This window comes from Hyaena hyaena, unplaced genomic scaffold, assembly GCF_003009895.1.
Source record: "Hyaena hyaena isolate Hyena2069 unplaced genomic scaffold, ASM300989v1 scaffold_137, whole genome shotgun sequence".
NCBI lineage: Eukaryota > Metazoa > Chordata > Mammalia > Carnivora > Hyaenidae > Hyaena > Hyaena hyaena.
In genome coordinates this window covers 3,298,640-3,368,157 of record NW_024080769.1, presented here as the reverse complement: position 1 = coordinate 3,368,157, position 69,518 = coordinate 3,298,640, and the positions used below count along the sequence as shown (strand labels likewise).

At 54.3% G+C, this 69,518-nt stretch overlaps 2 protein-coding genes across 2 annotated transcripts in view; both read left to right on the top strand.

Annotated features, from left to right (window-relative positions):
* TBC1D21 (TBC1 domain family member 21) overlaps nt 1–2,606 on the top strand; it is a 13,165-nt gene extending 10,559 nt beyond the window's left edge. The window contains exons 8-11 of the mRNA XM_039238212.1: nt 169–269; nt 1,252–1,368; nt 2,012–2,095; nt 2,462–2,606. Of these exons, the coding sequence (XP_039094143.1) occupies nt 169–269; nt 1,252–1,368; nt 2,012–2,095; nt 2,462–2,494 (335 nt within the window). The 3' untranslated portion in view covers nt 2,495–2,606. The remainder of the gene's footprint in view (nt 1–168; nt 270–1,251; nt 1,369–2,011; nt 2,096–2,461) is intronic.
* A 33,411-nt stretch (nt 2,607–36,017) lies between these two features.
* Nucleotides 36,018–59,679, top strand: LOXL1 (lysyl oxidase like 1). Its single transcript, XM_039238119.1, has 7 exons — nt 36,018–37,253; nt 50,870–50,978; nt 53,807–53,944; nt 54,323–54,479; nt 55,495–55,590; nt 57,161–57,276; nt 59,337–59,679. Exons 1-7 carry the CDS (start codon nt 36,116–36,118, stop codon nt 59,341–59,343), a joined length of 1,761 nt encoding a protein of 586 aa, XP_039094050.1. The 5' UTR covers nt 36,018–36,115; the 3' UTR covers nt 59,344–59,679.
* Nucleotides 59,680–69,518: the final 9,839 nt, after the last annotated feature.

Below are 69,518 nucleotides of genomic sequence, written 5' to 3'. Positions count from 1 at the left end.
CAGTCTCCAAAGGCAGTTGGAAGAGTGAGGGCCAAGCATCTCCTATTTCCCCAGTGTGTTGGCGCATTGGCGCTCTGCCCTCCGGGTCCCTTTGCTCTATTATGCACGCTGTCCTTCTGTTCCCTGACCATGGCCTCCCGGCTGACGCCCCGCTTCTCTCCTGCACAGGAGGGAAGGGTGCCGGGACCGTGCAGTCCCTCTTCCCCTGGTTCTGTCTCTGCTTCCAACGGGCCTTCAAGTCCTTCGAAGATGTCTGGAGGCTGTGGGAGGTGAGGTCTCCTTGGACGGAAGTGCTAGGCCCCACCCCTCCAGCATATGCAGCGGGAAACCGGTTTCCTTGCCTGCCCTTTATTACTGGCTCAGGTGCACTTACTGCGCCAGCGACCCTGCTCCCACCTTGTTGGAGGAGCTAAGGCATCGGCTTGTCCATCTGCTCATTCAGTCCCACCAGCACCTTCGGCAGGGCAGTCAGGGCGGGGCCTCTGGCCCATGCAGGGGGGAAGCCTAGCCTGCCCAGGCAGGCCTCCCTCTGCTCCACTTCCCCAGCTGCCCCTTCCTCCACCTTCCCCTCCATCCGAGTGCTATCTCCCTGCTGGCCCCTCACTCCTGGAGAAGGAGGGGCCCCCGAAAGGTCCAGTCAAAGGTGCAGTTCTTTGATCCCAGGTCCTTGGGCCATCGGCAGATGAACCTCCCTGGGACCAGACCCACCACCCACTTCTGCTCTGCCCAGCCCAGTCTTCAGCCTGGCATTTGATGCCGCACACGTCAGCTCCCACCTGCCTTTTCCCTCCCTCATGGCCTGTTAGTCTCCATGCCCATGTCCATGGCCACCCCTGGGCCTCTGGTGACACCCCTGGATCATTGATTTCTCATCAACCGTTGCTTTGCCAAAGCTCCCCTCAAATGCTACAGATAGTCACCTGGTCATTCTCTCACCCCCCCCGCCCCCGTCTCCTCCCCCCATCCCCACTCTGCGCCTCCCTCTCTCCCTTCCTCTGTCCCTCCTTCCTTCTCGTTCTCTCCTCCTCTTCCTTCCCTCCAGCCAATGAATTCCCTGAAGGCTTTTCCTCTGAGCCCCGCAGCAGCCTGCACCAGGCCCAGGACCCTAGAGAGAATGAGAATGAGCAAGTCAGCAGCGAGGCCCAGGAATGGCTGTCCCCGGGGCGGGTTGCCCAGTCAGGGGCGGGCCACCATCCAGGGTAGGCAGCAGTGCCAGGCCTCGAGGCCCAGGCTGCCCCTCCCCGGCTGCAGGTCCTGCTGACGGGGAAGCCGTGCAGGAACTTCCAGGTGCTGGTGGCCTACAGCATGCTGCAGATGGTGCGCGAGCAGGTGCTGCAGGAGAGCATGCTCAGCAATGACATCATCCTGGTGAGCCCTCCCACCCGCGGGCCGCGTGCCACTGGCACCCTGCGCCGTCCCAGCCTTTGCCCCCCCCCCCCCTCCGTAGAAATTGTGCTGTCCCGAGCACTCTGTTGGCACTTATTCAGAGCAGCCCATTGAAGCCACACAACAAGTCTTATGCAGAGGGACATAACCATCACTGGTACCCCGATTTCACACAGGAAGTAACTGAGGCCTTGAACAGCTCTTAAAGTCTAGGCTCACTGCCTCACAGTTAACCCTTTAGCCCTCGGGTCCTCCTGCGGCAAAAGAACCAAGAGTGTTCTGGCATTTCAAAAAAGCAGCTGAAGTCTGCTGTTTGATGTTTTTGAACCTCAAAAAACTCTAGGGTGGCAGCCCAGTTATAAAACAGGCCCTCCTTAGACATCCCTGAGTCACTCAGTGGGACCCTGGGACTCCCTTGAGCCCAGCAGGAAACCTGCATTTACCATCTCCCCCAAAGACCAAGTTCCGGTGGTGACACTTCGGGCACTGTGCCAGGCTGGTTGGGGAGAGATCAGGTGGCCCCGGTGACTGCCACAGGCAGCGGCCTTGTCCCTTGAAGTGGTAGGCAGCCACCTGTGCCCAAAGAGACCTGTTCTGTCCGTCCCAGCTTCCTCTCCCCGCACAGGCCTGCAACAACCTCATTGACCTTGACGCCGATATGCTGATCTCTGCTGCCTGCTTGGTTTATGCTGATCTCATCCAGAGAGATGTAAGTTACCCTGATTATCTGTCTTCTTCCTCCTCCTCCTCCTCTTCCTCCTCCTCTTCCTCCAAGGAACCTTCTCTGACTTCCCAAGCCCAGCCCAGGCACATGGCGGGCATATTCGGCTCAGAGACAGTCTGTGCCTTGTTCTCTGAGGTTTTCCATCTGCATCTCCTGCCTCCCCAAGAAGACTGTGTTGCCCGAGGACACAGCCCTCACCCCCTCGTTCCCTGTGTCCCTCCCAGTGGGTCAGGCACAGGACTGAGCTCCCGGAGGTTCAGTAGACTGTCACTAGCTGGACAAATGTGAAGAGTGAGAGCGACAGACCAATGTCTGTCTGCCTCAACCTGCCAGAACCCTCCTCTTCCCCAGGCTCCTCCGCCCTTAAAGGATTTCTTTCTCTGAAGACACTCACAAGGGACAGATGCCCTCAATGGACAGAAGGAAGGAGTACATCAGCCATGAAGTCCAACGGGGCAGCAGGGTGAGGGTGTAGGTAATACAACTACAGCAGAAACAGGCTCTGGAGTCACAGTTTGTGCTGGGCAGTGAGTCTCCTGGGGACACGGGAGGGCACAGAGGATTGTCTGTGCCTGATAAGAAGAGAGGCCCGGGGGCGGCGAAAAGGGCCACCACGAGGCTAGAGAGAGGGCAGGCCCCCCAGGGAGGCCTTGCGGGTCACAGCTGAGGGCCTTCCAAGGCTACGCTGGTTCCACATGCGGATGCAAACGTCATTACGTCATAAGGACGTAAACGACTTTGAGAACCTCCTTGCCTCCTGTGGAGGACAAATTGAACGTGTCCAGTAGGCCTGCTCAACCCCCACGACCAGGGCCAGAGAGGAGGGCCTGACCACACGGCTCTGCCCACACGCCCCGCCTGTTCCCCCTTCCTCCCAACGCGGTGGTCGCACACGAAGTTGTTTTTCCAGGGCCTCCCTGGCTGACTGAGGAAGGACACAGCCCAAGTCTCTGGCGAGCAGGTCATTCCCCCTCCCTGGTTTCACAGCCTCCCAGCCACACCTGCCCTTCTCAGCCTGGAATGCATCCTCAGACCAAACTCTTTTCGTCACCCCCACTCAGTTTCTCCAGAGAACTGACCCCTGGCCCAGGCGGATCAGGTGCTCCCTGGGGTGGAAGCTCACGCTGGGTGTCCTCCCCCAGAGTGTGCCACAGCCCTGAGCCCACAGCCCTGTCTGCTCTGCCCCGAGGGCAGATGCTGGAGGCTGGCTCCAGCTGGTCCAGGGTTTCCTGAAGGATGGACGGTGTCGGTGAGGGAGGGATGAGAGAGCCACTAGAATCTTTCTGGTCACCAAGTAGGCATCTCTGCTCTGACTGGGGCTCAATTTTATTTTATAATAAAGTGTTTAGGGGACGGCACAGAAGTGGCATTTGCCTTAGACAATGATTTCTGATGACAAATATCTTTGATATGTAAGAATTTCCCCGAACATAGATTTGTAGAAGACTCCTGCATAACCTTTATCAATAGTGATTGAGGTAGGTGATTTAGATGCTTACCTATGGGGAAGGAAGGTATCTTTAGCATACAAGACAATGCTTTTAGCATAAAAAAGGGTGAAGTTAGTTCTTTGTGAGCAGGGGTCAATAGCTTATCTGCTTAAGGGGAAGTGTTAAGAAAAACAGGTCTGTCAGGAAACACAATGTGTGCTCCCATAAATCACAAAAGAAGAAGTTCCTCAATAGGTTCCTTCACAGGGTGCAATCAGCATATTCAAGGCCAGAGTAAGTCACTCAGAATACTGATCAACAAAGATGTCTTGGGGGTCAGTGCTCCAAGCAGAAACAACTGGGTGGGGGTGGATATCGGTCGCCATCTGACGGTAAGAGTCCCTGCAACTCACCTTAATCTCAAAGGGAGTTCTTCCTCAATCTATGAGCTCAGAAAGGGCTCCCAACAGGCAGACATGAGGGTTGGCCAGAAGGAGCTAAGCCTGCAGAGGGTCTGGGGCTGGCCTGGTGCCCCCATACCTGCTCGGCAAGCGTGTTCACCTGCGTGCCTGTGCGCACATGCATGTGCACAGGCACCCCTGTCCGGGGGCCACGCCTTTTCAGAGGGGTTGATGGATGGGCAGGAAGCATCCACTGGTTTTGCGGTGCCCCTGGCCCTTGGGAGGAGGCAAAACTATCTTCCTCACTCTTCTCCAGCTGCCCCCTTCTGCTCTCATCCTGTCACTGTCAGTGACTGTCACTCAAAAGGCACTACGTCCCCAATTAATGTCTGGTCTCCTTCCCCTCAAGTGACAATCCCCATCCATGGCTGGTGCTGAGTCTCTTGGCTGCTGTATGTCTTCTGGAGGTGGCGGGACGGGGGTGGGGGTGGGGTTGCTGAAGAGCACAGCCCTGTTCCTCCCACGAGGGTCTTTTCTGCATGGCTGAAGGGCCAGCACTTGCCGGGCAGGAAGGCACATGGGTAAGTTCACATACTTCTTGGGTTCATGTTCCCAAGACAGTGTATGTAAGTAAGGGTTCCTGCATGGAATACCGGTCCCCAAGAACAAAACTGTGTTTTCATTTCACCAAAGAACCAGAGAAAAGGCATTTAGGCACACCAACAGGGACCTTGGGGAGAGTCCATAGACACAGGAGATTGTTTTCCTGATGCATCCTTTGGCCGGGCAGCATTAGTTGGCCTATGACTGTTGGTTGAGACATCTACACGGTGCCAGACATCTACTCCAAAACTAAAATTCTCGAGAACTCACTCTCTAGGCTGATGGGTTTTGAACCTGTCTTTAAAATCGTGTGGTTTTAAAAAAATTTTTTTTAATGTTTTATTTATTTCTAGGAGAGAGAGAGACAGCGTGAGCAGGGGAGGGTCAGAGAGAGACAGAGTGACAAACTCTGAAACAGGCTCCAGGCTCTGAGCTGGCAGTCAGCACAGAGCCCCATGCGGGGCTTGAACCCACGAACCGCGAGATCATGACCTAAGCAAAAGTCGGACGCTTAACCGACTAAGCCACCCAGGTGCCCCTAAAATCGTGTGTTTTTAAGACTACCATTACACAATGTTTCTCAAGGGCCCAGTGTTTGAAGTTTGGGTGGGGAGTCCACGGCCCTCCTCCCTGTGATCCCCCTCATGCCCCTCCTCGAACCTCACATCATTCCCTGCAGAACCTCTGGCTACTGGGAGCATGTTTGAAACCTCTGTTGGTCTTAAATATGAACTGGATTAAGTCCCGACACTGAACCGATCCAGGTTCAGATAAATCCAGGCTACGTAGTGATGGAGCAAAGGTCTTAGAAGACTTTTCTCAGCTCATCTGCAGCACCCCTGGCCAGATTAGGATCTTCCCGCTATGCTGCTATGGTATCACAGAGCCAGCCCAGGCTTCCCTTCACTTCCTTTATCACTTTCTTACCCAGTGTTATGTTTTTCCTAGTAAGGTCCACACCGGAGATAGAACTATGAGAAGCTTTGAAATCCTAGAGCCTGGGGCATCTGGCTGGCTCAGTCAGTTGAACATCCGACTCTTGATTTTGGCTCAGGTCATAGTCCCAGGGTTGTGGCATTGAGCCCTCATTGGGCTCCATGCTGAGTATGGAGCCTGTTTGAGATTCTCTCTGTCTCTCTCTGTCTCTGTCTCTCTGTCTGTCTCTCTCTCTCCCTGTCCCTCTCCCCCAGTTGTCTGGGGGAGACCCTGTCTCCTCTCTTTCTCTAAAATAAAATTTAAAGAAATAATAAAGGATTAAATAACAAATAAAGGATTGAAATCCTAAAGCCTAAGTTTCCTTTAGTGTAGAGACTGTGCTTGTATAAATAACTGGTTAATCCAACACACATTTATTGACTCCTTACTGTGATCTGCCTACTGTCCAGACACTGAGAATTCAAGAGTGGGGAAAAGAGACACACTCCCTGTCTCCAGGTCACTGAGAGTTGAGTGGGGACAAGATAATCACCTCAAAGAAGGTATAATTGCAAATCTGCTTCTGTGCTCTGAAGGAAAGGAACAAGGCTCTATGGGAGAAGATAACAATTAGTGGTGGTGGTGGTGACGTCAGGTGATGATGGTGGTACTAACAGTGATATTAGCAATGGTGCAGCGTTGGTGGCTGAGGTGGCCTCATGTAAGTTTTGGTGATGATGACGGGGACATCTGTGAGCTTGGTGGTTGTCAGTGATGTTCTTGGTGTCGGTGGTGTGGTAGAGATGGTGGCAGAAGTGTGATGTCATTGATGGTGGTAGATGTGGTGGCCGTGGTGATGTCAGTGGTAGCACTGGTGGCAGAGGTATAATATCAATTCTGGCAGTGATGGAGATGTGGCTGCTGTTGCTGCTGCTGCTGCTGGTGGTGACTTTCATGCTGTCAATAAAAACTTGCCAAGCATCTACAATGGCCACCTCTGTGTTGATACTGATGATGGTGAGGGTGATGATGGCACTCGATCATGATGGAGATGAACACAGTGATAAATGTGTATTCTGGAAAACCTAGTGCCAAGCATGCTCCCAATGAGCAAGACCTAAATATAGTATCTTTAGGGGTGCCTGGGTGGCTCAGTCAGTTGGGCAGCCGACTTTGGCTCAGGTCATGACCTCACAGTTCGTGGGTTGGAGCCCTGCATCAGGCTCTTTGCTGACAGCCAGCTCAGAGCCTGGAGCCTGTTTCAGATTCTGTGTCTCCCTCTCTCTCTGACCCTCCCCTGCTCACACTGTCTCTCTCTCTCTCTCTCTCTCTCAGAAAATAAATAAATAAATAAATAAATAAATAAATAAATAAATAAATAAATATAGTATCTTTAAAAGGGTCATAGTGGCCATGAGCATAGAGATAGAGAGCAAGGAGTGTCTAGGCCTTGTCCAAGCTTTCCAAAACCTGGTCCTGAGCCTGATGTGTAAGCTTGGATTGGCAGCGTTTCTTCAATGACCTCACCACCCCCTCTCCTCCCGTCATTCTTGTGGTTCATTCTCTCCTCTCTGGCCACCTTGAGTGACCCCAAGCCTACTCTGTTCCTGGAGCCAGCTCAGTGGCTCTCTACCCACTAAGAGTTTGCAGAGACAGGACGTATATAGAGCCAAGTTCTCGGGGCCCCAGAGCCTGTGTTTCAGACTCAGAGGGGGAAAAGAGGTGGAGGAGGCCAGCAGAGCCTTGGCCTGGGCTGAAGCTACAGACCCTTGTCCAGCGAGGGGGAAAGGCTCCCCCTAGCTGCAGGGGGAAGCGCGTCCCTAGTGGGACTGGGGTGGGGGGGGCGGGGAGGCGGGGCGGGGCGGGCTCCGGTGCCCAGGACCCAGCCTCATTGACCAGACTGGCCTGCGAAGAGGACAAGAGGGGAAGGAAGACAGCAAGAAAGAAGGGAACGAAGGAAAAAGAGAAGTTTTAGCAAACTGAGGGAGGGAGTGAAATAGGAGGGAATAGGAAGCCTCTTCCTCAGCTAACTAATGCCTGTCACTCACATCAAGGGCCACCCACAGAGCCAGCAGTGTTGGTTGGTTGAACGTGGCAAAGTGACAAATGGCACCTGTGTAAGGATCCTCCAGGCCACTGCTACTGGCTGGTGTGTTTCCCAGACCGCTCCCCCATCCCACCCCTGTCCCCCCCCAGACACAACCATATACTCACACTGCAGCCTCCAGCTACCCCTGGATATTTTGTCGTTTAACCGGTTTTGGCTGCGACTATGTTTGGTTTGGAAACGTCTTCTTTTTGTCTGCCTTTCAGATAAAGGCTGTTCGGATCCATTTAGACGGAAGGAGCTATCCCCCTCCCTGCCTGCACTCACCAGCCCCCAACGCACACACTTCAATTCCTCACCCGGGTCCTGCCAGGTCTCCCCCGGGTGCTGGAACTGCTGGGGCAGGGCAGGTGGCTTGACCTGCCCTCTGACCCTCTCACCTCTGGGCGGACACAAGCCAGGGTCTGCGTGTCCAGAGCTCATCAGCGCTGAGGCCTGAGCCGCTGCCTCCATGCCTTGCCTGGAACCCCACTGCGAAGCCTCTGAGAAGCCTGGCTCCCCGGATCTGGAGCTGCAGCCCCCACCTCAAAGCACAAAGCAGCAAATCTTCCCCAATCCCACCTTCCCACTGACCCCCGAGGAGCCTGAAGCCCCAGAGGGACGGACCATGACAAATGAGGAGTGGGCTGGAGCCCCAGGAAGTCAGGAACAGGAAGGACGCTGTGGCCCCAACCCTCACCGGCTTCGCAGCTGCACTTCCAGAGTGATTGCTATGTCCCAAGCCTTGCGCTGAGTGTGTCCTAAGCCTTCTCTGCCATCGCCTCATTCAGAGAACAGATGCCATCACTGCCCCCTTTTTCCTGGTGAGGAACCAGAGGTGCTGGGGTGCATGGCCAGTGAGCGCAGAGTCAGAATTTGAAGGCCGGCAGGCAAATCCCCCGAGCTCACACTGTTAACACCACAGCACTGGCTCCCAGGCAGAGCCCTGTGTTCACCTCCTTGCCTGCTCACAGCCCCACTCAGGTGTGCCATCCACCCCCCATGGCCCACACCCATCTCCCGTCTGGTCCTCTGCCAGACCCCCACCTCCCAGGCCACCCCTGCCCTTGGCGACTGAGGACCCACAAGGTACAGGGGCTGGTGGATGGGGGGAGGCAGGGGGACAAGATGTTTAGGGCTGGACATCTAGGGAACATGCAGGAGGCTCTGTCCCACTTCCCTTAGCCTGCCCCATGCCTGTTTTGACCCCCAGAAGTTTGGAAAAGGCTAAACCGAGGCCATGTTTCCCACATCTTGTTTTGAAACCAAGTTCAGGTTGTTTCTGTCATTCCTTCTACAGGGCAAGGGCTGAGCTGGGGCTCCATGGTTATAAAGATGTCAGTGTGTAGGGGTGAGTGTACGGATCCGAGAGGGGCCTCTGAGCCTCTTTGCCGGGCACAAAACAGTGGCAGCAAAGCCTGTGAGGCCATAATGAGCCAGACGTGTGAGTGTGGGAGAGGAGGGGTGCCAGAGAGCCACACAGGAGTAGCCCACCCCACCCCAGCCCCTGCCGCCTCTCTCTGGACCAGCCCCAGGCAGGGAGGTGGAATGGAACAAGGCCAAAGTAGAGAGTGGGGGAGTTCTAGTCATTGCCAAGTGCAATGCCACATTACCCAGCCTCCTTACCCAGGAGGGGAAAGGAGTTATTTCTGAGACCTCGAACAAAAGCACTAATAGCCACACTGGCTTGCCAGACCCTGGGGCTAGTGAGCCTATCGTGGGGAAAAGATTAGCAGCAACTGGAAATGAGGGAGGTGGGTCAAGGGAGACACCAGGAGGCTGGGGGCAGGGTGGGAAGGTAAAGTCCCAAGCAGTAGCTTTTAATCTTGGCTGCACATTAGAATCACCAGAGAGCTTTTAAAAATAACCCATGCCCAAGGCCTGCTGGTGAAATCAGAAGCTCTGGGGGTGGGGCCAGGAGGCTGGTGGTTTTTAGAAGTTCCCCCCAGGTGGTTCCAAGGTGCAGTCAGGAATGAGAACCCTGGTGCTCCAAGTAGGTGTTGGATGGAGGGAGCTTAGTGGTTCAACGCCCTCCTTCCGGCTCAGGATGGGAAGGGACTTGCCCAAGGTCACATAGCTAATGAATTGTGCCTGGAGAGGACAGGCTACACAGGGCACTATCCTTAACTGATACCAATACCGGGGGCCAAACCCACAAGGTCTGTCTTTGCAGCCAAGCCCCCCAACCCTGGACTGCACTAAAGCCTCCGGCTGCCCCTGCCCCACCAGCTCTTTACCGACTGCCTCCCCACCCACCACCCACCCCCACCCCCGACCTTAGAGCCCTGCAGCTGAATGACTCTAGAATTAAGCATCCCACCTTCTTTTCTGCATCAGTACATAAAAGAATCTCTTTAGGGAATTAATAAGTGCCTGAGTCTCAAAGGCCTGACCCTCACCTGCAGTGATATGCAAATGGCACCTGAACACCCACAGTGCATCACTCAGAAGCTGGGAGCAAATGGGATGCAAATGTATGCAATCATCATGCAAACAAGGGCAGCCCCGGATTAATGGCCTCCATCCTTCACCCAGACAGCAGCTGTCTCTTTAGGTACAGGCATGGCTGACAGGGAGGGCTGAGTTGTCTCCTGTCAGAAGCATCCTGAGGAAGGGTCAAGAGGGGCCATTTCTGACCCCTGGCCTCCTGATGGTCTTCTCTGAGGAATCCAGGGCGGGGCGGGGGCAGGGGCGGTCTGCCAGGCAGGGAGATGTTCTTCTCTGACTGGACTCCTTGCCCAAGTCCCAGGTTCAAAGCCAGGCACGAGCTGTGGAGGAGAGAGGTGGTGACACGGATGGTGGAGGTGGAGGAGGCCAAAGGAGAGGTGATAGTGGAAATAATTGAGGAGATGGCAGAGGTGAGGGTGGTGTTTCTGATGACGTCGGTGATGATGGGGCGGTGAAAATGGACTGGGAGGGGACAATAGTGGCAGTGCGGTGGCAGTAATGGCATTGGTAATACCGCATGCGACACTGGGGGTAAGGTGGCGATGACAGAGGTAATGTTAACAGTAGTCGTGAGGGAAAGGAATGCAGTGAGGAAGGAAGGCCGGTAGAAGTCCTGGGGAGGGGGAGGACAGTGATGCAGGGGTGCAGGGAGAGAGAGAAAGGCAGTGGTGGGTGACGGTGGCTGCGGTGCAAGTAGCAAAGGCCGCAGGGGTGGAGTGGTGGGTGGGGACGGTCGTTGTGTGACCAATATGAGCTGAGGGTGGAGAAGCGACAGAAGAGGTGAAGATGAGGAAAGGGAGTTGGTGAAAATGGGCTCTCAAAACCCTCAACCTCAGTAGGGGAGGGGGTTGGAGAACCTGTCAGACAAAGGCAGGGGGACCAGGAGGGAACATGAAGAGGAGAGACAAGGTCTGCCTGCAGTGACGGCGACAGGGGCCGAGGCCCCTACGACAGACCCAGAGGAAGCTCAGAGATGACTCCTGACTTCTGTTTCCTTGGCAAAGACTAGGCTGCACCCCCCAGTTCTGCTCAGGGCAGGCGGCAGGCCTGAGGTGCGCCAGCGACCCCGTGGGTGGAGATATCACAGCCCCCACCGAGCTCTATGAAATGGGAGGAAGTGTGACAACCAAGTGTACAGGTGAGTTTGTTCTCTCCTTCCGTTCCCAGCAGAGGTGGCTGATGGCAGGGTCACGGGCAGTGGAATGAAGCTGCCTTGAGGAGCGGGGAAAGAGGGGTGAGTGTCCGGAAATAGCACGTGGTAACTGGGGCTTGGGAGATTGACAAATGTCTCTTCAGTAGAACTTGGAAACCCCCAGTGTCACTCCTACCTCATGGCCCAGATCCTCTCCTCTTCTCCATCACCCTCCCCTCATCTCGGTCCCTTCAATGAAGGTTTCCAGAGCTGTCTGTCTGACACTGTCCTCACAGCTCTATTTCCCTGCTAAAAGGTCACACCCTATAGTCCATAGGCTCCAGAGTCAGATTCCAGGGTATTGTTGGGTGAGCCTGGACAATAAACCTCTTTGCGCCTCTGTTTTCTCACTTATGAATTGGGATTGAAAATTCCTACCTTATAGATTTAGTATGGATGTCTATAAGTGTGTTTGGTCCAGCAAACGTCACTTCAGAGAACCCATAGCTGCTGTGAATACGCTGAAGGAGTAAGGTGCACCAGTACACTTATTCTGTAACCTCAGGAGAAGTAGCCACAGGAGAGGGGATTTCCACGACACATGGCTTCCCATAGCCCCAAGGTATGACCTCCACAGTAAGCCACCTCCTCCTCCTCTTGGGACCTGCATTTGCGCGTTCGTCCTGCAGAGGGCGCGCCTCCTCCACGAACCAGGACTCCAGCCGGAAGGCAAGGCTGCTCCAGGGAGGAGGCAATCTGCCCAGAGTCACACTGAAATTGCCCTGCTCTGGCTGGGTGCAGGGAAGGAAGCCTAGTCCCCAAGGCCAGAGCTGGTTTGGGGGACTGGGAGGGGGGCAGAGGGAAAGAATCTGTTGTTCTTGGCTCTTAGGGGTCCTAAGCCTTCAACGCTGGCTGCAGATTTGTGGGGTGCCGGCCATTAGCTTGAGTGGGAGGAGCCATTGGGAACCCCTTGGAAGCATCTCTGGGCAGCCCCAGAACCCCAAGGGCAGGTGCTGTGAGCACTGTGCCCTCTCCCAGTTCCCCTTTCTTGACTGGGAATTGCCCTCCCTCCCCAAAACATGCATGCAGTGGTCCAGCATCATTCACTGTGAGTGATGTGAATTGTCCTGATGGCCTGTGGACCATCACCACCTAGGGTGGCCTGAGCGGAGAGGGACCTAGCAAAGTCATCTCGGGGTAGTAATGAGGGCCACCTGGAGAGGATCTGTCAGCCTCCTCCCCCCAGCCCTGTCCACACCCCTCTCCCCCCAGCCCTGCTCTCACACACCCAGGATGCCGCTGTTTAAAGGCTGTGCTCCAGGACTCGCCCGCACCTCGAGCAGCTGTGCCAGCCCGCCCTCCCGCTACAGAGCGGGCATCAGGGCCAGGGCTTGCGGCCAGCTCCAGGTACCATCGGGTCCCTGCGTGGGGCTGGAGTGGAAGGCTGCTTGTGTTTCCTCTATCCAGTCTCTAAACACTACCTGTTTCACAGTGTGAACAACCATCCAGGGACCTCCCAAGACTAGCAACGTCCAACAGAAATACAATGTAAGCCACAGACACATCCTTTAATACTTTAATAGCCACATTAAAAAAGTAAACAGAAACAGGTGAGAAGATTTATTTAACCCAACATAGCCATAATATTAATGTTACAATGTGTAATCAATATAAAGATTATTTTTAAAAAATTTTAATGTTTTTTATTTATATTAGAGAGAGAGTGGGGGGGAGGGGCAGAGAGAGGGGGACAGAGGATCTAGAAATGGGCTCTGTGCTGACAGTAGCGCTGGATGTGGGCTTGAACTCACAAACCTGAGTCATGACCTGAGCCAAAGTTGGATGCTTAACCTGTGCCCCATCAATAAAAAGATTATTAACGAGATTTTTCCACTCTCTCTTTTTTCTACTACGTCTTCGAGAGCCAGTGTGTATTTTACATATTCGGCACACACGTCTTCATTGGAAAGAGCCACATTTCATGTGAGCAGTAGCCACCCGTGGCTAGTGGCTCCCGTATGGGCCAGTGCATGTTAGTCGCTCACACTCGCTATCTTCTGGCCCCCAGTCTCAATATGTTTGTGTTGGCTGGTGGTCTCCTGGGAATCCTGCAGCAGGAGGGACTGAAGTGCCCGATAAGCCTCAGTCTCTCTACTTTTGGTCCTCCCAGCCAGGGGCCCCTGGGAGCTGCTCAGAGCCGGGGGCCATCAGCCCTGCCGGAGGAGGCTGCCATCTGGTGCACGCCCCACAGAGGGCAGGGGCGCTCTTCAAACCCAGTCCCCAGGGCACCCAAGGCACCGAGCCGCACTCCCCGAACTCCTGGTCCTGGCCCATTGCCCAGCTGATGCCAGATGCCCCTCTGCCCCGCATGAGCAGAGGATCTTTGTGTGGCACGTAAGGGATGTTGATATTTAGACGTGGAAAGGATAAGGAAAGAGTTCCGGGAAGCCGACAGTCTGCGCAAAGGTCTGGAGGTGGGGTCTGGGGGACAGGAGATGGCAGGGAGCCAAAGGGAAATGAGCAGAGAGAAAGGAGCAGCTGCTGGCCTTGGAGGGTGTGTGTGTGTGTGTGTGTGTGTGTGTGTGTGTGTGTGTATGTGATGTGCACTAACCGCCAGTCTAGACAACATGGAACCATGGAAGTTTCTCTGGAGCCCATACAGAGAGGACTGGGAAGGGAGAAGGGGGAGGTAAGCAGGGAAGTAACTGCACTGGGGTAGTTAATGTGGACCCGTGCCCTTCTGTGGTTGGCAGAGAGAAGCAGACAAAAGCTCCAAAGTGGGCAATGCTGGAGTCCCCAGGCTCCCCCCAACTTATCTCTGGGAGGGCCTGGGTAACGCCCACAGAGGGATTCCAGTGGCTTCTGTCTCTTCGGCAGTGAGTCAGGTGGGCTTTTGCTTCTTACTTCCCTCCTAGACTCTGGATTCCAACGCTGACCTCCTGCAAAACCAACCCATCCCCGCCCACTGAGAACCAATGCTGGGCTTTCGTGACAATGTGAAAAGGCCATCCCCTCTGTGTAGATGCAGCCCCTTGGCAGATAGTGCCTTTGTGCCAAGCAAAAGGTGCCCAGCATGGCTGGATTTCAACCCACACCTCCCCTTTGCAAGGCCCAGTGCACAAACCACCCGAGGTACACAGCTGTCCTGCCTAATTCCCAGCAATAAGGAAAACCCAACAAAGGTGACAAGTCTAACTTGAAAATCACAAGCAGCCAGAGATGAGACCTTTCCCCACCTGCTTCCTCCTTCTCCCCTGGATCAGGGTCCAGAGCTGTCCAGACTGGATGAGGGAGAGGCATGGGGAGGGAGGACCCGGGGAGTCAGAGCAGCAGGGTCACAGGCCCTTGTACAAAGCCTGTTATATCTTGTCTCCTTGGAGCCAAGTGAAAACAGCCCCAGGCAGGAGGCAGGACAGAGACTGGGGTCCCCCAAAAAACGGGGACCAAAAGAGGGCTCAGGGGGCAAGAAAACAGTTAGTGATGGGAGGCAAAGTCAGAGCCGTGAAGAGGCACCAGGCAGACCTAGGGAGCACCTTGGCCCTGAACTTGGGCATTCGTGTCATCCTTCCAAGTATCCATTTGCTCATCTGTAAAATGGGAATGATAGTTAGGACTCTTCCCAGGATTAATGACAGCAGTGCCTGGAAGGCACCCCATTTCCCTCTGCAGGGAAAGATGTGGACACACCGTGGAGCTCCTTGGTAGGTAAAGAAGTCTAGAATGTTAGAAAGTGGTCCAAGGCCAGTCCTGCAGACCAGAGGAAGAAGCACCTTCCAGAGCTGCAGGGGCAGGGGGGATACTGAGCTGTGCCCCCAGGCTCCCTTCAGGACCAGGTGACTGTGTGGCCTGCAGAGGGCTCACCATCCCTCCCCAAGAACTGCTCTCATCCAAGGCCACACCCTCTGCCCGGCAGCCTCACTCATGTGCCAAGTGCTCTTGCATCAATCTGGAATTGCCTGTGACTCCCCACAAGTAGTTCAGTTGCGCCCCCCTCTGCCCCTCTCTGTTTGCTTCACTCCCTGCAGGAGCAGGGCGCCCCCTAAGAGCAGAGCATGCAAGTCTTCGTCCCAGGGTCTGCTTCCTCTGATGCTGATCACTGTAAACTTGGTGACTTAAAAACACACATTAAAAAACACATGTTTATTCCCCTACAGTTCTGGAGACCAGAAGTCCAAAATCAGTCTTAACGGATCTCACATCAAGGTGTTCAGTCAGTAGGGCTGGTCCCTTGCGGAAGCTCTAAGGGAGAATTTGTTTCCCTGCCTTTTCTAGCTTCTGGAGGCCGCCAGCATCCTTGACCCGCCTCTGCTTCCGTTATCATAGATCCTATTTCCTCCTTGGGCCTTCTTGCCCCCCTCTTATAAGGCCCCTTGGGATTACATCAGATTAGTCATGGTCCGGGAGAATCTCTCCATCTCAAGACCCCTAACTTAATCACATCTGCAAAGTCCTTTTGCCATATAAGGCTACATTCACAGGTTCCCAGGACTAGGATTTGGATCTCTGCAGGGTAGGGGGTGTTATTATATAGCCCTTGACGCCAAGAAACTGAACCCAAGCAAGCAGCCTTTTCCCCTTAAGCCAGAGGCCCAAAGAGACGCTGCTCACCTCCTCCCAAGCACCCTCTTTTGGACATGTCCCCAACAAGGACAGGCTGATTCCATCAGCGGATGGTGGGAGGGTTCTGGCTATGGAAGAACTGCCAGGAGATCCTTAGTCTTGAGTGTGTGTGAGATACCAGCTACCAGGAAGGCTTAAGCCCGCTGGGGAGGCTTTGCAGTCCAGGAAGATGCATGCTCCCTCTGTTCTCGGCCTCTACACGTTATCCTCAACCTTCAAGGCCCAGCTGCCCCGGCCCAGGCAAAACAGCTGCTTCCTCTTGGGCCTCCACCAGGCTCACTGGTGCCTCCACTGGCGCATGTCCCTGGCCTGCTGCGCGCATCTATCACTGCTCATCTGCAACTTCCGTAGACTATGATAGGTCTTCCTCATTTCCTGACCCCCTTCGATGCCCAGTGTGAGATCTGTTCCCCTGGAGAGCAGAGGCCTTGTCTGCTTCCACTCAATCAAATAAATGCTTGCAGAACTGGGTCGTGCCGTGCCCATCCGTGGCTCCTAGGGAGAAAGATGGAAGTACAAGTTGTCAGCTCCATGCCCTGGCCGTTCCACGTGAATTGGTGTGGACTGGGGCTCCCTGGGGAGGGACTAGCTACACCTCCATCAGTCTGGGGCTGCCCGCTGGTTGAGTAGTGCATTCCTGCTCCTGCGGGTTCACCCATATGCTCTCCCTGGCTCTGAGCAGCTCCCCAACCTGCTCCCAGGTCACCCCCTCCCCAGCCCCGAGTACCTTCCAATAGTGCTCCCCTTTTCCATGCTCTTCAGAATAGCGTGTATTCTCTGTATTGTCTCTCCTTCTCCCCATGAGTCAGTCCTCTCTGGGTTCTGCCCCTTTCTCCCACCGAGACCGCCCTCCCAGACCCAACCAGCCACCTCTGTGTCCGCTGATACCAAGGCATCACTCAAAAGGCACCGACCAGACAAGTTTCACTGACACTTCCCAGCCTGGTGCCCACACCATAGGCTTCTTGGTCTCCTTTCATGAGAGCATTCTCTGCCCCCAGACTGAACGCGGCTTCCACATGGGTCAGAATGCAATGCCAAGGGCATCAACACCCCTGGAACGACCCTTGACTAACAAGGGATGAGAATTGGTGGATACCTGCCCCTTGATGGGACAGTTCTGAGGCATGTCCTCCCTGGGCCTAGGCCCCCATCGCCAACAGCAGAAGCAATAACACACATTCCCTCCATGTCCTTCTCTACCTGATCTCACAGCCCCACTCCCTCACCTGCTTTCTGAAACCATCTCTCAAGCAAAAGACTCAACTCAAATCCTTATCAACAAACCTGTTTCCTGGGAAGCCAAGCTAAGGCAACAGATAATGTTACCTTCCTCATTGCCCACCAGAAAAGTCCAGGCTCCTTCATTCAGCCTTCAAGGCCCTCGGTGATCCTGGCCCGTGTCTGCCTCTTCTGTACCACCTCTCACCTTTCCCATCCTCACACCTTACCTCCCGCCACACTGAACTGTTCACAGTCACCTGCACCGCCCACAACAGTGACGCAGCCTCCACTCTGGCTCTTGCCCTCTGCCTGGAATGGCCTTGCCCCTTCTAGCACTTCTGTTCTATGCTCAGGGAGACTGCAGTGGTGGCCCTGTGGCCAGCCCTGTTAGCAGACGCCCAGCTCCTGCAGGCCGGCAGGAAGTCCCTTCCCCTTGCCCGGTGGTGGGCTAACATCAAGGATTCAGTTTTCTTCGGAGAGCCATCACTGCCTCTGCTCCTCCCCACGCCCCACAGCCCGTGGCTCGCATCTGTGATGACATCCCGGTATGTTGGTGGGCTCATAGCATAGGACCCTGCTCTGGGCTTCCCCTCGAGAGGCAGGGCTGAAGTTGCAGGGGTGGGTAGGGGGAGTGTCAACTGAGCGGCATGGTGCCCAGATGGATGCAGACAGGAGCCAGGGACCAGAGTGCAGACGAGTGTCTGTGTGGGTCTGTGCCCGCACGTGTGTCTATATGTGTGTCTGTGTGTCTGTATATTTGTGTCTGCGTGTGTGTCTGTATGTCTGTGTCTACGGGTGTGTGTTTGTGTGTGTGTGTCTGTGTCTGTGTGTGTTTCTGTGTGTGTCTGTGTAGAAAAGAGAGACTCCAAGAAAAACAGAGACTAAGAGAAACAGGGACGGCAAGGAGGAGCCCAGGAGAGAAGAGAAAGACGTGGAGAGAGAAAGCAAACAGACAAAGCCACAACAACATAATATACAGAGAAGAAGAGAAGGGAGTGAGACAAGGCAAGCAGAGAGGCAGAGAAGGAGAGGAAGAAAGACAGCTGGACAAAGGGAGAGGGCAGAAACGCGAAAGCCAAGGGCAGCAAGGGAAGAATCCAGTGAAAAAAGGACACTCAGGAGTCGTGCAAAATGGAGTAAAAACAGGAGCAACAGAGGAGGCCAGAGAGGGTCCCAGGCTGGGCGGAGCCACACAGAAACCCGTCTCTGCCACGTTCAGGCTTCAGGGGTGTGTGGAGCAGCTTGCAAGAGAGACCGTGAGAGCAAGAATGGAGAGCGAGGCCCCGCGCCCCCACCACATCCACTCTGTGGATACCTCCCCAAGTGCCAATCAAGTACTTGATTCAAAGATGCAAACGTTTGATTGCTCCTTCAATTTAGATACTAAATTCCTCCATAATTCAATAATGCATTGCCCAATTACTCACATGACGAGCGATTTTAAATTAGGTAAAAAATATTTAGGCAATTAAATCGCAAAGTGATTTGATTGTTTCTGAAAGAAATTCCTTCATGACGCTCCCTTGAGTTTTTCATTCCCCCTTCTTAAACAATGGGGGGGAGGGACGTGTAGATCCACAGATCCGCTTGGGGGCTCCCCCCCCCATTGCCATGGGATTCTGTGAATCCTTGAGGTTAGGGTCTCCAGATGCACACCCTTCCCCGTAGGCAGTGGGACGCCGAAGTCAGCTTGTACTGGCTCAGAAAAAAATTATTTGCACACCTTTTCCCAATTTGGGATTCAGGGGCATAGGGTCCGTAGCTTGAAATCGATCAGGGGGTAGTATTTACACAATGGGAATTGGTAGCTGCCCCACATTGGTTCTTTTTCTTATTTTAGGCATGTTCCTTCACCCACCTTCCCCACCCCCACCCATCTCCGGTTCCCAAGGGCAGCGAAGCCTGAGCTTTTGCTCAGGTGTGAGCCTCCCTCAAGGGGCAGCTCAGAATGCCCTTTGGGGAAGGTCAAATGGCAGAGGCTGGGTGGGCATTCTGGGCCCTCACGCCTCCCCTCAAGGCAGTGTGGTCTCCGGGGCTCCAGCCTTGTGGCCTCTCTGCTTGCATAAGTGAGTCCTGGAAAGGGGGCAACTTCTACATATAGAGCAGTTTTGTTGTTATTTACAGCTCTGCTGCCTTCTCGGGAAGCCGAGTCCTGGGGACCGGTGGCCTCTGTGCTACCTGCCTTGAGGGATTTGGGGACAGGCAGAGAGGCTGGAGAACTGAGCAGGGAGAAGGATGGAGACGGGGCGGAGAGGAATGCCCAGAAAGCCTGTAAGTGTTGCTGCGGGCAGGCGGGGGCAGAACCACAGGCCCCTGTGTGAGAAGGCCAGAAATTGTCTCTCTGTTCCCCTGGAAGCCGTCTGCTTCAGAAAACCAAGCCCAAGTGCATCTAGAGCAAGTGTCTGGATTTCCTCTCATGGGAAGAAGAGAGCTGTCCCGGCCCTCAAAGAGGGGCCGCTGAATCAAAGGGACACCGCTCACACCTGACCGCATCTAGGACATATTTGTAGAGCTGAGAGACTGTTTGGACCTGAGCTATGCCAAGTGCTGGTGGAGGGAGCCCCAGCACCCCGGGCTGGAATGGCTCATATTCCAATGTCATGGATGTGGGGAAGACACCCTCAGGCCTGGAAGATTCTCTTCTGCAAGCCCTGTTCTCTGTCCCATGAGCCTGGTGATAGAGCCAGGTCTTCCCTTCATAAAGAGGCCTCAACCAGCCATCATACTTCCATGCAAAGCTGGTGACAGAGACCCACTGTGAGGGTGAGAAGCCAGGCCAGGCAGCTGGGCACCTTATATTCATTCTCCCTCTCTTTCTCTCTCTCTGTCTCTCTCATTTCTGTCTCACTGTCTCTGCCTCTTTCCTCTCTCTGAACTTAGGCCCTTACTCCCTATCAGCTGACTAGCCCACAGCAGTTTACTATAGTCCCCCACTCCTTGACTCCTAGACACTGGCCACTAACAGTCCATCCATCAAGCTTTCATTTCTCAGTCATTCCAGCCACGAGCCAGTGGCTGCTCCTGGAACGTCACTGGCGGGTCTGCACATAAGGAAAACACGAGTTTGAGAAATCCAGTTTTGAAGATGCGAAACCAGCATGTACTTTGGAACTAGAGAGACAAGGGTTCAGATCTTAGCGTCACCACGTCCCAGCTGTGTGACCTCAGACCAGTAACTTACCCTCTCTGAGCCTCATCATCCTGTACAGTGAGGCTACTATTGCTCTGGCTCACAGAATTGTTGGGATAGTCAACGGGGATGACAGGTGTGAGCTTAGAGCCAAGACTTACCTGGCCAAGACCTGGAGGGTTCGTAACCTCCCTTCCTGCAAAGTCATTCTTTGCTTGTCTCACAGTAGGACAGAAACTAGAATTCTAATACCTGCCCAGAAAATGGCTTGATTGGGATCTGTAAACTCAGTGGGTTATTATAGACAGAGTAGCTGTCCCTACACCCTGAATCTGACCTTCTTTGCTGCCTCAGGGGCACCCATGAGGAATGGGCAGGGAGCCTACCGCCCCATGGGGCCAGCCTGCCTCTCTGTTCTTCCCTCCTGGGCCAGGCCTAGGCCTTGGGTGTGTGAAGAGGCTTTGGCGCCCTCTGCTGGGAACAGTGCTGCCTGCAGTCTACGAGGGACCCAGCTAGAGCCCTTGTAGCAAACCCGGTTTGGAGTCCAGGGGTGGTGGACAGAGACAAATGTTCCTTCTACCCTCAAAGCCACCAGGATAGAGGATCAGGCTCTGCAGCCACTCCACCGACCACAGCAGGGGCTTACCGCAGAATCTTCTCCTCAGATGCTCCTAACCACCGTCTGAGACCTTGCGGTGATGCAGCCAGGCCCCAGGGAGTTTCCTGGGCTCTGGCTGTGACGCCTGTGAGTCCCCACACCGGAACTCCATCCCAGACCGTAAAGACTCTTCTTCCCTCTCTGGAAACGCTAAAGCACAGACGTTGGGGGCAAAGACAGTTTTGGGGGCAGGAGAGCTGGGGAGTCAGGTAGAGATGGGCAGGGTGTCATGACTGTCCCTCACTAGCCACATGACCTTGAACTCCTGACCTCCCCAAGCGGCTGCAACCTCATCCTCGAAATGGGTGGAAGCAATGGGGTTTCTGTGAGGAATAAATGACATTTTTCAGACAGAGCACAGCCCAGGGCCTGGCGCATAGTAAGCACACACAACAAACACAGCTATTATTATTAGTTGTATTATAGTTGTTTCCCTTGCCATGGGTCTCATGAGGCTGAAGGGCACAGTGTCATCGGGACCTCTAATGGGAGCCACATCTTTGCAGGAGGCAGCGTCAGACTGTCAGGCTTCTGCTGCAAATGCCTGTAGGTGCTGCCTGATGGTCACCAAGTCTCTTCCTCCTGGGCGGGTCCCTCACTGCTTCTCTGTGGAGCTGCCCTCCTTGGGCCAGGCTACCTGTCTAGGCCTCCTCTGGGGCCACCGAGAGTCGGTCCTGGCTTGTGGCAGAATTTCCAAATTCCAACACGCAGAAGCGGTCCGTGGTCGTGTTCTCTGCCCTGCGAAAAGACCAGTCTACACTGAGAGGAAACGGCGAGGCTGATCTGCAGCGGGAAGTAAAAACAAAGGGGGCGCCTGGATGGTTTAGTGGGTTAAGCGTCGGACTCTTGGTTTCGGCTCATGTCATGACCTCACGGTTCAGTTCACAAGCGAGCAAGCAATCTCAAATGTCAGACTCTTATGTAGATTCTGTGAGACGCTCCAGGATCCTTCCAATAAATCCCACCTCTGCAGAAGCTACTGTGAACCAGGCTTTCTCACTTGCAAGCAGAAAGGCAAGATGTGTCCTGCACCCCCTCGGTCCTCTGCTGATGGCCTCTCTCCATCCTCACTTACAGAAGCTCCCACCCCACACCGCTGTACCTTCCTTACCCTACAAAGTTCCAAAGCTCGGGGTTTTTTCCTTTTTATTTCTAAGAATGATTTTGTTCAGGTGTAAAACATTTATTCGAGTCTCAATTTGTTGAGGTATCAAATTGCTTTCTAACGGCCACCCTCCTCCCCGCACTGGGTCCTGCTCAAATCCCCTCTCCTGCTGGGTGGCAGGGCTCTCAATGACAATGGCTGCATGGCCCAACTCGTTGCCATTTCCATCTGTTAGAGCAGTCTGGTTTCTGTAACGGGGCCTGAGCGCGGGTCCTGTGCATCCCCTCCAGGCACACCCGCCTCTGCTCAGACAGCGAGCTGCCCCCTAGCTACGGGGCCCCCCAGCTACAGGACCCAGAGCAAGGGGAATCCAGCTATACCCGTCCACCTGCCCTCTCCTCCGGGGACCTATGGGACAGAGGGATGTGGAAGCAAATCTCACAAGACTGTCCTGTCATGGGTGGCCGGTCACTGCCTCTCCGGCTCCTCCAACTCATCCTCTGCTCAAAAGCGGGCTCTGTCTGGGGGGGGGGGGGGCTGTGCACCCTTTGAAGCCCTGCACGAGGTCCTCCTGGCTGGGCATCAGCGTGTGGGCTTGAACCCAACCACCTCACACCTCTCTCTGCCTGCCATCTGTCTCCTAGTTCCCTTTTCCCTATTCAGACAGCTCAGAGGTGTGTCACAGGGGCCGCAGATGCCCACCCCCTGGGTAGGACATGCTGGGCTGCTTTATTCGAAATTCAGGGAGGAAATTGCTTTATGGCTTCAGGGAGGAAAGGCAGCCTTCCCATCCAAAGAGGGGAGAGAACAACCTCTGCTACAAACACTGCACTCTTCATCTCGGCAGGTGACTCTCCGCCCCCCTGTCCCTTGCACTGGCTGTGGGAGGCGGTTGATGACAGAAGAACCAGCAAGCCCCTGCTGGGCCCCTGCCCCCAGGGCAAGCCCTGCTGAAGGGAGACAGCAGCTCCCTGAGTGTAAGGACACAGGCTCCCTCGTGTCTTCCGTACGCAGTTTTGGGTCTTAGCTGCATTCCAGAACAGCAGGAAAAGCCCCACACAACATCCTGCCCGGATCCCAGCAGAATTGATCAAAAGAATATAAAGAAGGGAAAGCCTGTGTCGGCCGGGAAGCCAGGGCAGGCGCCCCCGCAAGCCAGACATGCCGGGGATCTGTGGGAAATGGACAAGATCCAGACGGAAGGGAGACCCCCAGTGGCTGGTTCACAATTCCAGTTTCGGAAAAAGCGAAACTTCCCTCATGAGAAGCAAGTAGATGAGATCCTGACAGCATTTGCTGACTGCCCCAGGATTTGGAGGGCAGGTGGGATCTCCAGCATTTAGGAGGAGCTCACTGGGAGGTCGGGGTGCACGGAGTTGCTAGGCCAAGTAGGTAACTGGGGGAGCTCTCCCTGGATCAGTTTCCCCATGTCACCACACCTCTCCGGTCTTGCTGGGGTGGGCTCAAGTCTCACATTGGCTTCATCAGTTCCCTAGAGGAGGAGCCTAGCATACAGCTCCACCTGTCGCACAGGCCAAGTTCCCCACTGGGCCCGCTCCCTGCCCATGTCCACCCATTTCCCTCAACTAGATCCCTGAGCTCAGCATGGCGCTGGGAAGCCTTGACCTGAGTTGGGGAAACAGCGTGTGCGCACGCACATACACACACAAACACGCATATAAACTCTACAGCCCAGGAGACCCACAGGTCAACTCAGGCAATGGGGGTGGGGGGGTGTAACCTATGTCACAGGCAATTTGCATTCTCAGCTACCTGGTGACATGAGTTTACATGGACCAGCCCTTCAGCCTAAACTGTGACAAGACAATTGGAAAACCACCCAGGTGGATGGTGAGCTAAAGACAGTCTTCTTTCCCTCCTGTTTTGGGGAAAATAATGAGAGTTTACAAAACACTCCTTTTTTTAAGGAGGAGTAAAAGCAAACACACACCCACACGCGCACACCCACATGTAAACACATGTTTGCAAAGCCTTTGGAAAGATTCTGTAGCATGAAGGGAAAAGATCGTGTCCCTCAAAAGGCAGAGGGAAAAAATTCCTTTGAAAAGGGTTTATCACAGAAACATGAATCACTCTCAGGCCACATTCGCTTTGTACTCAGTTCATTTGATTACAATGTGAACTCTAAGGAAGGAGAGTTGAAAACATGACGGAAAGAATGCCAGGGGAAGGTTTGCGGGCTCAGAAGCAGGTAGAAATCCAAAGCAAACCATACAAGGAAAAGAAAGGCTATAAAGAAACCAAAACACAGCAGCAGAATTTAAAATTGCATTTGGAAAGTGAAGAATGGTCCTGACGCGGCAGGAAATAGAATCTGTAAATGTGGCGGATAGGAGCGCTCCAAGAATGCAGAGGAAAACCCAAAGGACAGACATATGGCAGAGAACATAACAGACCTCGAGGTCCAAAGAAGAAACCAAACCAAAGCAAGAATCAAAGCAGAAAGAAAACAGCGACGCTCCTGAGCTGATGAAAAGCCTGAGCCCAGAAAGTTAAAAAGGGCTCCTTTTTATCCAAGCCTAATTAATAAAATGAAAGGCGTCTTTGGAAATACCACACAGGATTCTGTCTGTTTGAAGGGTAAAGAAATAATCCTATAAGCACCCGTGCGGAAGGGAAAGATGCAGGGAACATCTACGATGTTTCTGAAAATGTATAATTAGAAGAGAGATTCCATGGAATGTCAGGAAGTGCTTCTGTTGGAGAAAAGAGCTCTGCCATAAAGCAAACATGGGAAATGCTGAATGAGACCAAAAAAAAAAAAAAGAAAGAAAGAAAAAGGAAAAGAAAGAAAAAGACAAAATCCCAGACTGAGGCTTTCTCGGGGCTTTTAAAGTGCTTGTGCATATTGCTAGCAAAATTAGCAAGCACAGTATTTCACATTTATTTGATGATGAAACCTTTTCTGTTGACCGTGTCGCAGGATGGAATATGCTTTGGGAACCCCTCTTCTACTGGATTTTCAGAGATCACGGCTGTGACCTAAAATTGCCACAATCTGCCAGGTGCATTCGTGTGTGAAGACAAGAGAGAAAAGACTTCCCTGCATACCAGAACTTAGGACACACATCATGCGTAGCTCTACCTTCCATGGCGGGGGGTGGGGGTGGGGTGGGGGCGGGGGGTGATATTCAGCCATGCGCTCTTAGCAAGCATGAGAAGATCAAAGGAAGCAAAATCATAGTGATCGTCAATGAAAAAATCGGTATGAGGAAGTTGTGTAAAAGACCTGGAAGAGAATGTTTAAAAAGTGTTAGACACATGATTCTGCACGGATCCGTGAGGCTCCTTCCCTGCCCAGCCCCATGTCTTAGGGGGCTGCCCCCACAAGCTGTATCCATCCATCCCCTAAGCTCCCAGGTCCTCCAGCTTTGGGCAGGGTTCTGACACCCGGAGGCTGGGCCAGAGACTGGAGCGTGGGAGGACAGAAGCCTTGGTATCTCCTTCCTGCTCCCTCCCTACTTTAGTGCCCTCTCTGTTTCCTTCACCTTACTACAGTCACACTTCTGTAGGTGATCCCTTCATTGAAGTCTCTTTATTTAAAACCATTTTGGGAGAATGTTTCATGCCAGGACGCTGACTCACACACTTCTCAATTCTTTTTGTAGAGCCAAAATAACCCTGTTGTTAAAAATCCGACAGGGCGCCTGGGTGGCTCTGTTCATTGAGCATCCAACTTCGGCCCAAGTGATGATCTCGAAGTTTGTGAGTTCAAGCCCCACGTCAGGCTCTGTGGTGACAGCTCAGGCAGAGCCTGGAGCCTGCTTCAGATTCTGTGTCTCCCTCTCTCTCTGACCCTCCCCTGCTCATTCTCTCTCTCTCTCAAAAATAAACATTAAAAAAAATTTAAAACCTGACAAATGGCAGCCAAGAAAGACAGAATGAATGAACACATCATACACTAGTCTTATTTACATACATGTAAAGTCCTAATAAAAGTTTAATCAGATTAAGTGGAAAGTAAGTCGGACAATACATTAAAAATAATACACCATGAGCAAACATTCCTGGAACGCATGGATGATGCTATATTAAAAATATAGTAGGGGCACCTCGGTGGCTCAGTCAGTTGAGTGTCTGACTCTTGATTTCTGTTCAGGTCAGGATCTCACAATTTATGAGATCAAGCCCCACATTGGACTCTGGGCTGGCAGCGAAGGACCTCCTTAGGATTCTTTCTCTCTCTCTCTCTCTCTCTCTCTCTCTCTCTCTCTCCCTCCCCCCCTCCTTCCTCTCCCTCTTTCTCTGCCCCTCCCCTGCTTGAGCATGTGTTCTCTCTCTCTCTCAAAATAAGTAAATAAACTTAAAAAAAAGTTTAATAAAGAATGCAGTAAGCTGATTAACCACAGCAATATGTCAGAGAAGAGAAAAATCATTTTTATATGCCAAATAAATGCTTGGTAAATGTCAACATCCATTCCTCATTTTCTTTTAAAAAGCTCTAGTGAACTGGAAATTGAAGTGTACTTAGTTCACATGATAAAAAATACTAACTCTCAAACCCACACCCCACGGCAAAAGAGTGGAATTCAAGAAGCATTCTCATTAAATATGGAGACAAGACAAAGATTTCAACTGTCTTGTAATTCATCATTGTTCTAAAGATTCTAGATAATGCAATTAGATGGGAAAAAATAACAAATTATAATACTATAATATATTTGTAAATATGATGATCTTCTTAGAAACACTGGGAAAAGAAATACAAAATACCAGACTAGAAGGTGGCCAGCTATAGAATAACTATAGAATAATGTCTTTTCTACTTCCTACTAGCCTGTTAGAAAATAGGCACAGGGGCAGCTGGGTGGCTCAGTCAGTTAAGCATCTGACTCTTGATTTCAGCTCAGGTCATGATGACACAGTTCGTGGGATCGAGCCCTGCATCTGGCTCTCTCTGCCCCTCCTCTACTCATGCACACACACTCTCTCTCCTTCTCTCTCGAAATAAATCAATAAATATTTTTTTAAAAAAAGAAAATATGCACAAAGGATACTACATTAGTTGTCCATTGCTGCATAACAGATTACCCCAAAGCTTAATGATTTAAAACATTTACTAGCTCACGGTTTCTGTGGGTCAGGCATCTGGGGGGGTTTAGCTGAGTTCTTGGTCTCAGGGTCTCTCATGAGGCTACAATCAAGTTTGTAGCCAGGGCTGTGGTTGCATCTGAAGGTTCACCTGGGGAAGCGCATTCATGTGGTTGCTGGCAGGATTCCATTCGTCCTGGGTTGTTGGACTGAGGGCCTCCGTTCCTTACTACTTGGTGGCTGAAAGCCACCCTCAGCTCCTTGCCACATGGGCTTCCCCTAAGGGAGCTCACAGTGTGGCAGCTGGTTTTATCAGAGCAGGTGAGTGAGAGGGCCAGAGAGTTCTAGCAAGACAAAAGTCACAGTTTTTTAGAACATAATCACAGGAGTACATCTCATCACTTTTTGCCACATTCTATTCATCAGAAGGCAGTCACTAGATGGAGCCCATGTCCAAGGGGGAGAGGATCATACAAGCGAGGACTTCCAGGGATCCTTGGGAGCCATTTCAGAAGCTGCCAACCAGAGGCACAAATTCTATATTTCATGAAAAGAAGCACCAAACACACTCATCTATAAAATAACACATCACTGAAGAATAACAATAAAAGAGACCTTCATAATAAAAAGATAGGCCATGTTTCTGTGTGAAAACAATGGTACAAAGAAGTTGGTCATCATTGAGTTAATCTATACCTTTCCTGCAATTCCAATTCCCAGGGGGATTGTTTAATTTCTGTTCACTTTGGAAGGAGAAAAGAATGTCGAGTTCATCTAAATGACAACAGCAAAACACAATTAAAAAATAACAAATGGGGGCTTGTCACAATTATTGCAATGGACAATATCAGTGCAAGATGATCTGATGGACCAATGGAACAGAATGGAAAGCCCAAACACATAAAATATATTCAGTGTGTAATTTAAAATGGCCTTTAGATGACTCAGAATGATTAATTCATTTATGATCCATATTGGGATATTTGCTTAAGTTGTTTTAAAGTTATATTCTTACTTCTCACCATACATGAAGACAAAATACACTAAAGACTTAAAAAGTGAAATCATAATATCATGAAAGAAATTTTAATTGAAAATGTTTAGGGGGCTCCTGGGTGGCTCAGCTGGATAAGCGTCCAACTCTTGATCTCATCTCAGCTTTTGATCTCACAATTGTGAGTTCAACCCCAGCACTGGGCTCCACACTGGGCATGGAGCCTACTTTAAAAAAAAAATGTATATATTCTTCATGAAAGCAAAGGCCACACAACAATAAAGTCTGGGATCATAAGGTAAAGTTAATAATGTGACAGCTTAAAAAATGAAGTACTTTGGGACATCAGTAAAGTATAAAAAATATTGATAGGGGTGCCTGGGTGCTCAGTCAGTTAAGCATCCGACTTTAGCTCAGATCATGATCTCACAGTTTGTGAGATTGAGCCCTGCTTCAGGCTCTATGCTGACAGCCCAGAGCCTGGAGCCTGCTTCAGATTCTGTGTCTGCCTCTCTCTCTGCCCCTCCCCTGCTCACACTGTCTCTCTCTCAAAAATAATAAATATTTAAAAAAATATATTGATGAAGGGTGCATGGGAGGCTCAGTCATTTAAACATCTGACTCTTTTTTTTTTTAATTTTTTTTTTTTTTTAATTTCTAGGAGAGAGAGACAGCATGAGCAGGGGAGGGTCAGAGAGAGAGGGAGTCACAGACTGAAACAGGCTCCAGGCTCTGAGCCGGCAGTCAGCACAGAGCCCAACGCGGGGCTCGAACCCACGAACCGCGAGATCATGACCTAAGCGAAAGTCGGACGCTCAGCCGACTAAGCCATCCAGGCACCCCAAAACATCCGACTCTTGATTTCAGCTCAGGTCATGATCTCACAGTTCCTGGGACGGAGCCCTGCGTCAGGCTCTGCTCTGACAGCACAGAGCCTGCTTGGGACTCTCTCCCTCTTTCTCTGCCACTCCCCTTCTCATGGTCACTCTCTCTCTCTCAAAAATAAACATTTAAAAAATGCTTGTTCTCACAGGCAATCAAAGAAATGCAACTAAAAAAATACATTGACATGTTTTTAACCTACCCAATGTTTCATGCTCTTTAAGAAGATAATACCCAGTGGCCATAAGAGCCAGGGCACTCTGGGCAGTTTAAATGGAGACCCATCTTTCTGGGGACAGCTGAGTAACTTGTTTTCAAAACTTTAGAAATATTCAAACCCTTTCTCCAGAAATCCGACTTCTAATAAATGAATCTAAGGAACTAACAATGCCTGCTGTTTAGAGTGTTTATAAGCACCGGACTCTGTGCTAAAAACACCCTATATGTCACCTCATTTAAGTCCTTACCATTATTCCCATTTTACAGAAAGAAAAAGGCCTAGTGAGTCATGTAGCTCACAAAGGAGGCCTGGACCCAAACCCGGGCACTCTGAGGCCGCTACATAGCAGAGGCAGACACAGAGATTTACACACAAGGCTGGTTAGCATGGCATCATTTATAAGAGCTAAGAAAGTAAAATGAAATCAACAATGGGAGGTTATTAGTTATTAGCATGATTTATCCATAGAATTCAGTCATTAAAAATCTTGTTGAAGAAAAATCGTTGTAGATGTAGCCAAGTGCTGACATAGGCAGAACTTCAAGGAGCTTCCTGCCGGAAATTGTCGACTGCTGCGATGTTCCGTTTCTCGATCCATGGGTGTCTTTACTTTGGGATTGATCATCAAACTTTACACTTTGCATACTTTTCTATGTGTATATTACAACAAACAATTTTTTTAAAAAATTTTTTCTTTATTTTGAGAGAGAGATACAACAGAGGAGGGGCAGAGAAAAAGGGAGAGCATCCCAAGCAGGCTCCATGCTGTCAGCACAGAGCCCTATGTGGAGCTCTCATGTTCAAGATCACGACCTGAGCCAAGATCAAGAGTCGGATGCCTAACCGACTGAGCCACCTAGGCGTCCCTATAGTAAAAAAATTTTATTTTAAAAAATGTTGTCAGATGCTTCTCCTCCTGGGAAACACATTAATGTCTGCAGGGCAGGTCTTCTGGGGTCCCTGGGGTCCTTCTTGGTTCTGCAGGTATAAGGCTGGCAGCCACCACCTGCTGCTTGGGGAGTCTGCTACCAAAGGAAGGAAGTGGCTAGCCTCCTGAGTGGACAGAAGTTATGGCAATCCTTACCACTCTACCCTCCATCTTAACCAGTGGGTCGGGGCACCCCAGCTTAGACCCGACTTCAACCTGCCAGAGTGAAACTGAGGATCTGACTCCGGATCCAGGCTCAGCCCTGAAGGGGAGGAGGGCTGAACAGGGGAGGCTGAAGCTAGCCCCAAACAGAGGACAGCTAGAGGGAACAAAGCCTTGACCACCTCTTCTTCTGGAAACGTAGGAGTCCCAGTGGTCAGTGTGGATGCTGAAGGAGAAGCAGGCCGTGGCAGTTACCCAGCCATGAGAAAATGTTCATCAACTATTATTACATAAACAAAGCAGGTTGTAAAACAATATATGCAGCATGATCTCAATTTTTTTAATGAGGAGGAAAGCCTGAAAGAGTGGTCTTCTCTACGTTACAGTGTAAGTTATTTATTAGTTTATATTCCATATTTCCTGTAACTCATGTATTTCTTTTGTAAACCAAAATAAAAAGCTATAGAATATGTAAAGGAGAGATTGCTAGTATTTTATCTCCACTCCTCTTTCATAACCCCCAACTTCCAGGCCTGGAAACTAAACTCCTGGAGGACTCCTGGGGTGGGGGTGGGGCGGGGGTTACACACACCAAACTGCAGGAAATACCATCTGCGAAGAACCTTGTTTTGTCCAGTCCTGTGGCATACAGTAGGAGTTTAATCCATACCCATGACCATCCTGTCGTCTTACCCAGAACTGCCTGCAAAGCTACACCCTTTGAGTAGGATCCCAGGTGTCAGACTCGTGCCTCAGAAGCAGGCTGGGACCCAGGGCCCGGGGCAGCCCGCATGGGCCTTCTGGGGCCCGCAGCCACCTGCTCCAGAACACGGGCCCTCCGGCTCCCCCAGCTCCTCCACCAGAAGGAAATAAGCAAACTGCACGCAGTCTAGGGATAGTAGGAAGCAAGCCACCTCCCCAGGGTGAAGTCACACATAGTCAACCATGGACAGGGATCAAGGCTGGATGGATGGACAGATAGAAATTCTATCAAAGGTCACAGAGAGTTGTGACCACAGCACTCTCACCTCCACTGGGAGCTCATCACTCTGGTCTTGTCTAGTGTGGCTCTTTGGGGACCAGCCAGGGGAGGCTTCTGTCGCCCCTTCCACCAGCCCAGGGCCTGGCGTTCGGCAGGCATGCAGGGGACATGCTGACAGAAAGTGAAGATGAATGTATAGTTAGGAGAAGCGTTTGGCAGACAGACACAGAGTGGGTGGGGAAAACGGGCAAAAGGACAGACAGATGGAAGAGACCGCACGCCACAGAAACGGAGACGGAGAAGATGAATGAGTGAGTGAGTGAGTGAATGACAAGATGGGGGTGGGGGTGTTGAGAAAAACAAAAAAACTAGAGAAGCCCAGTGAGACCCAAATGAACAGAGGCAGGAGCATAAAAGCAGAGAGAGGAGGGGAGAGAGACTTCCCTCAGCCTTGCCAGGAGGTTATTAGGATCCTTGGGTTCTTTCCTCAGTTTCCCTCCTGAGTTTACAGGGCTGTAGCCCAGGGGACTGGTGCCTGCCTTGTCTTGCTGGCTCTCTCCTTTGGGCAGGAGGGGCGAAGGACTGTTACCTCCTTCCCCCCCCACTGCTTCCTGGCTGAAGTCTACCCCCACCTTAGCAGAAAGGGCTCCCTCACTCAGCAGGCCCCAGCCAACAGCTTCCGCACAATTCCCTCACTGAGGAAGGCCCTGGGATGAGATCCCCTCTCTCCCTTCCTGTACTGAGGATCAGCCAGGCCTGGGCTGGAGGGGTCTGGGTGGCAACAGGCAAGGTTACCATTCGGCAGGCCCCAGCCACGCCTGCCTCTAGAGGGGGCGAAAGTCAGGAAGAGAAGGTGGCCAGGCTGGTGGCTGACGGGGGGTCTCGGGGACTTCCTGCCTCCCTGGAGACTTGCCTCAGTGCCCAGACTGTTAGTGCAGCTCTGGTATTTCCAATTCCCCAGGGAACCACAGGGGAAGGGGCCCCTGAGAGCTGGGAGGGAAAACAGAGTGGGAGGCGGCCAGGGCTACTGAATTCCCCTGGGTCCTAGAGAAGTGTGGGTTCCTTCCCGCCCCCCCCCAACCCATCTGTCCCCTCCACAAGGTCCCAACCTCACCTCCCCCACTTCTGGACTTCTCCAGAGTTCCAGCCCTGAGGAGAGACACTCCAAACCAAAGGGCCCCTGTCCCCTCCATGGGCCCCTCCCCTGGCCTGGCTCCGGGGACCAAAGCCCCCCTGCTTCCTCCAACCGTTGCTCCAGATGTGGCCGCTGGGGAGCGGAGAGCACAGGCCTCAGCTGGCAGTGGTCACTCGGTGGTCCCTGCAGAGTCAGCAAGCTCCGTGCCAGCTCGCCAGGCCTCGTCCTTCAGCACTTCCTTCAGCCCCCTTTCCAGAGGCAGGGCCATGCAGTCCGTGGTCCCAGGCTGGCTGGGCTGGGGCTTCCGTTCCCGGTTCCACACAAATCCCATCAGTGCTTTTTCCTGAGCGGCCCACCCAGGTGCCAGGGCCTGGGCTTAGCAGTCAGTGATCGCAGGGAGGAGGAGCAGACCCAGCCCTGGTCTGTGTGGGACGCAGAGGACTGGAGCACTGGAAATCTGCCTCATCCCTACCACCCCCCTCCCCCACAGAACCATTCAGACCCACAAGGGGCCACTTGGTCCTCGCCTCTACAAAGCAGTGCGGAGTCCCGCCCCCAGTCCCTTCTCTGTTCCCCAGACCCGCTGCTGGTCAGGCCTGACGCTTTCTTCCTCCCGCAAGGATGTTCTGGAACCTGGGAAACTCACAGCTCCATAGAAGAGCCCAGCAACAGAGCAGCCCAGCCCAGACCCAAGAGTATAGTAGGAGCTTAAAGAAGTCATGAGCTGTCAAAGAGCTTTCAGCCCTATATTGCCCGCCCTCCAAGGTCCTTGAGACTGCTTCCTAGTGCCAGGGACTGGTAACACGTCTCAACCATATGGCTAGATCTTAAAAATGTGGGTGTGAATCCCAGCCTGTAAGGACAGGACGTAGACAGGAGCCCCCACCCCCCGGCCCCCCTACTCAGGTCCAGACAGCGCAGCCCAGCCCGGCCTGGTGACTCAAGGCCTTGACTGGAGCCAAGCTCTGCACCCTCGACAGCCCTCCCAGGTCTCTCTCAGACCGCCACGCTGAAGACTTCAGTCGGAGGATGCCAGGACACCTCTAGCTACTGAGGCAAGGCCTGGCAGTGTGTCTGGAGGGGGCGGGAGGTCAGGCAGGCTCCCTTGGGCTCCCAGAGCTGCAGGAGATCCAGACAGGAAGGGAGGAGGAGGCTGAGGGAGGGAGTGGAGAGGGGAGAAGAAGAGGGGTGGTCCTCAGCCCCAAACAAGGCTCACCCCAAAATAGGATGCTGAAGATGACAAAAACAGGAAAGGGACAGAGAAAAGGGGGGGGCGGGGGAATACCCTTGGGGGACTAGGAAGGATGCTGAAGATGATATAAACAGGAAAGGGACAGAAAAAAAGGGGGGACGGTGGAACACCCTTGGGAGGTACCAAGGAAAGAAAAGAGTGGCCGCATGCCTGGCACTGTGCCGGGGGGGGGGGGTGCTTTTCATAATCTCATTTCATTTTACCAAATTGACCACAAGAAAGGTATTGTCACCCCCAGGATACTGATGAAGGCTGAAGCTCTGGGAGTTTCACGGGCTTCTCCAGGGAATGGCTGCGGGCCAGGCCAGGTCCCCAGCAGGGTCGCCCTAGGGACCTGGGCTCTCTGGTCTCAGCAGAGATGGCTGGCAGGGCCAAGGCCCTGGCCCGGAGAACCTATGCAGAGGCCCAAGCTGTGTTCAGAGCGGAGTTTATTCAAACAGAGCCTAACAGGAAACTTGGCTCCTCTGACTCACTCTGATTCGACCTTATTAAGAGAAAAAGAAAGAGGAGCAGGAGCCAGCAGTGGGTAGGGTTTCACGCCAAGAGCCGGCTCTGAGGCAGAGGCCAGCTGAGCTCGATAGCCTGTGCCCTGATCGCCCCACAGCCTCCAAATGCCCAAGGCAGCCCCTGCACTCTGCCTGCCTCTAGAAGAGGGGTCCTGCCTTCTCCACTCCTGGCTAGTGGGGCTCCCCTACCTAACAGCCATCCTCTGTCCTCCCTCCGTCCTTCCCCTTCCCTTCCCCTCCCTGACTGGGGGTACCCTGAGGCCTGTTTCCACTTCTCCTCCTCCTCTCCTGGCGCTGCTGCCCATCTGGCTGGCGGGAGGGCCCTATGGGACCCCAGGGAGTCCAGGCAGCTGGGGCCAGCACTGCAGGGGGCCGGCAGGAGGCAGGGAAGGTTTAACCCTCCAGGTCCCGGCCTTCAGTGGGCCTGGCTCTAAGTCTGTCTGGAGTACGAAACCCAACCCCACGCGGGGTTGCTGAGGGGCCCATGTTGCTGGCTGCTGGCTGCTGGCTGCTGGCTGGATTATGAGGGTGAGACAGATGTCAGGAGTCACCTGAGTCATGCCCCACCCCGAGGCACAGTGCCTCGGTGAACTAATGCTGGCTGGCCAGGGTGAGGGCCAGGGCTCCGGGGTCCCCCAGGAATGTCTACACTGGCTGTCTTCCCCCAGGTGGACTCCAGGAGTTTCCAAAGCAGAGGAGAACCTGCAGGGGCCAAGTTAAGGGCAAGTTCTTCTTCTTTGATGTATATGCACAGGAGGGAAATTTCTGCCCTTCAGGTCATGAGCAAGGTTGGAGACGGCCCAGAGGAGGCATGCAGAAGTGACTTCTTGGATGCCGCGACATTCAAACTTCTGGAAGGAAGGACAAACTTCAGAGAGGACAGAGAAGCTCCCAAAGCACTCTTGGGGACCACCTGGTCAAATTCTCCATCGATCAGATGTGGCAACTGGATCAGAGTGGAGAAGGGGCATGCTCAAGATCGCCCAGCAATTGAATCACAGCAACAGGATTGAGCCTAGCTCTCCTGATTCCCTCGTTCTGCTCTTCTATGCTGACAGCACTTAAGGCCTCCTAGCTCATGTCAAAGACAGCCCCTGGGTCTCATTTTTAGCAACGCGCACACTCAGGTTATTGCCAGGCGGCACTGGCTCAAAAGACGCAGAACAGAAACCTCACACCATGCGATGTGTGAGAAGCTGACCTCTCCCAGGATTTCACAAGTTCTGCTCACCATGAGGGCATACTCCCATTCTACAGACTAGGAGAGTAAGGCTAAGAGGTGTGCCAAGAGGGGAAAGGCTGAAGCACCAGCCCCTTTGTACTCAGCCCAAGGACCTGAGGTGCACCTGGGGTCCAGACTTAGGGGGTGCATCTCCCCAGACAGCCTACCAACAAGAAGGGGATCTCTTAGCACTGACTTTGGAGAAGGGGAGGCCCTAGGGAGAGGCTAAAGTGGACAGGAGTCAGGGGCTCACTCAAGCCCCAAAAGACCAAGGATGCTGGGCCCAAAGCTGGGAGACATGGCCATAGTGGTGTTGACACCCTAGCCTTGTTCCGCCTTCCAGGGCCCCACATACGGGCACACAGCCCCCCCCCCCCCGCGCCCCACCCCCCTTCCCCTTTCTACTCCCTGCTCCATTCCCTTCCTCAGAGGCAGGTCTGCGGCTTGGCTGGAAGCTCCAGGGACTGAGAGCACAGCAGCTTCGGGACAGGCAACATAGCTAAAAGCCGGCGGGCCATAGGGCCCCGCGGAGAAGGCCCCAGCAGGCGGACCAGGCTGCCCGAAACCTCCCAACGCTCCCAGCCTGTTGCTTATTCATTCAGAGTGGGAAAGCGCCAGCCCAGCGGCCAGCCAGTACCGGGCTGGACATGTAAGGCCCCCAGGCAGTCCTGCCTGTCCGGTGCCCTGCAGAGAACCTCGTGCAGCCCTGGGCACCGCCCCTGCCCTGCCCTGACCCCTTGGCCTCGAAATGCTGTCATCGGAGGAGCCGTCCCGCTCGGGACAAGGCCAGGATGGACAGAGCTAGAGCTGGGGCAGGCAAGGAGCCGTCCTGTCCTCGAGGCCGTGGGAAGAGAAGCACGCACAGGAGTACCCTCCTGAGAGCCTCTCGGTCCACCAGGCCTCTGCAGAGGGGCCACCATGGCTGTAGCCCGAGCAGGCTGGCAGCTGGGGGCCCTGGTGTGGGGCGCCTGCGTCTGCGTCCTGGTGCACGGGCAGGAGGCGCGGCAGGGGCAGGGCTCGGACCCGGGGCGCTGGCGGCAGCTGATTCAGTGGGAGAACAACGGGCAGGTGTACAGCCTGCTCAACTCCGGCTCCGAGTACGTGCCGGCCGGGCCCCATCGCACCGACAGTAGCTCCCGCGTGCTGCTGGCCGGCGCACCCCAGGCCCCGCAGCGGCGCAGCCAAGGAGGCCCCCGGCGTCGGCAGGCCCCGTCGCTGCCCCTGCCAGGGCGCGTCGGCTCGGACACGGTGCGCGGCCAGGCGCGGCACCCGTTCGGCTTCGGCCAGGTGCCCGACAACTGGCGCGAGGTGGCCGTCGGGGACAGCACTGGCATGGCCCGGGTCCGCACCTCCGTCTCCCAGCAACGACACGGGGGCTCCGCCTCCTCGGTCTCGGCCTCGGCCTTCGCCACCACCTACCGCCAGCCGCCCTCCTTCCCGCAGCAGTTCCCCTACCCGCAGGCGCCCTTCGTCAGCCAGTACGAGACCTACGACCCCGCGTCTCGGACCTACGACCAGGGCTACGTGTACTACCGCGGCGGCGGCGCGGGGGCGGCGGCCGTGGCCTCGGCGGGGGTCATCTACCCCTTCCAGCCGCGGGCGCGCTACGAGGAGTACGGCGGCGGCGAGGAGCAGCCCGAGTACCCGCCGCAGGCCTTCTACCCGGCCCCCGAGAGGCCCTACGCGCCACCGCCGCAGCCCGCCGACGGCCTGGACCGCCGCTACTCGCACAGCCTGTACCACGAGGGCACCGCCGGCTTCGAGCAGCCCTACCCGGACCCGGGCCCCGACGCGCCGCCCGCCGGCGGCGGCGGCGGCGGCGCCGCCTACGCCGCCGATCCCCGCCTCGGCTGGTACCCGCCCTATGCCAACGTGCCGCCCGAGGCCTACGTCCCGCCGCGGGCCGTGGAGCCGCAGCCGCCGTTCCGCGTGCTGGAGCCGCCCTACCTGCCGGTGCGCAGCTCGGACGCGCCCCCGCCCGGTGGGGAGCGCGGCGGCGCGCAGCAGGGCCGCCTCAGCGTGGGCAGCGTGTACCGGCCCAACCAGAACGGCCGCGGTGAGTACCGGCCCGCGCCGCGCCGTCCGCCCTCTCGGGCCACGGTCATGGCCGCCCAAACCGCTCCGTGGGCCTCCCCTGAGCTAAGGAATTCCACAGCCACCCTGCGTCCCACCGCCCCGCCTTCCCCGGGGCCTCTCCTGGTCGGTGGCAGGATTTGACCAGGGAGGCCTGGGCTCTGACCCTGGCTTGATGGGCAAGGGGCTGAAGGCCGCGCTTTGGGAAGGAGGCACCTTCCAGATTTGGTGTGGGTCATCTGGGGACAAAGGGAAGGAGCCCTTCTCCCCGGCCCTTCCTCATTTCAGTCAGGGCCCCGTCTTCTGCCCTTGGAGGTGCCCTTGTGTCAGCCTCACAGGGTGAAGCAGGGAGCATCGGCATCAGAAACGTGGGGTCAGTGTCAGCAAAGCCTTACGGGGTGCCCCTGGAGGTGTGGCAAGGTCCCAGGCACTAGCAGTCTGTGAGCTTGACCTGTTGAGCGGGAGGTTAGGGAGGTGGCCCTTGCCCCAGGCAAGAGTCCAGCCTAGATGACTGGAGTTCCTTAAAGGGGACACTGCCAGGGCCAGACTGGGAAGTAGTGAGGCATTGGCCTGGGTGCAGAATTTAAGGGGATGTCAAACAAAACCCTCAGTAATCAAGAAAAGTAATATTTGAATGCGTTTTTAAATCAAGAATAATGCAAACATTTTGAAAGCCTGTGATGAACAAAATATCCAGCTTTCAAACAGAATGAGTAGTGGTGCCATGCCAGGCCCTGATGGAGCCCGAGGCAACCTGAAAACTCAGAAATACTGATCCTGTCTTTATTGAAACTTTTGATATTTTATTCATCACAGATTTTTTTTTCTTTGATTTTTTTTTAAAGTATTGCCTCAAATACTACTTATCTTGGTTACGGAGTTTTTTGGCGTCCCGGCCGGTGTCTCACTCACTTCGCTCAACCCACTCTAGTCCTGGCCGTGGGGGAGAGTCCCAGGAGGGAGCTGTGGACAGGCCTCCCTCTGGCATCTATTGGGGGGAGGGGGGTCGTGAAGATGGGACCCAGTCTTGAGAAGGCCCAAGCCATCTGCATGTGAGAGCACAGCGAAGGGGCAGCTTTTGTTCTTCAGACATGCTGTTAGCAGGCACGCTCCTGTGGTGAGAGCCCACTTGTGGTTTGGCCAAGGCCAGCTGACTTGTACCACACACAACCCCCCCCCCTGCCCCCGGCTGTCCTAGAATTCCCCTTCTGCCTCTGTATCTGCTGCTCCAAAGTCAGCCTTGGTCAAGGTCTTCCATGCAGGCCCCAGTGTGTCCACATTGCAAGCGTGGCCTGCCTCCTTGAGGCTGCAGTCGGTGCCCCAATTCTCTGCTCTGTGCTAGGTTGCTGTGCCGGGCTCACCAGGGGATGGCTGAGCCCCACAGGGCACAGGGGCGCAGGTACAACCCCCCCCCCCACCCCCCAGACTTGGCTGCTCCAGCTCTATCAGCACTGGGACTGCTGTCTTGTCTCCAGCCACCCTGACCTGGGTGAGAGGCTGCTTGGGAGTGGAGGGAGGGTTTCAGTCTCCCCGGGGGCTGTTGGAGCCCAAGGCTAGGGGTGAGGAAGGTCCACACTGGTAGCACCTACTCCTTCACATCCCTGGCATAGCACTCATGTTGGGTGCTGAAGCCCACTTTGAGAACCTGCAGGGGCTCAGAACCGGAGCTGGATGGGGGCCCCTTCTGTGATCCCATGAACTTGTTCCTGCCTTGCATGGGGCACACGCGTGGGGTCCTCGCGGGACTTGCTGCATCCCTTCACAGTTGTGCCTTGTTTGCTCCTAGAGCTCCTTGGAGAAGTCATCCCATCTATAGGTGCTAAGCTCCTGCGGTAGCTTGTCTTAGAACACATGGCCTCAGAGTGGGGCTCAGCCAGGAGTGCCCCGCTTCTGGGCAGGGGAGAAGACAGAGGCCCCAGATACCATGGCAGTGCTGGCAGAGTCAGGCCTGAGCCTCAGCATCTGTGCTCCAAGCCAGTGTGTTTTCTAGGGCCCGTCTTTGGCCTCACAGTTCTTAAACTTCAGAGGTCACCGGCCAGGGCCAAGCCAAGTCTGGATTGGGGTGCTTGGTGCTTATCAGGCCTTTGGTCTTGCCCCACAGCTTATTTGGGGCTGAAGACATTTTTTCCTGCAGGTAGACTATCAGACGCCTGGTGTGTGGGTATGTATCAAGTCCAGGCTCTGCTCTGGGGGCCACATAGCAGAGGGGACACATCAGTGCTGTGATTGGGCAGGTATTAGAGGGACGAGGTAGGGGAACCCATACAAGGGGCCTCCCCAGTCAGGGGCTAGGGGTCAACGAGTACTTCCTGGAGGAGGAGGTACCCATGTATTGCTGCAAGTGATGGCCATCAGCACCCTCCAGGTGCTCCTTTCCCTAGTCATGGAGGGGCTGGTGGGAAGGAGTGTGGGGGTACAGGCTAGTTTGGGGCTCAGCGAGAAGCCAGAGAGGGAGCAGCACCTTCTCCCCCATCATTGGTTCCCCCTCCCCACCCTGCTAGGCACAGACCATGGAAAATCCCAGTTAAGAGAAGGCCAAGCCTTGTGCTTGAGATCAGACCCCCAGGCCTGGTGTGGGAGTCCAGGGCAGATTCTCCGGGACTGACCTCATTCCTCCTGGCCACACACCCAGGGGTCTGAGGCTGGGTGCTGGCAGTCTGTGTGCGTGTGGGCGTGGATGTGTCCTCACAACGCCAAACACATGTGCACACCGCCCACGTCCCTCCATGTTTGGGCACTTTCCAAGCGTCTGTCCAGAGCCCGGTTTATTCCTCTGGCGCCTGCACCCTCTTCCCTCCCACCCAGGGCTGGGGCTGCCCAGGCCTCCTGCAATACCATTGTCTCCGACTCCGAAACTTGTAACTGGAGAGAAAACCAGGAAACAGGGGCCCAGAGAGGGTCACATACTTTGTCTGGCTCTCTGCAAATCCATGCAGAGGCCTGGAGGGTGACCGGTGGGTTCCCAGGCCTAGCTGTGGCCCCTGCACCGGGCCTTTCCCTCCACCATGGCCAGGCCCTCCTCTCCTAGCCTCTTTTCTCCGCCCCTGCCTCCCCATAGCCTCTGCTTTTCCAAGGCGGTGGTCTGTGGGCTGACTAAGGTGACTCCTGGTCCCAGAGGACCACAGCTCCTCTCCTAGGGCTCCCCTTTCCAGCCCCGGCCTCATTCCCTGGCCTGGCGACTCTGTGAAAGCAACATGGCACAGCCTCCCTGGCCACTGTCCCGGGGCATCGCTGATGGCTGTGCCAGGCTTGCCTGGCGCCTTCTCCAGCCCTGTCCTCGAATGGCCAATCAGAGCCCGGGAGGAAGCCATAGCTGCTCCCAGCCTCTCCCTGGCCAGTCCCTCTACATGTGAGGCAGATGAATCCTCGCAGTGCTGACCCTATTATTCTCCTGCTCGAGAAAGTTTTATAACTCCCAAAGGCCTTCGGGATAAAACTCAAACGCCTTAGCCTACTGCTCCAGAACCAGAGGCACGTCCTCCCTTCCCTCCTCCCTGTCTCACACCTCCACAGCCTCATGGGAACTGGGCTGCTCTCGACCGGGATGTTTGACCTCCCTGCACACCCAGAGATGTTCCTAGGGTACCCCCTCTCCATCTAGCCTCCTGCACCCAGGATGCCAGACAGGGCCCCTTAGTCCCTGAGAGCAGCCCCAACGCCTGTCCCAGCCCCTATCCCCCAGCCCCTATGCCCCAGGCTGCCCCCCCTTCTCCAGGTCACCTCCCTACCTCCACAGGGCTTGGAGTAAATGCAAGGAAGGACAGAAACAGGTGTCTACCCAGAAAGTGTTTGGAGTTTGGGCCCGATATGGGCTCGGGGGCTTAAATGTGCAATTTCGTTCACTCTCACAACCTCCTGGAGAGGTGGAGATTATGCTTCTGTGTCACAGAGGAGAAGACCCCAGGAGGACCCCCGCTCCACCTGCGAGCAAGCCCGGTGGGGCAGGGCGACGGCCCGGGTCTTCTCCACCGGCTCTCTGGGCCTCAGTTCCCCCAGCTGCAACCAGGGTGACGGAGCATGACACTAATGTTTGTGGGCACTTGACACATCACCTTTCTTAATTCCCGCAGCAGTCCCACCAGCCGGCTACTGCTCTTCATCCCATCTCATGAGTAGGGAGACAGGCTCATTGGCTGATTGTCACTCAGTAGTGAGACCAGGATGGGAGTCCCATTCTGAGTTCATGACCATCATATATGAGTTTTTTTTTAATTTTATGTATTCTTGCTTACCCTGCCCTCCTCATTTATCCACTCATTTATTTGGTACTTAAACAGAGGTGTGACTGCGGTGATCCAGGTACCATGGTGACAGGGTGGGATGGGACAGTGGCTCTGCAAGTCTCTGGCAGCAAAGAGCCCCTGCTCAGTGCAAAGCCTTGCAATTCTCACTGCAGATTCCAGAGCATTTGTTTCACAAGCACGTCTGTCACACGCCTACGAAGGGGCTTGTTCTCTTTCTGGAGCTTCAGGATTGGAGGCACTTAATCCTCAGCACAGCCATGGGCATTATTTACCATCCCCATTTTGGAGATGGGTCAGCTGAGGCCCTCAGAGGTTAAGCGACTTGTCCAAGCTCACATCACTGATGGCTGGTGGAGCCAGAATCACTGCCCAGCCTCCCTTCTTCCTTGCCTGAGGCTGCCTTGGGTGCTCCCTTCAGGAAGAAACGGAGTCTTCAGGCCGAGGAGGCTGCTGTAAAGGGTCAGGCGAGCCGTGGGGACAGAGGGGCCACGTTTGGCAATTGAAGGTCACTAGTGTCGGAACAAACAAGTTGTGTCCCAGGCAGCCTCAGCTCAGGCCGACTTCCTGTCTCCTCGGTTAGCATCCAGTTGCTAACTGCTCTCAAACTGGGCCATCCCCACACAAAGAGAAAGCTCCCATGCTAAATAATAATAACAGCAGCTGATATTTCTTGAGCACTGACTGTGCACCAGACACTATGCTAAGCATTGTATTTTCATTTTTTTTAACCGCCCCCCACCCCCCACCCCCAGCAACCCTGTGAGGTAGAGAGAATTCTCACCTCCACGGTGCAGGCCACACTAGGCTAAGGAAGTTCAGTCACTCATCCAAGGACCCCGGGCGACTGTCTGCCCTACTGGACTGCCCCAGCCTCTCTGCTCCTGCCCCTGGTCCATTGTTTCTCTCAGGTCTAAACCGCCTGGAAAGCCAGCCTTTGGCCTTCTGCCTTAAGTTCGCAGGCCCCGCAGAGCTTCTGGGGTGGTCACAGAGCAGGGTAGGGCGTCATCAGAGCCTTACCAGGCTGTGGCCACACTCGACCTGGAAGTTCTGGCCTCTTGGCCCCCCTCCCTGTCCTCTTCCAACCCACCCCAGGGGGCCCCCCCATCTCCACATCCTCTCATCTCTGAAGGGGCACCCCCACCCCCGCCAGCAGTCCCAGCCTGAGTCCTCCCCACTCGTGTCCAAGCCGGGAACACATGGAAAACTCCCCAGGGCGGTGCTGGAACGGCAGGAGAGGAAGGGAGGGAGGAGGTGGGTGGTCCGCCCAGGCAGCCCACACCTGCTTCCAATTCCCGTGCCGGGCATTCCTGCGGAGCGGCAGTCGGCTCCGAGGCCGGAAGGAAAGGCTGGGTCTCGTCGTCGCCTCCCCTGCTCTGACCTAACAGCCTCCTTGCCACAGGCAGCTGGACCCCAAGGGCCTTTTTGTATGGGTTCCGGATTCCAGGGCTCGGGTTGGGCCTGGGTCCTCTCCCCCTTGCTGATGGGCACTCAGAAGCTGGGCACTTCAGAGTCACCTGGAAATGGGGTGGCGCTCGTGTCACGAGGCCAGAGCAGGAAGGGACTCGGGCGGGGAAGGCAAGGCCCCAGAGGCCTTTGCCAGCAGGGCCTCAGGGGACAACCCACCCTCCCTCCTGCTTGCAGACCAACTGGGACCATGAGTTTTCCACCCCCAGAACTAATCTGTGTTCAAAAGAAAGGACTTTTGGAGGCAGGCCCAGCCTTGGCTTGATAATGAATCTGCCCGTGCAGACAGACACCACCAGACCCTGCAGGCGCTCACCAGTGCATGCAGGTACCAGGCCCCCCGCTGGGTACAGAGACATCAGGGGTGCACCAGACTCAGGCCTGTCGTGCCTGAGGTCTTGGCCCAGCAGCCAGAAGCCAGGCTATGGGGTGCAGGGGCCCAAGCCCACCACCATCTCACCCGTGTCTCCAGCTCCCACCTGCCGTGCCCCAATGCCTGGACCCTCAGCTGGGTGGCAGGTTTCACATGAGGAAACCCGTCCTTTCAAGAAATGTTTAGCAATCTATCATCTTACTGCGTGCTGGGCATTAGTCTAGAGCTGGGTCTTCACTGGTGAAATGAAAGAGACAAAATCCTTGCCTTTGCGGACATTATCTTTTCACGCATAAACATAATAAATAGGTAAATAATAGAATGTGGTGAGTACTGTGGTAAACATAGAGAAAACTAAGATCTGGAGGGGGAGGGGCGACGAGCAGGTTGCTGGTTAAGGTAGGCCTCACGAAGGTGACGAAGGTGACATTTGAGCGGAGACTTGAAGGAGGCGAATGAATGAGACGCGCAGCAATCAGGAAGAGCATTCCAGATAGAAGAAACAGCTAGTACAAAGGCCCTGAGGCAGGAATTCCTGAGGGGGGAGCATTTCAAGTGTGTTCCAGGTATAGTGAGAGCAGAGTAGCACAGGAGTTGGGGGGGGCGGTGACAGGAGGCAGGTCAGGGAGGTAACAGGACCCTAAAGGACACTGAGGACTTCGGCGTTTCCTCTCCATGCCCTGGAGAGCTACTGCAGGCTTTGAGCTGAGCAGTGACATTTAAACAGGGTCCCTGACCACTAGGCTGGGATGGGCAGTGGGGAGGCCGGCAAGAGGCTGGCAGGAGGCTGGTACAGAGATCCAGACAGAGGTGATGGTGGCAGGCAGGGCAGGGACAGCAGAGGTGGTGGGAAGTCAGAGTCAGGATCCATTCTGGGGATGGAGCTGATGGGGTTTCCTGATGGGTTGGATGTGGGGTGTAAGAGAAGGACAGGGGTCAGGCATAACACAAAGGCTTACAGCCTGCGCAGCTACGATGAAGCTACTGACACTGAGATGCGAAGGCGGCCGGCTGAGCAGGTGTTGTACGGAAGATGAAAGTTCAAGTCCCTGTGAAGGGTCTAGGGCAGGGAGGGACCCAGGGGACAGAAACATCCACAAAGACTCCTGGAAGTAGATGCAGGGGCACCCCACAGGCCTGCAGAGGAAGGGAGGGCAGCAGGGGTGGGGGCTGTGTTCACAGAGAGTAGAGCGTGAGGGAGCGAGGCGTGCAAGCAGGCAGCAGAGGGAAAGGCAGCTGATCTCCCCAAAGGTGAAGGTCGGCCTCACTTGGGCCCTGTCGCAGGGAGGAGTGAGGACTGTCTCCACCAGTCAAGTGGGAGCACCAGACGTGTTCTGGGAGAGGGGTGGGCAGGAGTGACAAGGTAGGATTTGGGGCTAAAGACTGTGCACCCCTGCAAGGCTGTGTGTGTGTGTGTGTGTGTGTGTGTGTGTGTGTGTGCCCGGAATTCCAAGACAAGGCACCGTGGTGTCCGAGGCCAAGGGCGGAAGACGTCAGGTTTGCTAGGAAGCTGCCCCCGGACCTTTAGGGCTCTGAGATTGAGAAGGCTGGCTTAAGGCCAGACCACAAAAGGGCTCAGCTGCCACCCTGTGGAGTCTGTGGGCTTGATTCTGCAGGCAGTGGGGACCCCCTGCAGGTTCTGGGCCTGGCTTTATGGCTGTCGTGGCCCCTTTGCCTGGGCTGGGATGGCCCCTTTCCATCCCAGGATGTAGCGAACCCGCAGCCGCCTTGCCAGCCGGCTCACCGCGCGGGTGTGGTGCCGCTGGACCAGCCCCTGACAATTCAAGGTCCTGATTATCAAATGGTGGTTTCATAGGGCCTGGAGGCCCCCGTCAGCTCATCCCTGTGCAAGGCCGAGCTCTGCGCTTGCCTTACCTAAGGGCCCCTCTGGGGTCTGATGGCTGAGCCGTGACAGCCTGATCCGCACATATTTCACAACCCACTGGCCGGTTCCTGCTGGACAGTGTTTATCCTCCAGCCCCAGGCTCAAGAGATTAGGGCTACTTTGCATTCCACTCTCCTTCCTCCACTGCTTGTGAGCAGGAGGCCTGAGTGGGGAAGAGTTCCAAGGAGCTGAGGTTTGTGGAGCCCACAGAAAGGGAAAAGCCAAGAGGGAGACAGGTGAGGTGCGGGCAAGGGGCAGGAACGTAACCGCAGGCCCTCTGCGCTGGGCGGCCTCCAGGAACCGCAGAGCAGGAGGGAACGGGTTTCTCGTGAAGCAGGAAGGATTTAGGTCAGACAGTGGGAGAATTTCCTGGCTGCGAAAGTGTCGTCTGTAGAGGTTGTGAGAGGTCTCGGGCTCTTGCCCAAGGCCGGGGAAGAGACCGGAAAGCTCCTGAAAAGTATTTTACTCTCCAAGTGTTTGGGGAGCCACCAGAGTGCTCACGGGCAGGTTAGTCGCCTCGCTCCAGAGTCCAGATGGGGAAACTGAGCCTAAGCAAAGGGAAGGGACTGCACAATGGGGGACTGGATGAGATGACAAGCTTGCCTTCTGATGTCTTTCCCAGAGAAGGCCCCAGCCAAGTCCTGCCAGGGAAGAGGACGGCGGGCCTCAGGCTCGCGTAGGCTGGCGTGAGGGCCAGCCCGGGACGGGGAGCATGGCAGACTGGTCCTGAGCACCTTGTGAAGGGGCCCTGGGTCCCCACTCAGAGGAAGTTCCAGGGATGGAGCAGGAATGCAGAAGGTCCTTTTGCTTGGTTCTGTGTCTTCCCCACCCTTGAGGGCCTGACGGGGTCCCCTCCAAGGCTTCCTGCAGCACAGCCCTGTGACCTGATTCACCTACACCCAGCCCCTCCCCAGCTGAGCAGCCTGGCTTCAGCTATCTCAAGGGCCTTTACCGCCCTCTGACTCAATGTCCCTCTAACCCCAGCCCGGACGCTGAGCAGCCTGAATTCCCTCTGGGCCCAACCCTGGTGGTCAGCATGTTGCTTCCGGAGGAGGGTGCCCAGGACAGGCCCAGAGCTCCAAAAGGCCTTGAGTGGATTAGAGAGTTATGAGAACTGGGTAAATGGAAGCCGTGAGGCCTGGAGAGGGCCCAGGCCTGCCTTGGGTCACGCAAAGTCGGTGACAGAGTAGGGTAAGAAGCCAAGCTTCTGTCTACCTCCTGGGAGTGGAAGGCGGGACGCCAATGGTGACTAGGGACTCCTTGGGTAGCCTGGGCAGGACTATACAGCCACACTTTGCATGGCTGGCCCCATCTTGGGTGTCCAACCCAGAAGACTGGCCATGCTGGCCCCAGAGGGGGCACACTGTGGAGTCCTCTTTAGCAATGACAATGAGCTAGGTAGATCTTAAAAGTTTATACATTGACTGAGAAGCAGAATGAGACTGTGAGACAATGTCATTTATGTACTTTCAGAATACATACCCACCCCCAACACAATGAGATTTTATACAGAGACACAGATGTTCAGGGACATATCCGAAGGTCAGGGGTGATGATGAAGGTTAAAAAACAAAGTTACTCCAGAGCACCTGAGTGACTCAGTCAGTTAAGGATCCGACTTCATCTCAGGTCATGATCTCATGGCTTAGGAGTTCGAGCCCCACATGGGGCTGTGTGCTGACACCTCTGAGCCTGGAGCCTGCTTCAGATTGTGTCTCCCTCTCTCTCTATTCCTCCCCCGCTTGCACTCTGTCTCTCCCTCTCTCTCTCTCTCAAAAATAAACATTTAAAAAATGTTATTCCAAAAGGGGGGCCTTGTATAGACCAGTGCTAATGGTTTCTTTGCTCTGAAATGAGAATTATGCTTAATTCAGTCTCTGTATTTAAAGAAATGGGGGTGTCTGGGAGAAGTTTCCATTGGAGTCCTCCCTATAGAACCTCCAAAGGCTGCATGACTCCATATACTCTGGATAAAAGGTTCCTGCCCCTCTACAAAATAATTATCTACACGACTGAGGGTCCTCCTGCCTTCTGAGTAAGCCTTACCCTCTCTCCAGGGTCTTCCTTTTAAAATGCACACTTTTAAAATGAGCACACGGTCCAGTTGTAGCTGTATTTCACTCACCATCGGCCACCCTGCCTGGAGGGCCTGGCTGTACCCCATAAGCCGGAAACAGCAGACCAGTCCCCTATTCCTGCATCCGCAGCCCCCAATCAAACCTTCCCTTGCCCCCTTGTAACAACACATGCACTGTCCCCCAGAGTCCCGGCCCCCCGTGGGGCTGAGAGCTCAAGCCTTCAGGTCCCCTGCTGATGGCGTGCCTCCTGGGAGAGCAGGTGGAAAAAGAAGCATAGCTCCTTCCTAGGGAAACATACCAGCTGAGGGAAGAGCCTGAGCTTCCCAGGGGATCCCCTCCTCTGAAAGGTATAGGGGGGCCCAGCCTGAATGCCCAAGGCTACTTTCTTTTCCAGCAGCTTCCCCCGGCGTGACAGAGGTGGAGTAGGGCCAGTTAGGGGAATCCCAGGACCCCTGTGATGATCAGAGATACAGAACAAAGAAGATAAAATAATGGTAGGAGGGATTCCACTCAAGTTCTAGGAAAGGCGTAACTGTCTAAGGTGATTGAAAGGCAGATCAGTGGTTACTTGGGGGTGGTTAGGGGAGGAGAGGAGGGTTTACTGGGAAAGGCAGGATGGAACTTTCAGGGATGATGAAACAATAAGTAGCTTGATGGTGGTAGTAGTCTCACTGTGTATACCATTGTCAAAACTTATCAAACTGTCTATCTTAAATCTGCATTTGACTGTGTATAGATTATACTTCAAAAAAGTTGATTTTTGTAAAAAGAGTGGTAAGTCAAGTCCTAGGAGGTGGGGAGCTCCTCCTAGGGCTGCCCCAACTCACTGTGCAGCCATAGGCAAATTCATTGCCCTCTCTGAGCCTTGGTTCCCTCCAGCACCTCCGTGTGCCCTGATGCCTTGCAGGGAACAGGGTACAATAGGAAGTATTAAGTCACTAATCATTAGAGAAACTTGCCTGACACGGGCCAATGGGACAAGGCAGTCAGTCAGCCCCAAAGCATGGTGGATTGCCTGCTGAGGGGGTAAGTGGTACCTGGTCCCTGCCTCAGAGAGCGCAGAGGGTGGAGGGAAGTAGACACAGGTAAACACAATGAAATCTAATTATAGATCAATACAGATCCGGCGAGGAGACAGGAGAAGCATGTGAGCTTGGAATGTCACCACCAGTCAGGGAAGACTTCCTGGAGCAGGAAGGCACCTGTGTGAACCTGAGATTCCTCAACAGTAAGAGGAAGATGGTCACCTATGGCCAGGACCAGGGCCCAGGTTGTGACCAGCAGCTCGGAGCTATCTGTACTTTGTCTTCCTCTGGAATCCCCACATGGACGCTACAGATGCCCCTCCCCCATGGCTTTGGAGTTTACCAAAAACAAAAAAACAAAAAAAACAAAAAACACCAAAAAACAAAAAACCCACCCACTCAGTTATAATCGATTAATCAACAAGGATATAATCAACAATGATTAACGATGTCAACACAATTTCCTAAAAATTGTTTTAAGTACAGAGTTTTAGTCCATGATCTGGGGACAAACAATGAGTTTGAGGTTCAGAGTCACTGATAGGTGTCAGACCTCCGTATAATTAGGGGCTCAGTCTAGGAGCAGGGTCGGGGCTCAGCCGCAGGCCAGGAGCGAGTGGCACCAGCCCCTTGCTGGCCCCGAGTACTTCTGGCCTCTTCCACAGCTGGCTTTTCTAACTTCCCTGGACTGCACGGCCGGCTCGTGGAGTGGCCTAGAGAGGAAGGGTCGGGCCAGAAAAGCTTTGAGGAGCCATCTGTGCATTGTTTATTGAAACCGGGCCTGGGGTGGGAGAGGCAAACCGTCTGGTGCCAAATGCTGGATCTCATGAAGCTTCAGGCCCCGCTGACCCACCCCCACATGTTGCTATGGGTAAGGCACTTTGATGATGGGGAAGGGGACCGTTCCTGTCTTCTCCCCCTCCCCCTCCCCCACCCCTCACACCGGAAGCTTCCGGGGACCAGAGGGTGAGAACCGGCTTGGCACCGAGGTGGGCCCTCGCTTTGAGGGGCCCTAGGATCCCTGGGGAAATGACTGCAGGCATTCCTGGAGCTTGAGTAAGGGGACCTAGGCTGGCCAAGACAGCCCCCCTCAGCCAGCAGCCACCTCACCCTCACCCACCCTTGTGCTCCAAGCTTCCTCTCCATTCCGAGTAGGTGAGATCACACTGGCTGCCTTGACCAGGCTCCCTGCATGAGGCCCAGACCCAGGGCGAGCAGGGCTGGGGTCTGGAGCCCAAGGGATGGGTGTGTGTGAGGGACCACCTCACCTTCAGTACCTGAGAGCTGACAAGAGGGGTTTGGCAGCAACAAGAAGGGCTGGAATCCTGTCTCTGTGACTCCAGTCCCTGTACCTTACTTGTCCCCCAAGAGCAGAGAGCTTGAAAGAAACTAAGCAACCTGTAGCCCCGTGTCATCGCTGAATCCCTGAAGCCTGAGCACAAGGGGACATAGAGCCCCGGGCTCACAAACCCCGAAGTCAGGGCTCTGGAGCCCCCACCCCCACCCCACCCCCGGGCCCACCTCCTACCCTGCCCTGCGCCCCACCACTCCCACACACCCAGCAACCAAATCAGATCTTTCCTTCTTTATTCCAATGCAGAGAGGGTCTGGACAGCTGAGTTTGGTGTCTGCTAAGTCCCGATCGTGCTCCCTGGGACCACGTTGTGCACAGAGGTTGGGGAGGTGCAGGATGGACAGACCCCTGGGGCTAGCTAGCATGTCCCAGGGAATAAGTGATCACAGGGGCTGAGCAGTCTCCAGACTTCCCCAGGGCCTGCAGGGGGGGGAGCCGGGCCCCTCACGTTGGAGGCCAGGAGATGCAGACAGGGGAGGGTGCGGCCAGGTCTGGGGGCCGATGGCAGGAAGAAAGGAATCCTGAAGAAGGCCGGGCTGGGCGCCCAGGCGGAGAATCCTGCGCTGTCAGCAGCCTGCTCCAGGGATGTTTTCACGCTGGCCCTTCCCTTCCTGCTCACCCCGCTTGTGCCAACCAGCACTCACCTGGCCCTGCCCATGAGCTCTCTGGGACCCACTTGGGGCCAGAGCCCAGGACTCTCGGGTGGTTCAGGAAGAATGCTGGCTGCAGACGGGGTCCAGGGACTGGTGTCCGGACGCATGAGGAACAAGGACACAGAGGCAATGTCAGGAAATTGCTTGCTTCACTCAGTCCTGCCTCCAGGCCCCGGTTCTTGCTGGACGCGCTGCTATGAATACCCTTTCCTCTTCTCTGGCTCACCAAACCTCCTCCCAGACCTTGCTCTTATCCCAGCTCTTCCAGGGGGTGCTCAGAGGCTCCCGCAGCATGGAGCTCCCCCACCTCCCTGGCCCACACCTGAGCCCAGGGGGAACAGTTCCAATCACACCCCTGACTCAGGTTGGGAGGCTTCCTGGAGGAGGCGGCAGCCTGTGTAGAGGAAGAGAATAGCAAAGGGTGCTTGGGGTTGGGGCAGTCTCTGGGCATTAGCGTGGCCAGCCTGACACCCCTCAGTGCCAACTCTTTCCCCTCCCCTCCCCTCCCCTGCTCCATCCCCAGGCCTTCCTGACTTGGTCCCGGACCCCAACTACGTGCAAGCATCCACTTATGTCCAGAGGGCCCATCTCTACTCCCTGCGCTGTGCTGCGGAGGAGAAGTGTCTGGCCAGGTAAGGAGCTGACAATGAAGCATGGAATGTCGGGACAATCTCTGGGACTCACCCCCGGCCCGTGCTCCCGCCAGCCAGGCTGCCTACAATCCGAATGACCCTGGCCAAGCCTCTGAGCCTCTCAGCACCCTGACCTCTTCATCTGTGAGCCTTGCCTGCCCACAGGGAGTCAGGAGGAGAAGGACACAGGCAAACAGTTCTGTATAGGTCACTTTATAGGAACTTTACTGGGGCACTTCATCCTCACACCAGCCCTGAAGGTATGTGTTTTTCCAGTCAGGCGCCTGGGGAGCAAAGAGAGGAACTAAAAAGGTTTCTAATCTGAGCTGCCTCGTGAGAAGGGGCTCCCACGAGGATCCAGGCAAGTCCAGTGGGGGACCGAGGATAGAGGGCAGGAGTACGGAGCCCTCTCCAGGGAGGACAGGCGTGGCCCTCCAGCTGGGGCAGTGGGCGCCGGTGACAAAGGGGCCCCAGGTATGTGTGGCAGCAGAAAGAGGGGAGATGGAGACCAGTTTGCAGGAACCAGAAGGTGAGCGCAGCCAACTCTCCATTATTCCTGGGTGACTCTGCCGCCTGCCAACCTTGCCTCCGAATTTATTAACAGCAAATATTCTGTCCGAATACATATGCTCTGGGGACATCTCCCTGTGCTAAGAGAACTTGTTAGAGAGCACATCGTCCTGCCTCGTTTGTCGGCATCCATCTATTTTTCTTAATTACTTGCTGCCTTCTTTTTTTTTTCCCATTTGAATTCTTTTACTTTCACTTTCCAGTATCTGGGGAGCCCTTTGGAATCCCAACATTTTCCCTCTTCTGGACCTGCGCGTGCACTGCCACTCGGTAGCTGACCACAGGCATTTTCTGTCTGTAACAGGATAAGACGCTTGCACCGGAATGTAACTTCACTCACAGCTTCCTAGGTCCAGAACGTCTTGCCCTTGATCGCGGGTAACCAGAACCACGGAAAGCGAGACCACGGATAAGGAGGCCCACTGTGCCACTCAGTTGGCCTGCCCGGTCCGGTCCGGTCTCCGGGAAGAGACCATAATGATCTTGTTCCTGCTATAATCAGTCCTTCCAGCAGTGAGTGCCTCATAGCCTCCGTGGCAGTCCACTGAGGCTGAGCTTTGAGGAGTCTGAGTCAAAGCTAAATGATCACTCCATCTTCACAAAGCATCCTGTGGGCCCAGACCAGAGTTCCCAGATGGGCTGGGGAGGAGGCAGCCCCGCCCCCATCCTGGTCCACCGGAGAATGGCCCCTCAGCAGCCGGTCACAGAGAGTGAAAGGAGAGCTGGCCTGAGCAGCTCATGGGCTGGAGCTCTGAGGAGGTCAGAGAAGGAGGAAATGGTCAGAGGAGGAACGGCCAGCAAGGGCCGAGGCAGCAGAGGAAGCTGGGCGCAGGGCGCACACCTAGAAGAGTCAGCAGAACCAGGCCCGGGGGGCGGGGGGAGCCCTTGGGGATCGTGGACGGTGCAGGCTGCAGAATGGAGCCCGTGTGCAAGCTGCAGACAGAGCCCGGAGCAGGAAAGGGACATGCTCCAAGTCCCACCGCGTGCTTGTGGCCAAGCTGGGCCTAGAACCTAGACCCTGATGGGTTCCCACGGTGCGCTGGGCTAAACAGAAGGGCAGGGTTTAACTGAACAGAGGGAAGGAGGATGTTTTGTTCCAACCCAGACACAGACGGATTCCAAGCCTCCCCCAGACAAGGCCAAAGGCCTTACGTCCTGGCAGACGGAGCCTGCACGGCCTGTTGCACAGACATCCTCTCAGAGAGCGCTGATCCCCACAACTGGCCACCTCCTGCCTCTGGCTTGAGGACCCAGACCTTAGTGAGTGCCAGGGGAGTGCCCCTGAGGCCGGCCTGGACAGCCGTCAGCGGTACTCTGACGAAGGGGGGGAGCTGCAGTCCGCCCGCACGCACGTGTGTGTCTCTGTCTCCCTCCCCTCCTCTCTCCCTTTCTTTTCTCACAAAGTCCATCTCAGTTGGGAATTGGGGGTCAGCAAGCAACTTGCGAGCAGGCAGTCTGCATCAAAACCCGTGCCCCCCAAACAGAAAAGGGTCCAGATCGCTGGTCCAGAAGCCACACGGTCAGGGAGAGGTAGCCTAGTCACACTGACCTAGCTCAGAGGAGCATGTGGTATGGGGCTGGGCGTAGGCAGTGCTGTTAGAGCTCACAGGCAGTCAAGAATCTTCTTAGGGGGCAATCAAGGCAGACTTCCTGGAGGAGGGAGCTGGTATTGGGTGAGTTCTGGGTCAAATGACAGCATGGGCAAAAGTATAGATTCGCAGGAGTGAAGTCTGTGAGAAACAGCATTTGGAGCTGAAGTCTAGAATGGTGGGGTGGGGGAGCAGCAGGGCAGACAGGAACGGGAAAGTGAAGAGACTTTGACATTGAAGAGCCCGAGCCTGTGTCTTGGGCCCGCACTTGAGACATGGCATACTTTGATCAACAACCAGGGGTCCATCCAGAGGAGGAACTGCTTCTCAGAATCTCCTGAGTAGGGCCATTTTTTAAAAAGCCCTCCAAAGATACTGATAGGCCCCCAGGCCCAGAGGCTGCCCCCAACTGAGAGTCACTTGCAGGTGCAGTTGTCATTGTCAGACCAGATGCTGCTCTAGAAAGACTCCCCGGTAGCTGCCGGCCACATGGAGGAAGGCAGAAAGGAGGGGACAGCCAAGCCTGTGCAGCCAGGAGAGCCGGGGGAGGCCTGGCACTGGCTGCAGTGCAAGGGGTCAGTTGTGAGGATTGTCAGGGACAGGTCAGCGCACTCTGGGCCTTGGTGTCACGGCACCCGGCCCCACTCGGTCCCCCTCCTGTCCCTGCAGCACAGCCTACACCCCCGAGGCCACCGACTACGATGTGCGGGTGCTACTCCGCTTCCCCCAGCGCGTGAAGAACCAGGGCACCGCGGACTTCCTCCCGAACCGGCCGCGGCACACGTGGGAGTGGCACAGCTGCCACCAGTGAGCGGGGTCCCCCCACGCCCCTGTGGGTGCTGCGGGGAGGGCCCGGGAGGGACTTTCTGCCGTGGACCCATCACTGGGGCAGGAGGTTCTTGGTGAAAGCTAGACTGGAGGAGGGGACACAGGAGGATCAGTCTTAGGGGGCAGAAATGTCTAGAATACAGGGAATTGCCCCAGGGAGGCTGGTACAGGTGGGAGCCCAAGAAGACAGCGAGGCGTCCTGAGGAGGTGCCCTCTGGTGACCCGGCCACGTGGGGAGCACCAGAGACACTGCCCCGAGGGACACAGGGAACCAAGGAGCCCCAGGAGCCCAGACTGGTCAGGAGGCTGTGTCACAGCAGCCCCTCTTCCCTCCCCTCTCTTGTCGTCCACCCCCAGACATTACCACAGCATGGATGAGTTCAGCCACTATGACCTGCTGGATGCAGCCACAGGCAAGAAGGTAGCCGAAGGCCACAAGGCCAGCTTCTGCCTAGAGGACAGCACCTGTGACTTCGGCAACCTCAAGCGCTATGCGTGCACCTCCCACACACAGGTCCGACCAGGCGAAGGCGTGGTGGGGACACGGGAGTATGGGGAGGGGTGGGGGGGCGCGGCGGAGGGAGCCTGCCCAGGGGAGCGGGGCAAGGGGGGACTGGGGAGCCGAGAGCGACGTCCGGCTGGGCCAGACTGAAGACGTCTGAGTCTGTCAGAGCAAGGGTTTTCTCACTGGTCATCAGGCCACCACAGGGCCCGGTGCGGACCGCCGGCCCCCCTCTCCTGCCTGGGCCCCCCCCCCCGCGTTGTTCCCAGGTGTGCTGCCCAAGGAAAGAAAGGAGCACTGCAGCGAAATGGAGATGGCATGGTGTTCCGTTGTCTGGTGGTTCACCCAAATCCACCTTTCTGTCAATCTGTCCAAGCATCCACAGGGTGTCTATCTGTCCTGCCCCTCTGTCTCTTCATCCACCCCTCCATCCATCTCTCCAAGCACCCCCTTCCTTCAGTCCCTTCCACCTGGCTGTTATACCTCCCTGTTGTCTCTCTGGCCCATCCACCCACTGGCTTAAGAAGGGACACACCCTGGGGCACCTGGGTGGTTCAGTCGGTTGATTGTCCGTCTCCTGATGTCAGCTCAGGTCATGATCTCATGGCTCTTGGGTTTGAGCCCCACATCAGGCTCTGGGACTCTCTCTCTCCCTCTCCCTCAAAAATAAACTTTAAAAATTTAAAAAAAAAGGGGGGGGGCGCCTGGGTGGCTTAGTCGGTTATGCCTCTGACTTTTGCTTAGGTCATGATCTCGCAGTTCGTGGGTTCGAGCCCCACGTCGGGCTCTGTGCTGACTGCCAGCTCAGAGCCTGGAGCCTATTTCAGAGTCTGTGTCTCCCTCTCTCTCTGACCCTCCCCTGCTTATGCTGTCTCTCTCTCTCCTAGAAATAAATTTAAAAAAAAAAAAAAAAGGAAAGGGACACACCCACTCAGAGCAGCTACCCGGGGCCAGAGGAAGGTGGGGCCCAGACTGCTGGAGTGGCACAGGGAGGCACCCCAGCCTTGATCCTGTCTCCTTTCTCCAGGGCCTGAGCCCAGGCTGCTATGATACTTACAACGCGGACATCGACTGCCAATGGATTGACATAACCGATGTGCAGCCCGGGAACTATGTCCTCAAGGTGGGCCTCCTGGTCTGGGCCACTCCCCCTGCCCGTGGCTCCTGTCCAGTGTCCCTGTCTCTGCAACATGCATTCCTTCCTCCCCAGCTATGGAGCAGAGGTGGCATCCTGGAGGTCAGCCTGGAGTAGGGGGTTTCCTCTTTCGGTTGGAGGGTCTTAGCCTCAGGCACACAGTCTTTCCATAGAGGCACCAAGGCACCTGGTGTGGTGATGCTAGAGGAGGCAGTCACACAGTCTCCCCTAAGCAACAGAGGACTTGGAGTGCGGTGCACCCCCCTGTCTGCAGACAGGGCAGGCTTTGTGCCATCTGGAAGGGGACCCTGCCATTCTCTGAAGAGACCCTCCACTCCTCCCAGTGACCCCTGCAAAGCCCATGGCTCCTGTGACCAAGAGTCCCTTCTGGCCTGAACCCCTTGTCCAATGAGTGCTACTCCAGAGCCACTTCCCTTCGAGGCGGGGTGGGGAGCAGGGAGAAAACATGCTAAGGACACACAGCCCCATGCGGGACATCCATGAAGGCTGTGCTGGGGCCGGGGCATGGTGGCCTCACCTGGGGAAGTCCGATCTCAGCCTCCTCTGTGAAGGTGCAAGCAAAGGTGGGGAACCATTCCGCCAGGGCCCCTGGACCCGCAGCTCCACGCCCAAGGGCAGTAAAGACAGAGCTGTGAGCCGTGAAGGTGGGCTCGGGTGGTGCCCTAACCTGCATGGACACAGCCTGCCCATTCACAACACAGCAACCCGGAAGCCACTGCTTACAGTCCCGGCCCAGGCGCCTCCCAGCAAGCTCAGAGGCCCCTCTGCTCAGCGTCACCCAGGGGCCGGGGTTCTTTTCCTTCCCTTGTTCATCCACTCACCAGACAAAGATCCCTCTGAGTTCCAGGCACTAGGGATTCAAGCCGCATACGTAGTGCACCATTCCTGCCCTCGGGGAACGTAAAGGACTTAAAAGTAACATGTTCTTAGACGTTCTGCAAATACAAGTCTGGGTGTAGCCTACCCCAGCCAAGCACCCCCCACCCCAGTTAATCCAACATTTAGAAGACTTCCTGTGCCCCGACAGTTCTTCAGACATAAGGCACAGGTGGGCCATTATCTCGGCTCCAGGGCGACAGATGCCACCTGGCGGCGGACAGCCCTTCTGTTGGTCATCTAGGCAGGCACGGGTGGTGAAAGGGTGCCAGCCTCAGACTCAGGAGACCAGGCCCACCCCCTCCCTCATTCACTACTGTGTTCCCTGGGGCAGTGACTCAACCTCTCTGACCCTGAGTGCCCAGTGCAGGGCCCACCTGGCCCAGGCTCTTGCTCTGGGGAAGCATCCCATATTCCATCAAGAGTGATCTGGTGATGTTTTCTTTGCCCATGAGCTGTCTCTTCTTTCCCCTCTCTCTTTCCAGGTCTCTCTATCAGTGTAGCTCTGTCTCCATATCTCTTGGCTTTGAGGGGTCTTCATCTTCCTTTATCCTTCTTTCTGTCTCCTCCATGTCTGTCTGTCTGCACCTCTGCCACCTTCCCTAATGACCAAGTGAAGTGCAGCCCCCCAATTTTTCTCTCTGTTCCCCTTCTTCTTCAGGTTCACGTGAACCCGAAGTATATTGTTTTGGAGTCTGACTTCACCAACAATGTGGTGAGATGCAACATCCACTATACAGGTCGCTATGTTTCTACAACAAACTGCAAAATTGTCCAGTAAGTGCTCACACACCACCCTCCCCTCCCCAGCTCCTTTTCTACCCCCAGGGGTAGAGGAGAAACAGGGGAGAAACAGGCAGGGACGCATGAAATACACAGGGTACCTGTGCTTTGGGTCACCTTCCTAGCCAAACACAGCTGTGGTTGGGCCCAGCCCACAGGCTAAGCAGGAGGAACCGCGTCCATACCAACCCCAAGCCGAGTGCTCGTGGTGGAGCTCAGGCCCCGGGGTACTGATCTGGGGGGAGATGGTGTGGCTCCAAGTGGGAACCAGCAGGAGGCAGCATAATTGGGTGGAGGTGACCCTTCCTCACTCTGTGACATTGGACAGTTCGCCTCCCCTCTCTGAACTACTTTTCTCACCTACAAAATAGGCCCTTCCCATGTAGGCTTGTGAGATTGAAAGATTGAAAGGCCTCATGTCTGCGCATTGGAGAATCCTTCATAATGGTGCTCAGCGAAACGTCAGTGTCTTTATCAAGTGGATTGAATGAAACAGTCCCGAGTTAGAACTGTTCCTGGTTGAAGCGAGCTTTCATCCCTGCTTGGGCCCAGTTGTAGGAGGAGCTGACGCATCTGGCCCAGGCCTTTGGCACGTGGCTCCTGGGCAGGGCCCTCAGTTGCCCCTTTGCAGAGGGGACCCTTTGCTTACAAACTCACAAAGAAACCCCACCCCACTCCATGTGAATTTTAAATGATTGGATCCCAGCAACTCCTTTCCATTTAAAAACAAACAAACAAAAAACCCAGGAGTTGTCCTAGAGCCATGAGCTGGGGGACAAATGGCAGAGATCCCAAGGCCCAGAGAGATAGCTTTCCCCAAAAGTGTATGCTTATTAATGATTGACAGGTATGAAGTTCGGATGTGACCAGACTCAGGGTTCAGTGTGTGATCAGGGTTAGTGCTCAGTGTGTGACCAGGATTAGGACTCAGTGTGTGATCAGAGTCAAGACCCATTTAGAGACAGCTCTTTTACCCTTGGCTGCTACCATTAAACTAACTGTTCACACACACCACCACCACCACTGCCACCACACCATGTATATTAAAAATGGGAAGAGCAGCCTCCAGTTGAATACAGAGATTAGCTTCTTCATGAATTGAATTTGGTCAAAATTGTCCCAGTCACAGCCTATGTCTGAAACAACTGACTCCTGCCCCATCCCGGGCAACTTGGCTCTTTCATAGGCCTGGGTTTCTTCCTCCTCCTCACAGCCTCTCTTATTCGGCCATTCCCAATTCAGGGGCCATCTAAACTGTAGAGGGCCTCTGGGAAGCAATTCCGTGAAAGGAGAAAGAGAAGAGGAAGGAAGGAAGGAAGGAAGGAAGGAAGGAAGGAAGGAAGGAAGGGCACATAGAAAAGAGGGGGACAAGGGCTATACAGGGAAGCAGGGAGCCTACATCCCTCTCTTGTCCCGCCTGCTGCTGGGAAAGGTGTATTAAAAAACACCCAGTTTCCCAGTGAGGCCATGAGCTAGGCCCCTCAGCAGGGCAGACAGAGAAGCAACCCCGTGCCCCCCTCCAGCTCCCCTGGGGCCTGCGGGCCAGGGAGGGCTGAGGCCCTGCTTTCCAAGCCCTTTACATAAGTGCTTGGAAAGGCTCAAGTCTTATTAGAGCGTCTCTGCTACCCTGACCGCAGGCGGGCGGCCGGGCCAGCGCACAGGAAGCCGGACGCAGTGTTCCCAGAAAGGCCACGGGACTGACGCCTGTGGGTTTCGATCAAGTTTCTGAGAAGGAAAAAGGAGGCTTTTTTAAAAAGTACTGAGTTAGAAAAAAAACAAACAAAAAAAAAGTGTTTCCAGACAGTAGCAGCTCTAACGGCCTAGAAAACAATGTGGAACTCGGGGCTCTGGGAGGGGGCGGCGCAGAGACCACACCCCGGGTGGGTCGATGAGTCCATGAAGCCCCTCTTCTTGAAACCAGGGCCTGCCCTCCCACTTGGGATCTGGGCTGTGGAAGGGGCGTCCTCAGCTGGGGAGGCTGAGGCAGGCTTGCGGACAGTCTGAGGGGTCCTGCCCTGTAGCCTAAAACCACCCTGCTCTCTTTCTTTCTTTAGATCCTGATCTCGGAGAGGACAGACAGACAGATGGCCCATCTCCCCACTTCCCAAGGCAGGCCCGGCCCCCCAGGAAGCCTCCTGCCCGGACAGACCTGGCCCACGGGGCCCAGCCCCCACCCACAGGCAGGGGCAGCTAAAAGCCAGAGGCAGCCCTCCCTGACGGCCTCAGGGAGCACATGCAGACCGAAACCACAGGGATTCCGGATGCCAGGCCCAATTTTGTACTTAGCTCTCGTCTACAACGTTATTTTGTTGATTGTCGGTTTTTATTTTTTGTATTTTGGCCATACCACAGAGCAAGATTGCCCAGGCCCAGGCTGAATAAAAGAAGGTTTTTCTACTCTGTGGTTCTGCCTGTGGCCTGCCGGCTCAACTGGCCAGACCAAAGCTGGGCTCAGGGGACGTCCTTGGGCTTCTTCCTTCCCCTAGCAGAATGCGGAAACGGTGGCCACCACCTGCCAGGACCACAGCTTGACCAAGAGGGCATCCAGCCCAGCGTGGAAACCCAAGGGGTTTATCCCAAGGCCAAGCCCACAGCGTGGGAAGGGGCCCACATCCCTGAGGGAGGGGGCCTGGCTGGGTGGGGTGGGCAGCTCTAGCCCACTCACCCCTGCTCAGGGTCTCCTTCCTCCACCTCCCCTCCTCCTGCAGCCTTGCCCTCCCACGCCCTCACTTTCTCCCCCAGTCATTCACTCTACCAGCCACCAACTTCCTTACTCACACACTGAGCTCCTACTGAATGCCGGGCCTGGGCCGGGCTGAGTGTCAGTCTTGCGCTCAGGCAGCTCGCAGGGAAGGGAGGAGAGTGTTCACCACACCTAGCGAGACAGCCCTGGGGGGATGGCAGGGCCGTGTGGAGGCAGGTGGCGTCTCCCAGGAAGGGAAGGGGCAAGAATCTACTTGGCTGAGGGTGAAGGGGGGTGGGAGGGGGAGACGGAGGGAGGCCCTGCGGCTGCTGTGGCCTTCCCTCCCCTGTCTGGCTGTGGTGGCCCCAAGGTCCTGGATGGTAAGTCGGTGAGTTGGGGCAGGAAGAAGCAGAAGGAAGGCCCTCCCCCCCCCCCTTAGGCTATCTCCTCACGCACCTGCCCTGCCAGGCTTCTTCCTCCCTAGGGGATGAACACTAGTGAGAAAGGGCAATGCACTTGGTCTAAGAACCAGAGCTCTAGGGTCCGGGGCCAATTCTCTTGCTCACTGGCTGTGTGACTGGGCAAGTCAGCTCTGGACCTTCGTTTCCCCTTTGATAAAATGGAAATGACCTTGTGCCTGGCTTGCATGCGGATGTGGAGAGCCAGTGAGCCACTGTTACTGGGGCCGGCACTGGGGCAGGCACTGGGGAGCTGCGGGGTGTGGGGCCCACCCCTCCAGATCTCTTTGGCTATCATGCTATTCATGCCTCAGGACCCCTGGCAGCAATGGGTGGAGAGGGAGGGCTTCCTGGAGAAGGGTCCTGGCCCTAGCCCATGGGAGCCCTTGGGCCTCTCCCCAGCACAATCAGCAGGGAGGGGACAAGAAGCATGGCTACAGCCTCCCACCTCCCCTACTGAGTCAGGTTAGGCTTCAACTCTCCCCTGGATGGGGTAGATGCTGAGACCCTGCCACTCTCCGCGAGGGGCTGGAGAAGCCTGTTGTCCAGGGGTCCCCGTTCTGCTGTACCCCTGGCCCATGTATGCCTCGGAGAGGCTGTCCTGATTCCAGCCCCACCCCTCTCCTTTCTAGGTGACCCCAGGAGTGAGCAAGGGAGGTCTCAGTCAAAGTCCCCAAATTCCAGACAGAAGGACTCTATGAGGTAGAATCAAAAGTCCCCAATGACCAGCTCAGACAGCTGAAGCCCAGAATGGGAGACTGAGGCCACGAGTGAGTTCAAGACCGACCCAGTGCTGGACCCCACACTCTAACCCAGGCCGGGGCTGCATGCCAGGTGTGTGCTGGTGTATTCAGGGGGGATATCTGTGCTCAGTGCTCAGGGGTGGGGGACTGCCTGCTCCCCAGGGACCGGTGGGTGGAGGAGCACCACAGCAGGAGGAGCACCATAGCAAGAGGAGCAGGATTGCCTTCCCCACCTGAACCCAGACAGGGTGATTGCTTGGGATCCTTCACATTCCAAGAGAACACTAGGGGATGTGATCTGTCCATGAGGTCCTCGGTGCCACACAAGGTCGCTCTTGGTCCCTGGCAATGCTTGTGTGCCCCACCTGAGCTCGGCACTCAACCCACTCCAAAGGGGGAAGAAGAGACACATGGTAGGTGAGCCATGACTCAGCACTTCCCTGGGGAGGGGGGATGTCACAGAGCTAGAAGGTCTCCGCCAGCACACCTAGGCACTCACGTGCAGGAATCACCTAGGTTGCAAAGGGCCTCCTGCACACCTGCCCAATACCCCCCACCCCAGGCTTGCTCAGCCTGAGAAACTCACAACTCTCAGATGATGCTGTTAGAAATATCTCACAGGGCAACGGGCTTCCCTTAAGCCTCCTCTTAGGTCTAGGCCACAGAATCTGTTCAGTCCAATCTGGGAAGGGCATGGCTGGAAAGCAGAAAGAACAGAGAACAGACGCCATGCAAGTGGCAGGGGACCTGCCTGTGGTCCTAACTCTCCCTTCCGGTTCCGGTTCCGGTAGGTCTCCTTCTCCCCATCTGTGCCCTAAGGGGCTGGGCTCCTCAACTGCCAGGGAACCGGGTAGGAGAAGAGAAGAAGCCCAGGCTGTGTGGGGACAGGCCTGGGGAACTGCTGCTGGACTCAGAGCAAGGCAGCCAGGGGAGAGACTGCAGCCTGCGGAGGGCCTGGGGCATCATGACCATGGGGATGCCACAGACGGAGGCCTGAAGTAGGGCCATCAGGTGCCAAGCCAGCCTGCATCTGGAACCTTCAGAAAGGCTCACGGTCAAGTCAGCCCTGGGCAGGGGAAGGTGTGTCTGGGTGGACACGAGCCAGGGGCGGGGCCAGGGGCGGGACCTCCGGTGAAAGTCCACTTAAGGGGCAGCTTAGACCCAGGTCCCTCCGCCAGCTAGTCACAGCCTCCCCTCCCCCACCCTCTCCCTGTAGGAACACAGTTCCATGCCTGTTCCATGCCTGTTCCTTACCCACCACAGCAGCACCTTCTACACTGGGGCCGGGAGAAAACATTATGCATCCTGGCTTCCCTGGCTCCACAAAAGTCCCACCTTTTTTGAGAAGCTACTTAGGCCTGTCTCATGGAAGCATCTGGTAACTACAGTGTGAACTGCAGAGCTGGCCCAACATCCTTCCTGACTTTTAGGTGAGGAGATTTTCGTCTGTAGAATTGACTCTTAAGAGAGCTCTGTAATAGACTGCTGGGGGGGAGGAGGGGGGCTGTGAGGATATTTACAGATTGCACGAAAACAAAGCCTCTGAAGGTTGACCCTGAAGAGACGGGGCCCACCCTCCTGCACTGGAGGCCTCATCCCAGCCTGATCCCGCAGCACCTGCACTGGCCCCCAGGCCACACGTCACCCCTGATGCCACCCCCTTGGGCCAGCCTCCTGTGGGAGGTTCCTGTGGACCCTGCGGGTTCCAGACTGAGTGAGGTCGATGGCAGCTACCCCTCCAGCGTGGGGTGGGGGACCCTACTTCCCAGCTCCCACCAGGCACCTCTTCCTCTTCGCGCCCATGACAAGAGGCCAAAGCCCGCTGACTGCCCAACCACAGCCTCCAAGCCCTGCGGCCACTCACAGGGCTGGGTCCTGCCCAGTAGCTCCTCCCTACGCTGCATCCCGCATCCCGGTACCTGCTGCAACCATAGTGCCGGTGGAAAGCACTGCATAGCATCCTGCAGATTGTATCGTGCAGATGGTGCCCGTGGGCAAGGTGGGTACCAGATGGCCAGGGAGAAGGAGGGATGCTGCCCACACCCCAGGAACCTCACTGGGGCCTGTGGATACCGGTCCGGAGGGCAGCCAGGCAGAACCTGGGACCCAAGGGTGCACAGGACCGACGTCACCCCAGAAACTGTAGCGGAACTTTCTGAGAATGAAAGATCTTGAAAAAGCTTTAGCAGTGGAACTCAGAATGCCGAAGGCAGGGGAAGCAGGTATGGATTTAGGTTTCCATATTCCCTGGCTATGAGCAATCACTTTTTTTTTAATTCTTCAAAATGAAATTTCATTTGAGCTCCTGGCTACTAGGTGGAAATTCGATGTCCTGAGTCGGTTTACTCTAGGGGCCCTGAGGTCTTGGGTCGGCTCCAGGCCGTGCACGCTGGCCCGTCCAGTGAACTGCCCAGGGCAAGCATCTCTGCTCCCCGCAAGACAGGACACAAGGACACCATGCAGCCATGTCCCTTGAGGTCCACCACCTCCCCAGGGCACTGCCCAAGCAGGACACTGCCCTTGCTGCTAGCGGAGGCACCCCATCTCTCCAGCCTGGGGGAAGCTCTCCCAGCCTCTTTCCTCTGCCGGCTTCCACCATGTCCTCCCTAATCCCTCCCTCTTTTCTTCTTCCTCTTTGGGGCAACCTACTATCACCCCCACAGCTGCCTGGGTTCAGGAACACACTTCAGGTCCAGACCTTGGTTTGGGGAAGCACAAGCACCTTCCGAGGGTGGGGCAGGCAAAGAGAAAACCTTGGGTCAGGAGAACGTCAATAATGATGATAATGCCATGATAATGCCACCGCAGTGGCTCAGTCGGTTAAGTGTCCAACCTTGGCTAAGGTCGTGATCTCTCTGTCTGTGGGTTCCAGCCCCCCATTGGGCTCTGTGCTGACAGCTCAGAGCCTGGAGCCTGCTTCAGATTCTGTGTCCCCCCTCTCTCTGCCCCTCCTCTGCTTGCACTCTGTCTCTCTCTCAACAATACATAAACATTTTAAAAAATAATTAAATAAAATTTTAAAAAATAATGATAATGATAGCTAATGTCTTGAACACAGCCATGTGCCAGGCTCTGCCCTAAATGCTATACAAATGTTAGTCTTTACTCCTCACAATAACCCTATAAAGCCAGCGCTGTTATTATTCCCATTTTGCAGATGGGGAAGCAGAGGCATGGGGAGGCCATGTGACTTGCCCCACTTCCCCCAGCTAGTAAATAGGAGAGCCAGGATTCAAACACAGGCATATTTCTGGAGACAGGGGTGTGGTTTCCACCAGATCCTCAAAGGCATCTGGGACCAGACCCAAAACCATATGCCTGTGCTTTGAAGCATAGCCAGACCACTGTTCAAACCTTCATCTCTTTCCTTGGCCACTCTCTGGAATCATGAGTCCTAGTTCAAAACGTGGCTGGGAGAAGGACGGCAAAATTCCTCTTAGAGTACTATAATTCATACTTAGATTGTTCTTTGTGGGAAGAGACACTTGGGTGGCTCAGTTGGTTGAGCGTCATCTGACTCTTGATTTTCATCTCAGGTCATAATCCCAGGGTTATGGTATCAAGCCCTATGTTGGACTCTGCACTGAGCGTGGAGCCTGCCTGAGATTCTCTCTCTCCCTCTGTCCCTCTCCCTGACTTTCGTGCATTCTCTCTCTCTCGCTCGCTCACTCTCTCTCTCCCTCTCTAAAAATAAAAACAAAATAAATTAAAAAAAAATAAACTAGACAAGCTATCAACTAGTCTAGTCAAGAAAAGTAATAATACAAAATACGAGTTTAGAAAGGGAATATTAACACAGCCGTGGAGATTATTTTTGAAACTTAAGAGAATCATACATACAATTTCATGCTCATTAATTAGTGCTCCAACATTGAATAATAATATTCTAGGAATATATTTGCAACTTCCCAAAATTGACTCAGTAAGTGAAAGGCCAATAACTGCAGAAGAAATTTTACAAGCTGTCATCTCTAAAACAGACACCACTGGTAGAGAGTTTGGGGAATGAGCTTTTTCAGACCGGGGGAGCAGGTCATTTCTATGCTAAACTTTTCCAGAGCATGCGGGGGAGACAATAGATTGATCCTATGCTTCTGACTTGATTTTGTGAAACTAACATAACCCTGACACAGAAGTCTGACAAAGATAACATGTCACCCTACCTGCCCTCATGATGAATAATGACCCACCAGTTTTATTCTTGACAATGGATACGAAAGTCCTGGGTAAAAGGCCAGCAAGTGGAACCCTGTATCATCGTGTTCTCTAACACAGCCAGTGCTGCCCACGATTATCCAACCCCAGGTGTTTGGCATGCTTTCCCACACCCCTGATCTGCGCTGAGGCTAAACGGGACCCTGATATCTGGGTCCAAGCAAAAAGGACACAATATTCCCTTACAGTCTTAACTGCCACTCTCAGGATGCAGAGACAGGGTGCAAAGTCTGCAGAAAAAATACAAAAAGGCTATCACTTGAGTTACTGCTACTTGCTGGAAACTTGTGGTCAGCTGGAATACCCTGTGAGGCTGATAGTTTGTCATTTCTTTTTCTTTTTGAGAAGCTTTTAAGTCTTCGCTTGTTTGCTTTTAATAGGCTACATCCTCTGCCTTCTCCGTGCTGGGCTTGGTAACATCTGATTAAATAATCAAGGCCTGATGGACTCCCCTCTTTGAGGTATCAATATACACACACCCCCAAAAAACTTGGGGACAGTGCCTGCAGTGACTTGGGCAACCGAATCCTGAGCAGTGCACCCGTGCTGGACAAGCGATGGGGGCCTTGGCCTCTGCCTGGGGTCCCAGCTGTCTGGGAGCTTCTCAGCCAGAAAACAAGCTGTCACTATACCTGGAGGCCACCAGAGGGTGCAGGACTCTGTTTTCAGGATATGTGACATCAGAGGCCACCTGGGTTCTGATTCACAGCTATTGTCTCTTTCACTTTCAAATGAATTTGCATGTATTAGAGAATAATTGACATACAGTGAAATTCACCCATTTTAGATGTACTGTTTGATAAGTTTGGACAAGTATGTGCAGTTGTAAACACACACACACACAATCAAGATGTAAAATATTTCTAACACCCTTGAAAGTTCTCTCATGCTTCTGTGTGGCCAATTTTCTACCCCCACCTCCAGCCCCTGGCAACGACTAATCCGTTTTCTGCCCCTATGATTTTGCCTTTTCTAGAATCTTATATAAATGAAATCATACAGTGCATAGCCTTTTGTATGTCTTCTTTCACATAACATAATGCTTTTGAAATTCATCCATGTTGTCGTATGTATCAATAGCTTGGTCCTTACTTTTGCTAAGTGGTGTTCCATCCCATGGACCACGGTTTGTTTTTTCCTTTGCTAGAAGATGAATATCTGGGTCATTTCCAGTTTGGGGCCATTATGAAGCAAACTGCTGTTATCATTCACATACAGATCTTTGAGTGGACGTGCGTCTTCAGTTTTCTTGGGTAAACATCTAGGAATGAGGTTACTGAGTCATATGATTAAGTGCGTGTTTCACTGTACGAGAAACTGCCAAACTGTTTTCCAAAGTGGCTATCGCTCCACAAAGTGGCCATTGTCAGCACTTTGTATTGTCTTTTTTTTTTTTAAGCCATCCTAATAGGCATATAGCTGCATTTGGTATTTCATTATGTTTTTTATTTTCCGTACCCTAGTGGCTAATGAGTTTTGCAAATATTTTCTCCCAATCTGGAGTTTGTATTTTCATTTTCTTCCTAGTACCTTTGGAAAAGCAGACGTTTTTAATTTTGATGAAAACCAATACAATCATTTTTTAAAATGGATTGTACTGTTTGTTCTATCTAAGAAATCTCTACCTAAACTAGGTCACCAACATATTCTACATTCTAATGTTGTCATTAACTTCTAAGCAGTGCTTCAAACTCTGTCCCACAAAGTTTGCTAGGTTGTGTTTGTATTTTATTTAATGAAAATATTTCCAATTACTTTCATGGTTTCTTCTTTGAATTATGAATTATTTAAAAATATATATCGTTTAACTTCCAAATATTTGGGTCTTTTTGTGATATCCTTCAGTTATTGATTTATAGTTTCATTATGCTGAGAGAACATAACTTGCATGATTCTCATTATTTTTAATTTGTTGAGATTTGTTTTATGGCTCAGAATATGATCAATGTTGGTCCAGTTCCACGTGCTGCGAAAAGAATGCGTATTCCACTGTCGTTGGGTGGAGTGTCCTATAAATGTCAGTCGGATTTAGTTGGTTAACTGTTATTTGATTTATTCACATCCAGACTGGTTTTCTGTCTCCTCACTCGTTCTTTGAAGTATTAAAGGGGAAGTCGATTTGTCCATTTCTGCTTTCAGTTCTTTTGGTTGTATTTATATGTAGCCCGGGGGTCTATTCTCCACACTGAGGTTGGTTTTCCTCTTGATGAATTTGACCCATTTATCAGTATATGTTTTATCTCTGTTCTGAGGTCCTCTTTGCCTTATGTCGCTAGAGGCACTTGATATTTCTTTAGATTTGTGTTTGCATGGGATGTCTGCTTGTCATCCTTTTGCTTTTAACCTACCTAGGTCTTTATATTTAGAGTAGGTTCCTTGCAGGCAGCCTAGGGTTCGGAGCGTTTTTTTTTTCCAGCTGTTGCAGTTCCACCTTCAGCCTTCAGAGGTCCCTGCCTTCCTTGACCCCTGAGTCGTCCCTCCACGTGCTCTTGCTCTCCCCCCCCCCCCCCAGTGGCAGACTGCTGTTACTGTTTCTCCGCTCCAGTTCAGCCTCCCAGAAACCTGTGCCGCTGGGACTCCGGATGGGTGGGTCCAGGCAGTGTTCCTGACCCTCACCTTGTGTCTCTCGTGGGGACTTAGACAGAAGAGCTGTTCCTGCACCTCCCACAAGGGCACTTGGCGGCATTGACTTTTATCCTCCCCAGAAACAGAGGGTTTTAGTTTCTGTGTCTCCTCCGGCACCTGGTGGGTTTTAAAACTTTCAGTGGATGTAGGGTGCCTGGGTGGCTCTGTCAGTTGAACCTCTGACTTTGGCTCGGGTCATGATCTCACGGTTTGTGGATTCGAGCCCCGCGTCAGACTTTGTGCTGACAGCTCAGAGCCAGGAGCCTGCTTCGGATTCTGCGTCTCCCCCTCTCTGCCCCTCCCCTGCTCATGCTCTGTCTCTCTCTGTCTCTCAATAATAAATAAACATTTTTAAAATCTTTAAGAAAAGAATAGAAGGGATGTTCTCTTGTTGCTTTCTGCACCCCGAGAGAAAGCAGAACTCCTCTCTTTCACTTTTAATACATGCAGATAATCAAAGGGGTTTCCATGACCTGAGTGTCCTCTGAGTGACTCCGCGGTGCCCATGGCCTACCGGATCTCACTTCTCATTTCCCCACAGCATGCATTGCATTTGCTGTCACTGCGTAGCTGCCATTTAGCTGCCATGAGCCCTTACCGTGTCCCAGCGCCGCGGTAAGTTCCTTTCGAACCTTCCCTGACTCCTGTCTTTTCTTTCCCACCCACATCGAACCTGTCAGGTTGATCCTGTGGCTTCAACTTATACCCCGTTCCTTTCAAAACTAAAAACGGACTTACCAAGGGCCTGGCAATTACATTTGTCTGGAGGAATGAAGACTTACCTTCACAGAGGAACTTGTCCACAAAGGTTCCTAAGCGGCTTCATTTGCAATAGCCCAAACCTGGAAACTCTCCAGATGTCCAAACCTGGAAACTACTCAGGTGAATTGTTAAACACACCCCGATACATCCCTGCAGGGAAAGAGCTAGTGCTAGATGCCACAATATGGATGAAGCTCCAGGGAATTTCATGGCATGAAGAAGCTGGCATCAAAAGAATACATCCTGCATGATGCCATGCATGTAACAATTGTGGGTAACATGATTACAGAGCTGCAGATTGGTGGCTGCTGGAGGTCGGGAATGGGAAGGGAGGGATGTGGCTAAAAAAGGGAGACATGAGGGACCTCATGGCAATGGTACGGTCGGGCATCTTGATTGTGGTGGTGGTTACTCCAGGCTCACGTGTGACAAAAATTAAATAGAGCTGCGCACAAACACACATGAGCGAGTCCACATATAACCGGTGAAATCTGAGTAAATTACACTATGCCAATGTCAATGTGTTGGCTTTGCTGCGGTGCTGGGGTTATGTGAGATGGAGAGGGGGACGAGGGGAGATGTACAGGGACTTCTTTGTGCCATTCCTTTGCAACCTCCTATGAATCCATAATGACTTTTTATTAAAATAAAAAATAATGAATACGTATAACCAGAATCCACCCCCTTCCAGCCAACCTGCCCTGTTGCCAGGTTGGTCCAAACCACTATCATCTCTTGCCTAGATTATTC

Coding starts and splice junctions, on each gene's coding strand:
- LOXL1 (XM_039238119.1), top strand. CDS start 36,116: ATGGCTGTAGCCCGAGCAGGCTGGCAGCTGGGGGCCCTGGTGTGGGGC. Junction 37,254..50,869: donor GCCCAACCAGAACGGCCGCG/GTGAGTACCGGC, acceptor CTCCATCCCCAG/GCCTTCCTGACTTGGTCCCG. Junction 54,480..55,494: donor CGTGCACCTCCCACACACAG/GTCCGACCAGGC, acceptor TCCTTTCTCCAG/GGCCTGAGCCCAGGCTGCTA.